Genomic DNA, 72089 nt, shown 5'->3' with positions numbered 1-72089 from the left:
ATCTGGTGGACTGGGAGGGCTACGGGCCAGAGGAGCGCTCCTGGGTTCCAGCCAGGGACATCCTGGACCCAGGTTTGATCCGAGATTTTCGCACCCTGAGGCCAGGGTGTTCTGGAAGGAACGTCAGGAGTCGTTCCTAGAGGAGGGGGTCCTGTCAGCTTCCTGCCTCCTGTTTGTCTCCGGGCCTCTAGAGGTCATCTGTGTTCCCCTCTGCCTTAGTTCTTCCTCGTGTGTCCTTATTAGCTTGATCCAGGTCACCCGTGCCTTGTTTCCCCTAGAGTATTTTAGCTGTGTGTTTTCCCCTTGTTTCTCACTTGGTTTTTGAGTCCTGGCTATGTGTCTCCTGCCTTGTTCCACCGTGTCTTTCCAAGTAAGGTTTTCTAAGTTATCTTTAGTTTGTTTTTCTCCCCTCGTGGAGTTATTTTGTTTTGCCTCCTGTTTTGGTTACTCTACCTCTGTTAATAGACCTCTTTCTGAGAAGAACTTTTGTTGGACTATTTTTGAAGTGCGAAGAACCTTTGTTTTTACATTAAATCTACTTGCCTGGAGTATTGCCTTGGGTGTTTCATTTGGGTCCAACTATACCTCCTCTGTGGCTAAGGGGTAGAACCCCCAGCTCTCCACATCTGAGACCGGAGTCCAAGCCCAGCTTGTGACAGGTAAATGTTGCAATTCTTCAGTCATTCCTGGACCTGCGACCAAAAACAAGCTACATATGGACAGTACCAAAACAAATGATTCTGTCTCTTCGCAGCAAAATTTGCAGAGCTGGGATGGTTGTATCCCCCATATATATAACATTCTATTGGTTGCAAGAATTTTGTATAATAATTTGAATTGAACAATTCTATGTTTTGAATCTGACGTCATTTGACGTATCAGTTCATAAACCATGTGCCATGGAATCGGTACATCGAAAATCTCTTCCAAACTTTTTTGCAATCTATATGGCACAGCTGTCCATTTTTTGGTCCTTAAATTAAACTGGTATACTTTTTAATTTATTACAATTTTCTTTAACCAATTTTGGTCTTTAATGCAGACAAGTTCCTTACTTCTTCCCCCTTCCACTTGCCTCTTCCATTTTTGCGGTAATGCTGCAATTAGTTGATTGTAATTTGGGGCAGAGCAGACATTTCTATATATTTTTGTTAGCTGCATGTGTGACGTAACTCCACCAGTCCTATTTATGATATCATTTACAAAGATTATACCTTAATTTTTTTATCAATTAGTATATTTCAGTTTAACCATAATATTTGTTGTAATATTTGCTCTGTCTTTTCTGGTGTATTAAACTGAAATTGCAACCAACTTTCTATGGCTTGTTTTAAAAATAACGATATTTGGTGATTATTTCATTTTCCAATAACCGAAAGAGAGAGGTTATAATCTGAATAAAGGGGGGAAAAAACATTATTGAACAAGGGGTGAGACATTCTTACTAATATGCTATGGAACTAGTTCGGATTTAAGTATAACTTTTGTATGACTGAAGCCTTTAGTGAGAGGTTTAATGCTTTAATGGCTACGCCCTGCATATAGCCTCGTTATTGTTATTTTATTGTGTTACTTTTTTTACTTTCTTTTATTTATTCAATATTTTCTTAACTCTATTTTCTTAACTGCATTGTTGGTTAAGGGTTTGTAAGTAAGGATTTCACGATTAGGTCTACACCTGTTGTATTCAGCGCATGTGACAAATAAAATGTTGTGTTATTTTATTTTATTTGCCCATTATTCTTTTCAAAATTCTTCAAGCTCTGCCAAGATGTTGGGAATCATAGCTAGACAGCAATTTTGAAGTCTTGCCATAGATTTCCAAGCAGATTTAAGTCAAAACTGTAACTTGGCCACTCTGCTGAAAAGTGAATTCCTCTCCCAGTCTCTGATGTAAAGCAGACTGAAGCAGGTTTTCCTCTAGGATTTGCCTGTGCTTAGCTCTATTTATTTTTGTCCTGAAAATCTCCCCAGTATTTTCCTTTGTCAAGCATACCCATACCATGATGCAGCCACCACAATGCATGAAAATAAGGAGGCAGTTACTCAGTGATGTGTTGGATTTGCCCCAAACATAAGGCTTTGCAGTATTACTTTAATAACTTGTTAAAAACAAGATGCAAGTTTTTGTCATTTAGGTCATTATTATGGAGTACTACAATGTTGTTGATCCATCCTCAGTTTTCTACCATCACAGACACTGAACTCTGTAGCTGTTTTAAAATCACCAATGGCCTCATGGTAACATCCCTGAGCCATTTCATTCCTGTCCTAAAGCTCAGTTAAGAAGGACGACTGCATCTTTGATGTGTCTGGGTGGTTTAATATATAATCCACAGCATAATTATTAACTTGATCATACTTAAAGAGATATTCAATGTCTGATTTGTTGTTGTTACCCATCTACCAATCACTGCCATTCTTTATGAGGCTTTCGAAAAGCTCCCTGGTCTTTGTAGTTTTAGCTCTGCTTGAAATGCAATACTTGACTGAGGGTCCGTACAGATGTTGTATATATGGGGGACAGAGGAAGGGTTAGTCATTCAAAAATCATGTCAACATCTATTATTTCAAACAGACTGAGTCCATGTAACTTATTATGTGATTTGTTAAGCAATATTTTACTCCTGAACTAATTTAGGCTTGCCTAAAAAACGGGGTTGAATACTTATGCAATAACTATATTTTAGTTATGTAATACATACAGTATATATAATTTTTCTTCCACTTTGACATTACAGAGTATTTTGTGTAGATTGATGGCAAAAAAAAATACAATTACATCTATTTTAATCCCACTTTGTAACACAATAAAATGTGATGAAATCCAAGGGTTCTGAATAGTTTTGCAACTTTTAAGGCATCTCCTCATGAGCAATTTTTTTATTTCACCTTTATTTAACCAGGTAGGCCAATTGAGAGTTCTAATTTACAACTGCGACCTGGCCAAGATAAAGCAAAGCAGTGCGATAAAAACAACAACAACACAGAGTTACACATGGGATAAACAAAACATACAGTCAATAACACAATAGAAAATCTATATACAGTGTGTGCAAATGTTGTAAGTTATGGAGGTAAGGCAATAAATAGGCCATAGTGCAAAATAATTACAATTTAGTATTAACACTGGAGTGATAGATGTGCAGAAGATGATGTGCCCCGTGTAGATCAGTTGGTAGAGCATGGCGCTTGCAACGCCAGGGTTGTGGGTTCGATTCCCACGGGGCAAAAGTATGCACTCACTAACTGTAAGTCGGTCTGGATAAGAGCGTCTGCTAAATGACTAAAATGTAAATGTAAATGAGCAAATAGAGATACTGGGTTGCAAATGAGCACAATAAATAACAATATGGGGATGAGGTAGTTGGGTGGGCTAATTACAGATGGGCTGTGTACAGGTGCAGTGATCGATAAGCTGCTCTGACAACTGATGCTTAAAGTTAGTGAGGGAGATAAGAGTCTCCAGCTTCAGAGATTTTTGCAGTTCGTTCCAGTCATTAGCAGCAGGGAACTGGAAGGAATGGCGGCCAAAGGAGGTGTTGGCTTTGGGGATGACCAGTGAGATATACCTGCTGGAGCACATACTACGGTTGGGTGTTGCTATGGTGACCAATGAGCTAAGATAAGGCGGGGATTTGCCTAGCAGAGATTTATAGATGACCTGGAGCCAGTTGGATTGGCGACGAATATGTAGTGAGGGCCAGCCAACTAGAGCATACAGGTCACAATGGTGGGTAGTATATGGGGCTTTGGTGACAAAACGGATGGCACTGTGATAGACTACATCCAATTTGCTGAGTAGCGTGTTGGATGCTATTTTGTAAATGACATCGCCGAAGTCAATGATCGGTAGGATAGTCAGTTTTACAAGGGCATGTTTGGCAGCATGAGTGAAGGAGGCTTTGTTGCGAAATAGGAAGCCGATTCTAGATTTAACTTTGGATTGGAGATGCTTAATGTGAGAGTTTATGGTCTAACCAGACACCTAGGTATTTGTAGTTGTCCACATATTCTGAGTCAGCCCCGTCGAGAGTAGTGATTCTAGTCGGGCGGGCGGGTGCAAGCAGCTTTCGATTGAAGAGCATGCATTTAGTTTTACTAGCGTTTAAGAGCAGTTGGAGGCTACGGAAGGAGTGTTGTATAGCATTGAAGCTTGTTTGGAGGTTTGTTAACCCAGTGTCCAATGAAGGGCCAGATGTATACAAAATGGTGTCGTCTGCATAGAGGTGGATCTGAGAGTCACCAGCAGCAAGAGCAACATCATTGATATACACAGAGAATAGAGTCGGCCCGAGAATTGAACCCTGTGGCACCCCCATAGAGACTGCCAGAGGTCCAGACAACAGGCCCTCCGATTTGACACATTGAACATCTATCTGAGAAGTAGTTGGTGAACCAGGCGAGGCAGTCATTTGAGAAACCAAGGCTATTTAGTCTGCCAATAAGAATGCGGTGATTGACAGAGTCAAAAGCCTTGGCCAGGTCGATGAAGACGGCTGCACAGTACTGTTTTTTATCGATCGCGGTTATTATATCGTTTAGGACCTTGAGCGTGGCTGAGGTGCACCCATGACCAGCTCAGAAACCAGATTGCATAGTGGAGAAGGTACGGTGGGATTTGAAATGGTCGGTGATCTGTTTGTTAACTTGGCTTTCAAATACTTTCGAAAGGCAGGGCAGGATGGATATAGGTCTGTAACAGTTTGGATCTAGAGTGTCACCCCCTTTGAAGAGGGGGATGACCGCGGCAGCTTTCCAATCTCTGGGGATCTCAGATGATACGAAAGAGAGGTTGAACAGGCTAGTAACAGGGGTTGCTACAATCTCGGCAGCTAATTTTAGAAAGAAAGGATCCAGATTGTCTAGCCCAGCTGATTTGTAAGGGTCCAGATTTTGCAGCTCTTTTAGAACATCAGCTATCTGAATTTGGATGAAGGAGAAGCGGGGGGGGCATGGGCAAGTTGCAGCGGAGGGTGCAGAGCTGGTGGGTGGGGTAGGGGTAGCCAGGTGGAAAGCATGGCCAACCGTTCTCGATTATCTTAGATTTATCGGTGGTAACAGTGTTTCCTAGCCTCAGTGCAGTGGGCAGCTGGGAGGAGGTGCTCTTATTCTCCATGGAGTTTACAGTGTCCCAAAACTTTTTGGAGTTAGTGCTACAGGATGCAAATTTCTGTTTGAAAAAGCTAGCCTTTGCTTTCCTAACTGATTGTGTATATTTGTTCCTGACTTCCCTGAAAAGTTGCATATCGCGGGGGCTGTTCGATGCTAATGCAGTACGCCACAGGATGTTTTTGTGCTGGTCAAGGGCAGTCAAGTCTGGGGTGAACCAGGGGCTATATCTGTTCTTAGTTCTGACTTTTCTGAATGGGGCATGCTTATTTAAGATGGAGACGAAAGCACTTTTAGAGAACAACCAGGCATCCTCTACTAACGGAATGAGGTCAATATCCATCCAGGATACCCGGGCCAGGTCAATTAGAAAGGCCTGCTCGCTGAAGTGTTTTACGGAGTGTTTGACAGTGATGAGGGGTGGTCGTTTGACCCTGGACCCAGTACGGACACAGGCAATGAGGCAGTGATCGCTGAGATCCTGGTTGAAGACAGCGGAGGTGTATTTAGAGGGTAAATTAGTCAGGATGATATCTATGAGGGTGCCCATGTTTACGGATTTAGGGTTGTACCTGGTAGGTTCCTTGATAATTTGTGTGAGATTGAGGGCATCTAGTTTAGATTGCAGGATGGCCGGGGTGATAAGCATATCGCAGTTTAGGTCACCAAGCAGTACGAACTCTGAGGATAGATGGGAGGCAATCAATTCACATATGGTGTCCAGGGCACAGCTGGGGGCTTGGGGGTGGGGGGGTCTGCAGCAAGCGGCAACAGTGAGATACTTATTTCTGGAAAGGTGGATTTTTAGAAGTAGAAGCTCAAACTGTTTGGGCACAGACCTGGATAGTATGATAGAGCTCTGCAGGCTATCTCTACAGTAGATTGCAACTCTGTCCCCTTTGGCAGTTCTATCTAGACGGAACACTTTGTAGTTGGGGATGGACATTTCAGAGTTTTTGGTGGCCTTCCTAAGCCAGGATTCAGATACTGCTAGAACATCAGGGTTGGCGGAGTGTGCTAACGCAGTGAATAACTCAAACTTAGGGAGGAGGCTTCTGATGTTAATATGCAAGAAACCAAGGCTTTTACGGTTACAGAAGTCAACAAATGATAGCGCCTGGGGAGTAGGAGGGGGGCTACAGGGCCTGGGTTACTGGGGGCTACAGGGCCTGGGTCACTGGGGGCTACAGGGCCTGGGTTAACCTCATGAGCAACACGTGTCCCATATGGACCTACTACCTCGGCCCATTACAATTTCCAGAAATTAGACTTTTTGTCCCCCAGCTTATTTTGAACAAGCATATCTCCTGTCCCTTTTGAACTACAGTCATGACATTTTGTACATACAGTGGGGGAAAAAAGTATTTAGTCAGCCACCAATTGTGCAAGTTCTCCCACTTAAAAAGATGAGAGAGGCCTGTAATTTTCATCATAGGTACACGCCAACTATGACAGACAAAATGAGATTTTTTTTCTCCAGAAAATCACATTATAGGATTTTTTATGAATTTGTTTGCAAATTATGGTGGAAAATAAGTATTTGGTCAATAACAAAAGTTTCTCAATACTTTGTTATATACCCTTTGTTGGCAATGACACAGGTCAAATGTTTTCTGTAAGTCTTCACAAGGTTTTCACACACTGTTGCTGGTATTTTGGCCCATTCCTCCATGCAGATCTCCTCAAGAGCAGTGATGTTTTGGGCTGTCGCTGGGCAACACGGATTTTCAACTCCCTCCAAAGATTTTCTATGGGGTTGAGATCTGGAGACTGGCTAGGCCACTCCAGGACCTTGAAATGCTTCTTACGAAGCCACTCCTTCGTTGCCCGGGCGGTGTGTTTGGGATCATTGTCATGCTGAAAGACCCAGCCACGTTTCATCTTCAATGCCCTTGCTGATGGAAGGAGGTTTTCACTCAAAATCTCACGATACATGGCCCCATTCATTCTTTCCTTTACACGGATCAGTCGTCCTGGTCCCTTTGCAGAAAAACAGCCCCAAAGCATGATGTTTCCACCCCCATGCTTCATAGTAGGTATGGTGTTCTTTGGATGCAACTCAGCATTCTTTGTCCTCCAAACACGACGAGTTGAGTTTTTACCAAAAAGTTATATTTTGGTTTCATCTGACCATATGACATTCTCCCAATCCTCTTCTGGATCATCCAAATGCACTCTAGCAAACTTCAGATGGGCCTGGACATGTACTGGCTTAAGCAGGGGGACATGTCTCGCACTGCAGGATTTGAGTCCCTGGCGGCGTAGTGTGTTACTGATGGTAGGCTTTGTTACTTTGTTCCCAGCTCTCTGCAGGTCATTCACTAGGTCCCCCCATGTGGTTCTGGGATTTTTGCTCACCGTTCTTGTGATCATTTTGACCCCATGGGGTGAGAGCTTGCGTGGAGCCCCAGATCGAGGGAGATTATCAGTGGTCTTGTATGTCTTCCATTTCCTAATAATTGCTCCCACAGTTGATTTCTTCAAACCAAGCTGCTTACCTATTGCAGATTCAGTCTTCCCAGCCTGGTGCAGGTCTACAATTTTGTTTCTGGTGTCCTTTGACAGCTCTTTGGTCTTGGCCATAGTGGAGTTTGGAGTGTGACTGTTTGAAGTTGTGGACAGGTGTCTTTTATACTGATAACAAGTTCAAACAGGTGCCATTAATACAGGTAACGAGTGCAGGACAGAGGAGCCTCTTAAAGAAGAAGTTACAGGTCTGTGAGAGCCAGAAATCTTGCTTGTTTGTAGGTGACCAAATACTTATTTTCCACCATAATTTGCAAATAAATTCATTAAAAATCCTACAATGTGATTTTCTGAAGAAAAAAATCTCAATTTGTCTGTCATAGTTGACGTGTACCTATGATGAAAATCACAGGCCTCTCTCATCTTTTTAAGTGGGAGAACTTGCACAATTGGTGGCTGACTAAATACTTTTTTTCCCCACTGTATATGCATCTCCTCATGATAAATCCAGTTTTATATCAGTGCATCTCCCTATCAAGCAGTCCGATATCTGACATTCCGTCCATTGTGAGCTATCAAGTTTTGATTTCCAGCTAGGGAAAAAATACTTGATGGTTTTTTATCTTTCTCATTAATCCACGCAACATACATTTGAATAATTGTCACTAATTGTCACTAATTGGCCCAAGGGGGGCGCTGCATCATTCGTGGGGGATAACATGTTTACTGTTGCCTTGTTACTGTGTGTTGTTAAAGGCAACTAGAAGGGGGAAGGGTCATTAAATGCCATGCATGTCAGGAACAGCATTACCCATCAGGTCCAATACACATAAACTCTCAGCAGCGTATGAAGGGACAGTACTGAGACCATAGAAATGGAATCACATAGAGTAAAATGACAGTGCTCAAACCCCAGAAGGAAACCTGTTAGCACAAGACTGGGGTTGTGTCCCAATTCCAAATTGCACCATATTCCCTATATAGTATGCACTACTTTTGACCGGGGCTCTTACCTCAATGAAGGATGAACCTTGGTTTCCAATCGCCCCCAAGAGTCTCTGCAATGGGTAACAGATAGACAAGAAAATGACAATATCAGCAAATACGTGCTTGTTAAAGACTGCACGTCAATGGTAAATAAGCAATGTAATCATAAAGTTACATTACATGATGGAGATAGATACTGTAGACAAAAAATCTGAACATCTATGATGGACTAATTAATATTAGCATATTTAGTTAAGGCACAGTCTAATAAACCACTTAGCAATGTCATCAAAGCTGTTGTGTGCCCTGATGTAGTTGACTGAGCTGAACTGTAAGTGTGTGAGAAGAAGACAGTTGTGTGTGGCGTCAGAGTCGTCCTGCCCATAGGGGGCACAAGGGCACATGCCCCCTCAGATTTGTACTGTTTAAAAATAATAATCCCTTATATTTTATTTTTTTATGTTTTGTTGTTTCTCTGTAATACTACTAGCCACCTTACAAAGTTGGCGTTAGCTAACCCAGATAGGTTCCCAATCTCCCAACCTCATGACTAGCTACCAAGAAGCCATTTCAGGCTATCAATCAAGTTAGTTGTCTAACCATAGATGGCGCGTCCAGCTTCCACTAAAGTAAATTGAATTGCCAAAATTATATAGCCTAATAAGCCTACTCCTGTCTATACAGAAATAAATGAAATCATAAAAAATTGGCTACTACACCAGAAAGCATGATTTGGCCACAGAGGATCATTAGCTTCTTTTTTATTTTTTATTAAAAATTGTTTTAAATCACAATGCCTACAGTCGCAATTTGGACAGCGCGTGCGGCAAATACCAAATTATATGATTGTTGAGTTGCAACTGTCAATAAAAAGTAGGGCCCATCCAGGTATATCGCAATATTTCAAAATACAATAGCAGGAAAACAGTTTGGAAAGCAAATGGTTATTGCTGTAAAGAGAAGACAATGAAAATACTCTGTCTTTTAGTTATCAAAATTCTCATCTTAATTGAGCAAACAGTGTAGCCTATCTTAGTGGTGCCACTGGAGAGCATTGGCCAACGGTGAGTGCGCATATTCACTCTTTATCATTGTTGGGTCAGTGCCACTTGAAAGACAATAATTTCCTCCTCCAGGATAGATGGACGTCATATTGTATTTGTCTCCCCTTCTCATAGGCATATTAGATGGATCAACGTCGTTTTTATTGATCTGTTTGTCAGTGTCAGCGGACAAGATTCTGCTAATATCTCCAGTCATTTGAAGTGTAGAATTGCATGAAATGTGTTTCTAAAAAGCCACATTTTTCCCGTGCAAAGAAAGGAGAAGAAATGTATCTGATATAGCCTATAGCCTAGGTCTGCTGTAGGCACTACCCATCACATTAGGAATAGTAGGCTCAATAACGGTTCACCCGATTTGGATGAAAATACCCTCAAATTAAAGCTGACAGTCTGCACTTTAACCTCATAGTCATTGTATCATTTCAAATCCAAAGTGCTGGAGCATAGAGCCAAAACATCAGAAAATGTGTCACTGTCCCAATACTTTTAGAGCTCACTCAATGTCATGTTTCTCATCGTAGCTTCAGTCTTCTGCCATACACCTGTCCTTACAGTATTCTGTATATGTACGCTTCTTTTGTGTTAATCCCATTTACAGTAGCATATATAGCTAACCGACTCTGTGTATTTCTGTCACTTTGTTTTGTTTTGTTTGTTTCCTAATCCCAAAATTGGCAGATAAAGAAAGCAGATAAGGAGGATTTGTAGGGGACTTACGCAAGGAGACCTCCTGGAGCAGACATGGACCTCTCTGCCTTCCTGTTGTGACACTCAAAGGGGTTACTAAAAGACCTCTTCCTCAGCATGGACTTCACCAGGATCTAACGTGGGGAGAGTGAGTGTCACAGGGTGCATCTCAAATGGCAACCTATTATCTATAGTGCACTACTTTTGACCAGAGCCCTATAGGCCCTGGTCAAAAGTAGTGCACTATATTGGGAATAGGGTACCATTTGGGACACATATTCACTCTAGCAATATGCCTTATGACAACATTTTTCCCTGACCATGTGTCTCGACCTGGAAAAACTCTGGGCCCTCAAGTATTTCCTGGTATAGGTCCCAGACTTTTTCCCTTGTTAAGACACAGAACCTCCTGACCCTATTTGTTAGTAAGTAAGCCTTGTCCAAGCCAGAACAAGAGCTGTACGTCCCCTGGACAGGACGCCAGTGAATTGACTCACCACAGCAGACAGACTGGGGATGAGTTTGATGGAGTTCTGGACCTCCTCCTCAGTGACCTCCACCACAGTGCAGTGTTCCTCCTCTAGGGGTAGAAGGTCAGTGCCATCCTCCGTCACCCACGGGTGCTCCTGGCAACACACAGCAGGAGGAGGACAGTAGTCCCACAACACACATGAGACAGCTCTACCAGGACAGTAACAAAATTCATTTGAAGTGTCAAAGATGGTTTCATGAAGGATTTGTTTTTTAAAGGCACCATTGAAGGTCTAGCTCTGCCCCCTTTCACCTTGATTTCAGGAATGGTGATCCTTGTATCAGGATTTTTATCCAGCATCCTTATAATAAGCTCCTTCAACTCCTCGAATACTTCAGGCCTGTGGTACCAAAGAGGGACTGAGATGACCACACACCAAATAGAATAGAACCATCTACAGTACAGTAACTACAGTAGCAGGGAATGGCTAGGAACGTTAAAACAATACTATTACTATGGTATTATCAAGTGATTACATGCTATAATGTGACGTTCTACCCATATTTTAGAGTGGTGCATAGAGTGCAGACTAAATTGCTTTTACATGGTAAATAGTGTCCCTTAGTGGAACTCACGTGTCTGGGAACTCCACAGGACTATTCCTGATCTTATTGTGCAGGCCGATGATGTATTCATCGATGAAAGGGCACTGAGATAGGAAGGTAGTGAAGAAAAAACATGAAAATGCTGCTATAAAAAGATAGGCTACATGCATACACATGCTGTCTGTTTCCCACATAAACCATTACATTTATTGATTTTAGAAGCATTATTATGTGAGATGCAACGGTAGAGCAAACAATATTTGTAGTCATCAGTATAATGGACACAGTAAATCAGATGAGAAACCAGTGGGCCAAAATAATCCATGGCAGAATACTGTACATTATGATAATAACAGAACCTACCTTCCCATAGACAAAGCAGTACAGGGTGACTCCCATGGCCCACACATCCAAGGCCTAACAATAATGAACATTGACCATTACTTTACAAAGAGAGCTTGCTGTATATTTTACAGTACAATAAAATGTTGACGTTTGATACCAGGTCAATTTCTAAGTCTTTTTGATACCAGTCAATGCAATAAATGTTCATGGGGTAAATATTATTTCTAGGATATAATCAAAGATGAATGATCTGATTAGATAAATTAGCGATTAGTGTCTAACCTTGCCAGTAAAGCTCTGTTCATGGTCAGTCATCATCTCTGGGGCCATGAAGGCTGGAGTCCCTGCTGAGCTGGACAGGAGAGCATCACTCCCCTCAAACTGGTTACTGACACCAAAGTCTGCAATCTTCACATGCCCATTGTCTCCCAGCAACAGGTTGGAAGGCTTGATGTCTCTGTGGATGATCTTCTGGTAGTGCACTGAGAGGGAGGAAGAGAGAATGGGACCAGGGGAAAAGGACAGGAGACACTGATTAGCTCTTTTTTTTAGATCAACTTTTATAAGTATATAAACAGCAGACCGAGTGATTTAGGTATTGATATTCAGCTGTCAAAGCACCAACTGATCCTGTCTTTTCAGAACATATTGTCACGATTCAGACAGACGACCAGAGGACCACAATTGCGTCACACCAGAAAGTTTATTAAACTTAAGGGAAAAGGGAAGTAGGGAGTGAATGAAGGCTCCAGGGGTAACAGGGATCCCGTCCAATGCGCTGGGTCTGTGCCCCCCCCAGTGGCAGCGATGCGTCCTATGAAGCCGGTGGTGGGTGGTCCAGAAGTCCTGGGGGGAGACACAGACACAACAGGGCGGAATGAAACCAGGCAGCAGTACAGTTCAAGGGAAATCCAAAATACGTAGTAGCAAGGCAGAAGGCTGGTCAGAGTTACCGGGATTGAAGAGTAGTCAGGAGTCGTAATGGCAGAAGCAGGTCTGGATCTCCTGAGGCAGAAGAGTATCCAAAAAACAGGCAGGTCCGGGGTCACAAAACCAGGGTGAGCCAGAAGCGCGAGCAAACAGGTTCCGGGTGTGAGCTTTGCAGACGATCTGACACCGGAGAGCTGAAAGACAGGGCCTTAAATACTGGGAGAGGTAGTGGGTAATGCAGCGCAGCTGGCAGAGTAATTAGAGCAGAGCAGAGCAGGGACAGGTGGAGCTAGTTAGGCTGAGTAGAGAGAGTGGTGAGCAGAGTGGAAGAAAATTAAGGTGGTAACCCGGTGGAGTGAGAGGCCCATGACAGAACCCCCCAAGGGACGGCCCCAGAAGTCCCAAGAGCAACACCACGCCGGGCGGGAGGAGGGGAGCCGGAGGAGGGCTAGAACTCCTCCGAACGGTCCGAGTGAACGTCCTCATCCTCGGAGGAAGCCGGAGGGCCGTGGTCGGGAGATGGGACAGGTCCCGAGACAGGATCAGGCACAGGACAGGAAGCCGAGCGGGCCGGACGGTTAGGGACCCCTCTGGGGCGGCCCCTACGGATTGCAGGTTGATCAGGATGCCGTTGGTGGAAAGCGGTGATGAGAGTCCTATCCACAATCCGACTAGCTGGCACCCAGGTCCTTTCCTCAGGTCCATAGCCCTCCCAGTCAATGAGGTACTGGAGACCCCTACCCCTCCGTCTGGACCGAAGCAGGCGGCGGACGGTGTAAACCAGACCACCATCGACGAGCCGTGGAGGAGGAGGACCAGGCGCAGCAGGGACCAGCGGACTCTCATGGATGGGCTTAATCTTAGACACATGGAAAGTGGGGTGCACCCTCAGGGAATTAGGCAGTTGGAGCCGGACAGCAGTTGGGCTAATCACTCTTATGATAGGGAATGGGCCAATGAACCGAGGTGCCAGCTTCTGCGACTCCACCCTGAGTGGCAGGTTCTTCGATGACAACCACACCCTTTGACCAACATGGTAGGTGGGAGCAGGAATTCTCCGACGGTTGGCCCCGGTAGTGTAGCTGGCAACGGACCTGAGGAGTGTGGCTCGGGCTTGTGACCAGGTGCGGCGACATCGACGGGCAAAAGCAAGTGCAGATGGGCAAGTAACCTCCTCCTCCTGGCTGGCAAATAGAGGAGGCTGGTATCCATAAACACATTGGAAAGGGGACATACCGATGGCAGAGCAGGTCAGAGAATTGTGTGCGTACTCCACCCATGTCAATTGCTGCGACCAGGAGTGGGGGTTGCGTGAAGTCATGCATCGCAGTGCCTTCTCGAGCTCCTGATTAGCCCGCTCTGACTGCCCATTGGATTGGGGATGGAATCCGGAAGTCAGACTGACTGTGGCTCCCAGCAGGTGACAGAACTCCTTCCAAAAAGCGGAGGAGAATTGTGGACCACGGTCAGAAACAACATCCTTTGGCAGTCCGTGGATCCGGAAGACGTGTTCCAGGACCACCTGGGCGGTCTCCTTGGCGGTTGGGAGCTTGGGGAGGGGAATGAAGTGTGCCATCTTGCTGAAACGGTCAACGATGGTGAGAATGACGGTCATGCCACTTGAAGGGGGCAGCCCCGTGACAAAGTCAAGGGCGATGTGAGACCAGGGACGTCTGGGCACAGGCAGGGGCTGCAGCAATCCGGCTGGGGGCTGGCAGGACGACTTGTGTTGGTTGCAGATGGGGCAGGCTTGGACGAATTCCCGTACATCCTTCCTCAGAGAGGGCCACCAGAACCTCTGGGCGAGCAGGTTGTAAGTGCGGGTGGAGCCAGGGTGACAAGCTAGGCGGGAGTCATGTCCCCACTGAATGACCTGGGACCTCAGGTCTTCGGGGACAAAAAGGCGGTCAGCTGGGCAAGTGCTGGGACCTGGCTGGTTACGGAGAGCCTCCAGCACCTGTTCCTCAACAGCCCAGGTCAGAGCTGCAACGATGCAGGGACTGGGCAGAATCGACACAGGGTCCTTGGAGGGGGTGTCATCCTTCTGGAATTGACGGGAGAGGGCGTCTGGCTTGGTGTTGCGTGATCCAGGCCGGTATGACAGAGTGAAATTAAACCTGGTGAAGAACAGGGCCCAGCGGGACTGCCTGGAGTTCAACCGTTTGGCCGTGCGGATGTACTCCAAGTTCTTATGATCGGTCCAAACGAGAAATGGAATGGTGGACCCCTCCAGCCAGTGACGCCACTCCTCCAAGGCAAGCTTCACAGCCAGCAGCTCACGGTTCCCTATGTCGTAATTGCACTCAGAGGGGGACAACCGACGTGAGAAAAAGGCACAGGGATGGAGCTTCCTATCCTCCGCAGCCCACTGAGAAATCACAGCACCAACTCCCACATCCGAGGCGTCCACCTCCACAATGAATTGCCGGTCCACATCAGGCATCTGGAGGATGGGAGCGGAGGTGAACCTCACCTTGAGGGTACTGAAGGCTTTGTCGGCTGCTGGGGTCCAGGTGAAGGGTTGCTTGGTGCTGGTAAGAGCAGTGAGAGGGGCAGCAACGGTACTGTAGTTCCGGATAAACTTCCTATAGAAGTTAGCAAACCCCAGAAACTGTTGCAGCTTCTTTCTGTTCTCCGGAACTGGCCATGAAGTGACTGCTGATACTTTGGCAGGATCCATTTGGATACTTCCCTCTGCCACTATGTACCCCAGGAAGGCCACTGTCTTGACGTGAAACTCACATTTCTCTGCCTTGGCGTAGAGGGAATTCTCCAGAAGACGATGAAGGACTTGCTGGACATGGCGGATGTGTTCAGACAGGTTTCTGGAGTAAATTAAGATGTCATCCAGGTAAACGAAGACAAACTTGTTTAACATGTCCCGCAGTACATCATTCACTAGAGCCTGGAACACAGCAGGAGCATTGGTGAGGCCAAAAGGCATAACCAGATACTCGTAGTGGCCTGTTGGTGTATTGAATGCGGTTTTCCATTCATCTCCCTCCCGGATCCGCACTAGGTGGTAAGCGTTTCTGAGATCCAACTTGGTAAAAACAGTGGCTCCCTGGAGCAACTCAAAAGCAGAGGTGAGCAGAGGCAGAGGGTAACGGTTTTTCACTGTGATGTCGTTGAGTCCCCTGTAGTCGATGCAGGGGCGAAGAGATCCGTCCTTCTTCCCCACAAAGAAGAAGCCAGCACCAGCAGGAGATGAAGATGAACGGATTAATCCTGCGGACAGAGAGCCATTGATGTAGTCCTCCATGGACTTTCTTTCAGGAGCAGACAACGAATAAAGACGACCCCTTGGAGGAGCTGTTCCAGGGAGGAGGTCGATGGCACAGTCGTACGGTCGGTGAGGGGGCAGAGATGTGGCTCTTGCTTTGTTAAACACCTCTCTGAGACCATGGTAGCATTCTGGGACATTGGAGAGGTCAGGAGCGGAGTTAGTAGGTACTGGCCGAGGGGGTAGTGCGGCAGCAAGCAGGCAGGTTCGGTGGCAGTCCTCTCCCCACTCCCTGATCACCCCGGGTCACCCAGTCGAGCTGAGGGTTGTGCCGGGCGGAGCCATGGGTAACCCAGGATGAGGGGTTGGCCTGGAGAGGGGAGCAGGTGAAACTGGATAGTTTCTTGATGGTTTCCGGACAGACCCATCGAGACCGGGGCCGTGACATGAGTGACCGATCCGAGTAAGTGTCCGTCCAGTGCCCGGGCAGGAATAGGAGGTGTCAAACGGAGGTTCTCCAGTCCCAGTTGGCGTGCCAGCTTGATGTCCATTATGTTGGCTTCGGCGCCAGAATCCACCAGAGCAGCCAGGGTGTGAGTTGAGTCAGAGAGGCGGAGGTGAACTTGCAGCAGGGGTTTGCGGTCGGAGGACTGGATGGTCATTGAACTCAACCGGACTCCCCCTACGCCCGGTGAGCTTCGGCCCTTTAAAGGGCAGGTTACCACACGATGTCCATCACCTCCACAATAGAGGCAGAGGTTTGAGGTGAAGCGGCGCTGGCGCTCTGCAGGAGTGAGGGAGGCTCGCCCAATCTCCATAGGCTCAGACTGATCAAGCTGACCTGGGTGAGTGGCAGTAGATGACAGGAGCCCAGTCGGATCTCTCCGAATGCCGGTAGTAGGTGGACCTTGGCGCCCCCTCTCACGACGACGGGTCTGTATCCTTCTGTCGATCCTGACAGTCAGTGCGATGGCTTCATCAAGAGTGGAAGGCAGTTCATGGGAGACCAACTCGTCCTTGATATAGTCAGCCAAACTATGGAAGAACGCGTCCACCAACGATGGTGTGTTCCAAGAACTTCGTCTAGCCAGGGTTCGGAAGTCGATGGAATGGTCTGCGACTGTACGTCTGCCTTGTCGAATACTGAACAGTTCACGAGACGCCTCTGCGGTGGGTGAATCCAGGTCAAACACCTTCAGCATCTCCTCAGCAAACAGGTCGAAGGTTGCACATGCGGGGGTTTGACGTTCGAACTCTGCTGTTCCCCAGAGTCGAGCTCGGCCCGTCAGGTGAGTGATGGCATACCCAACTTTAGCCCCCTCCGTGGCGAAGGTCCTTGGCTGCAAGGAGAACTGAAGTCGGCAGCTAGTCAGGAATGGCCGGACCTGGGTTGAATCGCCGTTGAACCATCTTGGGTTCCGGAGCAGCGGCTGCAATGACCGGGGCAGGTAACTCGGGGGCTGGGCTGGTGGGCAGACTGGCTGGGGTAAGGTTGGTGAGGAGTTGAATGATCATGGCGAGTTGTTGTTGCTGCTGCTGGAACTGCTGCTCATGCTCATCGGTTTCCATGTCGGGAAAGTGTGCGCTGAGTCCATAATGGTCAGATCGTACTGTCACGATTCAGACAGACGACCAGAGGACCACAATTGCGTCACACCAGAAAGTTTATTAAACTTAAGGGAAAAGGGAAGTAGGGAGTGAATGAAGGCTCCAGGGGTAACAGGGATCCCGTCCAATGCGCTGGGTCTGTGCCCCCCCAGTGGCAGCGATGCGTCCTATGAAGCCGGTGGTGGGTGGTCCAGAAGTCCTGGGGGGAGACACAGACACAACAGGGCGGAATGAAACCAGGCAGCAGTACAGTTCAAGGGAAATCCAAAATACGTAGTAGCAAGGCAGAAGGCTGGTCAGAGTTACCGGGATTGAAGAGTAGTCAGGAGTCGTAATGGCAGAAGCAGGTCTGGATCTCCTGAGGCAGAAGAGTATCCAAAAAACAGGCAGGTCCGGGGTCACAAAACCAGGGTGAGCCAGAAGCGCGAGCAAACAGGTTCCGGGTGTGAGCTTTGCAGACGATCTGACACCGGAGAGCTGAAAGACAGGGCCTTAAATACTGGGAGAGGTAGTGGGTAATGCAGCGCAGCTGGCAGAGTAATTAGAGCAGAGCAGAGCAGGGACAGGTGGAGCTAGTTAGGCTGAGTAGAGAGAGTGGTGAGCAGAGTGGAAGAAAATTAAGGTGGTAACCCGGTGGAGTGAGAGGCCCATGACACATATCTGACTAGTGACTTTCAAAACAATGTTTTGCTAAAGCGTGAGCAGGGTTAGCAGTATGCTGCAGGTCTCTGAGCAGAAGGCTAGTAGGCCCTAAGTCCCAAATGGCACCCTATTCCCTATATATAGTAGTGCACTACTTTTGACCTGAGCCCTATGGGCCATGGTCAAATGTAGTGCACTACTGTATATAGGGAATAGGGTGCCATTTGGGACGTAATCCAGGTGGAGGACTCACAGTATTCAATCCCCAGGATGATGTCTCTGAAGTAGAAGCGGGATTGTTCCTCTGTGAAGGGAGTGTCTGAGGGCACCTCCATCACTGGGCTAGGGCCCAGGATCAGCAACAAAGTGGCAAAGGTAAGTAAGCATCACCACCATAATCTTCCAAACAGTGGTCTTCCTACCACTAACAATACCTGAACCTTGTCATTGGTATCTTATATCCCTTAAGAATTTATACCTTATATTCACCAAATTCAATAACTGGTGGAGTTATATATAAATAACCAAATTCATCCTTTCAGTGTTATATACAGTATAATAATATAATAATATTAATAATAATAATAATAATAATATAAGCCATTTAGCAGATGCTTTTATCAAAGTGATTTACAGTCATGCGTGCTTACATTTTAGATATGGGTGGTCCCAGGAATCAAACCCACTACCCTGGCGTTACAAGCGCCATACTCTACCAACTGAGCTACAAAGGACTAGTGTTTTAATGTAATGCAATACAGTACATTTCAGAAAGGGGTAAAACTTACCCTTTTGGCATTAACTCAAAGGCTAGAAAATAAACAAACAGAAAATGAAATGACTAGTCAGAGCTCACATTAGTTTTTATGTAATAAACAAACTGGATAGACTGTATTATAATGTACAAACTATGGACCTAGTACAAGGAGATACCGCAGAAAACATAAATTTACCACATAACACCTTATATCACCATTCAGTGCACTGACATGATGAATGCATACTTACCCATGTGGAGATTGTCTTCAGCAGGATCATCAAGAACCTACAATTGGAAAGTGTAAATCTCTGAAATTAATAAGTAGTAATAGTAGAACCTTTTAAATCTTCCACTTATGTATGTCAATGTGTTCACCTCCACCAGATGGACAATGTTAAGGTGATCTAGTTTCTTCAGGATGGCGATCTCTTGGTAGACTCTCTCCAGTGGCCCCAGGGGTTTGGGTGGCAGTCCCTGTTCTGTGCTGGCTCCTCGAGGAGGGGGACGTCCTATAACCAACCGCCATTACATATAGTGGTGATCATCACCAGTTCATGTTCATACTGGTACTATAGCACATACTAAAGACATAAAAGGAAACATTTCACCTACGAGGAAATCCACACATCTTCATCAGCTTCTTTTTGGAAAAAACTTTCATTGCCTATGCAAGGAAAGATATGATCAGTTTGCTCCTATGGTATAAGAGTCAATAAGGCCAAAATAGAGAGTTGAGGAACTGTACATTTCTCTGCTCCCACAAAGGAGATGATAAAGAACGGAATGTGCAGAGCTGAAGAGATTCTTACATAGTATTGTTCATCATCTTCATTGTAAGCTAATCTCACCACCCCATATGAGCCCTAGAATAGAAAAAGAAGGAAGTCTGACAGAATCGTTTTAAATTATTGCGCAAGAATGCTTTATGAAATAATTGTTTCTCTTGTCAGACAAATTCAGCATCTAGTTTTGATATAACATTTTGTATTCTAACTTTTCTTGCCTTTCCAATCTCATCCTTCAACTTGTATTGATTGAGCTGGATACAATCCTAGGGTGAGACAAAGTGAAGGGTATTTGGTGGTGGGATATTGCACATTGACTACACATTATTTAGGCTCATGCCTATTTCTTTTGAGACTTCATGGATGGGTCCTAAATGGCACCCTATCCTCCATATACTGCGTCCCGAATGGCACCCTATTCCCCTATGGGCCCTTGTCAAAAGTAGTACACTATATAAGGAATAGGGTGCCATTTGGGACACAGCCCTGACCTCCATTTGGGACACAGCCCTGACCTCTGACCTGGGAATCTGAGATGGACACCCGCTTGGACTCGATGGTGGGCTGTCGGGCCTCTCGCGGCTGGGTCGATCGCTCCTGCAATGATAGCTTCCTGTCTGACAATGACAGCTTCCGGCGCGCTGGTGCAGGGGGCCTTCGGTGGCCGTTGGGAGGGGTCATCCGGTTGGATGCCACGTTCATGGCGGCCACCATGTCAGCCAGCTCTACATTGTACTCAGAGTCCAGCTCTGCCAGCTCTGCCAGTCCATCAGTGTCTTCACTCATGGCTGTCCCTGTTCCAGTCCCGGTTCAATCACAGAGAAGTCATAGGGGCCAGCTAATTAGATAATTATCATTAAATCGTACATTTTAGCCGACATTCACTAGCGTTCTGTACTTGTACATCAAGCTGCTTCTCACTACAGAAACAGGAGATTCTGCCTTAGAGATTCTGCCCTCAGACAAGGCTTACTTACATTTTAGTCATTTAGCAGACGCTCTTATCCAGAGCGACTTACAGTTAGTGAATACATATTTTTTTATACTGGCCCCCCGTGGGAATCAAACCCACAACCCTGGCGTTGCAAACGCCATGCTCTATCAACTGAGCTACATCCCTGCCGGCCATTCCCTCCCCTAGACGACGCTGGGCCAATTGTGCGCCGCCCATGAGTCTCCCGGTCGCGGCCGGCGGCGACAGAGCCTGGATTCGAACCAGGATCTCTAGTGGCACAGTTAGCACTGCGATGCAGTGCCTTAGACCACTGCGCCACTCAGGAGTACTTAACCAACATTCAACTGTAACATCTCCCTGATATGGGAGACCACACTCACCTGGCTTTCCAACTTTGAATATTGAAAATGTTTTCCAAATGCTATTTTGTAGAATTAAGACATGCACATTAAGTAGAAATAGCTTATTATTTAACAGGGTAAGTAAGCAAAAAAACGGTATGTCAATTGAATTAAGTGTAATTGGCTTGTACATTTCTACAGGTACAATACAAAACTAAATGACTGTGACTTTTCATGGAAATAATACGTCTAAATGCATCATAGATGACAACCACCTGAGCTCTGCTGCCTACCGATTCCTGTCAACACAAATAGCACTAACTGCAAATCCCTCCCAAATCCACCACTAAAACGTTCACACCCACACAAATCGGATTTTCTGCAGCAAATTCATTCAACATAGCAAATGACATAAAGGAAGCATATTCATATTATGGCTGTTTTACTTACACACAGCTTGAGGATCCTACATTGCCTGTCAGTGTGGATAAGCTGCAGGGTATGTCCTGCTGATGTTTAAGTTAGGAAAACCCCTTTGTGTCTCAGGTCAGGACTTTCACTGCTGAGCCAAGGACTACAGGATTACTCCAGCCTTAACGATAAACCCTGGCCGTATTTAGCCTCAATAAAGTTATTCTGAGTGTGGCAGTCAGTATATACATTGATAAACTCCACCCCTGGGCCAAAGCAACAGGGGATAAAGGTAAGTGATTGGACTTTAGGAGTCATTGGGACATTAGGTCTGTGTCCCAAATGGCACCCTATTCCCTACATAGTGCACTACTTTGACCAAACACCTATGGGCTCTGGTTAAAAGTATTGTACTATATAGGGAATATGGTACCATTTGGGACACATACTAGGAGTTACGGCCAGGAAACAGTTAGATCAGCCCTAATGGAGACAGGAGATTGATGTTAGGAAAACCACAGGAAGGGAAGGAGGACCAGTGATGGTGGAACAACCTTCTAATCTGTCTGTGATTTCTAGGAGAGTTGAGTGCCCAGGAAGTTCTTAAGCTTGCTATTTACCTCAGAACAAATTGGCTCAAGTGTTACATAAAACACTGAACATAGAATACCTGAAGTTTCCAACACTGAACATAGAATACCAATCAACCAGAAATTATTGAAGATATTGTTTGTTTGGATGACTGCTAATACAAAACAATAAAATTGTATCAAAATATTTGAAATATATTGCAGCGGGACGACACCTGCCTCGGGGACGACCACAGGGACGCGGTGCGGGTCGGTCAGGGTGCCGACGGTGAAAATCACTGGTCAGTGAAGAGTCCAGGATGTCCACTGCAGGAACCCAGCACCACTCCTCTGGGCCGTACCCCTCCCAGTTGATGAGGTACTGGAGACGCCACACCCGACGCCTCGAATCCAGGACTTCACGGACCGAGTACGCCGGACCTCCCTCAATGGCCAGAGGAGGAGGCAGGGCGTCACTGGTTCCAGCCTCAGCGAGGGGACCAGGCACCACTGGCCTGAGGAGAGATGCATGAAAAGTCGGGTTAATGCGGTAATCAACAGGGAGTTGCAAACGGTACGTTACCTCATTAACCCTCCTCAGGACTTTAAACGGCCCCACAAACTGCGGGCTCAGTTTCCGGCAGGGCAAGCGGAGGGGCAGGTTCTGGGTGGAGAGCCAGACCGGTCGCCTGGAGAGAAAACAGGCGCCTCACTGCGGTGGAGGTCGGCCTGATCCTTGTGCCGACGCACGGCCCGCTGGAGGCGAGTTTACCACAGGGGCGCGTTCCAGATCTCCTCAGCGTGCCGAAACCACTCGTCCACCACAGGGGCCTCAGTCTGGCTCAGATGCCAAGGTGCCAGGGCCGGCTGATACCCCAGCACGCACTGGAAAGGAGTGAGGTCTACGCATACTCAGCCCAAGGTAGAAAATCCACCCACTCCCCCGGCCGGTCCTAACAGTGACACCTCAGGAACCTGCCCACTTCCTGATTGACCCTCTCCACCTGCCCATTAGCTTGAGGACGGTACCCGGAGGTGAGACTGACTGTGACCAGGCGTTCCATGAACGCCTTCCATACGCGTGAGGTGAACTGAGGACCACGGTCTGACACATTGTCCTCCGGGATCCCATAGTGCCGGAAGACATGCGTAAAAAGAGCCTCCGCAGTTTGCATGGCCGACGGGAGCCCAGGCAGAGGAAGGAGGCGACAAGCTTTGGAAAACCGGTCCACAACGACGAGAATGGTGGTGTTCCCCTGGGAGGGGGGAAGGTCAGTGACAAAGTCCACCGAGAGGTGAGACCAGGGTCGTTGTGGAACCAGCAGGGGAAGGAGCTTTCCATAAGGGAGGTGTCTGTGTGTCTTAGACTGGGCACAGATGGAGCAGGAAGAGACGTAAACCCGGACATCCCTAGCCAAGGTGGGCCACCAGTACTTCTCAGTCAGGCAGGCGATGGTACGGCCTATCCCAGGATGACCCGACACAGGCGCGGTGTGTGCCCAGGAAAGGAGGTGGTCCCGCACACCCGTGGGCAGGTCGGTCGCGGATCTCCGGGCACTGTGCAGGTGCGGGTTCCGTATGCAGGGCCTGCCGTACGTTGACATCCACGTCCCACACCACTGGCGCAATGATACGGAATGGAGGGACGATTGGGTTCTCCTCTACCTGCCTCTCCTCTGCATCATAGAGGCGAGACAGGGCGTCCGCCTTCACGTTCCTCGAGCCTGGCCTATAGGAAAGTGTGACTTGGAACCTGGCGAAGAATAGAGCCCACCTGGCCTATCTCAGGTTTAGCCTCTTCGCTGCCCTGATGTACACCTGGTTTCGGTGGTCCGTCCACAACAGAAAAGGGTGTTTGGTCCCCTCCAGCCAATGCCTCCACGCCTTCAGAGCCTTCTTGACCGCCAAGAGTTCCCGGTCCCCTTCGTCGTAGTTCCTCTGGGCGGGGGGCTCAGCTGCTTGGAGTAGAAGGCGCAGGGGCGCAGTTTTGGAGGGGTTCCGGTGCGCTGGGACAGCAATGCCCTGACTCCTACATCGGAGGCATCCATCTCGACGATGAAGGGGAGTGAGGGGTCGGGATGTGCCAGCATGGGAGCAGTGGTGAAGCGTGCCTTCAGCGTCTTGAACGCCCTCTCCGCCGTCCAACGAAGCCGCTAGGGACCTCCGGAAATAGTTGGCGAACCCCAGGTATCGCTGGATTGCTTTCGCAGAGTTGGGGATGGGCCATGACCTGACTGCGCTGACGCGTTGCTCCTCCATCTCCACTCCCTCCGTGGATATGAGGTAGCCCAAAAAGGACACCGACCGCTGGAAAAACAAACATTTATCTTGTTTAACATAGAGATTATGCTCCAACAGTCTTCCCAGCACAGACCTGACTAACAAGACATGCTGGGCTCGGTCAGCAGAATAGACCAAAATGTAATCTATATAAACCACTACACCCCGTCCAAGCATATCCCGAAACACTTTGTTAATAAAGGCCTGGAAGACTGAAGGAGCATTAGACAGGCCAAAGGGCATTACAAGATACTCATAATGCCCCGTGGTCGTGGAAAAGGCTGTTTTCCATTCGTTGCCTGCACGAATGCACACCAGTTGGTAGGCGCTCCTCAAGTCCAGTTTCGTGAAGTACTGCGCCCCGTGCATTTGTTCGATGATGGTTGGGATGAGGGGTAAAGGATAGCTGAACTTAACGGTGGCTTTGTTCAGTGTTCGATAATCAACACAGGGGCGCAGTCCCCCATCTTTCTTCTTAACAAAAAATAAGCTTGAGGAGGCTGGTGACATAGAGAGGTGGATAAAACCCTGCTGGAGGCTCTCCTGTACGTAGCACTCCATGGCCTCGGTCTCCGCGTAGGAGAGGGGATAGATGTGTCCTCTCGGGAGGACTGCGTCAGACAGCAGGACAATGGCACAGTCCCAGGGGTGATGAGGAGGCAGTTGTGTAGCCTGGGTCTTAGAGAAAACCCGTTCCAGATCCTGATCCTCCGGTAAATCCACTTGAGTGGCATGGTCCGAATTTTCCACCGTAGCGGTGTTGACAGACACCGCAAGACACCTCCCCTGACACTCCTGCAACCAACCCAGATTCCTCCTACGCTCTGCCTCGGGCAAACGTGCAGAGCCCACCTCCATCCGCTCTGGCCACGGAGCAGGTGTAGCCATGGGCTCTGGATTTCGCACCGGTCTTCGTCGGGACCGCAGGAGGTTGTCCAACTGGATCGCCATGCTGATAAGCTGGTCGATTGACAGGTTGTTATCAAGACAGGCTAAATCCTTCTGTACCTCCTCCTGCAGTCCGCTGCGGAAAACGGTGACCAGAGCCGACTCGTTCCATCTGGTGGAGGCCGCGATGGTCTGGTACTCCAGGGCGAACTCTGAGGCAGTCCTAGATCCCTGGCGTAGACGCTCACCCTCCTCTTGGCCCTCCACAGGATGATCAAACACTTAGCGGAAGAGGAGGGTGAAGCGCTCGTAGGACTCGACCTCGGGTCCACCCGTTTCCCAGACCGCGGCATCCCAGTCCAGGGCCCTTCCGGTCAGTGCAGAGATGACAGTGGCAACCCTGTCTCTCCCGGAGACAGCCTTGGCGTAGCGAGCGAGGTACAGGTCGCATTGCAGAAGGAATCCCTTGCATCTTGCTGGCGCGCCGTCAAAGTGCTAAGGGAGGGACAGGTGTATTCCGCGGACCGGCTCAGATGGGACGGAGGCAGGTAGTGGTCGTGTTGGGGCTGGTGCCAGAACCGGTACTGGAGACAGGAGGGACTGCACTTTCCCCTCCAACCGCAGGATGGTTGCCAGCACGCTGTCCATGGCGTGGCCGAGTCTGGAGAGACAGTCCTCGTGATGCTGGACTGTCTCTACGATGGTTGTCAGCTCGGCCTTTCTCGTAGTCTCCATTTTATTGGGTTGATTATTCTGTCACGTTGTATAATGATTTGAAGACAGGAGCAGGAATACGTATTAGGGGTTTTATTTACTCCACCCAACACAAACACGTATATATATACAAAAGGGATGTAACCCAAACAAAGAGCGAGGTGTAACCTCTACACAATACACGAGACCCGTAAACAACAAGAGCACAATATACAGTACACACGAGACCAACGGACATGGGACAATAATCGAGAAGGACAATGGGGAACAGAGGGCACATATATACACATACTAATCAGGGGGAATGGGAACCAGGTGTGTGTAATGAGACAAGACAGTCCGGGGTTGGTAGTAATGATCCATGTCAGTGACGCCTAGAAAGCCGGTGACGTAGACCTCCGGAACTGGTGAACGGAATGAGCAGCTGTACCGGGGGGATCCGTGACAGTTACCACCCTATTTTCGTTTTTGCCTTAAGTAACCTTCTGTCTTATGTAACCATACCAAACACACAGTTGAAGTCAGAAGTTTACATATACTTAGGTTGGAGTCATTAAAACTCGTTTTTCAACCACTCCACACATTTCTTGGTAATAAACTATAGTTTTGGCAAGTCGGGTAGGACATCTACTTCGTGCATGACACAAGTAATATTTCCAACAATTGTTTACAGACAGATTATTTCACTTATAATTCACTGTATCACAATTCCAGTGGTCATAAGTTTACATACACTAAGTTGGCTGTGCCTTTAAACAGCTTGGAAAATTCCAGAAAATGATGTCATGGCTTTAGAAGCTTCTGATAGGCTAATTGACATCATTTTAGTCAATTGGAGGTGGATGTATTTCAAGGCCTACCTTCAAACTCAGTCCCTCTTCGCTTGACATCATGGGAAAATCAAAAGAAATCAACAAAGACCTCATTAAAATAATTGTAGACCTCCACAAGTCTGGTTCATCATTTGGAGCAATTTCCAAACGCCTGAAGGTACCACGTTCATCTGTACAAACAATAGTACGCAAGTATAAACACCATGGGACCACGCAGCCGTCATACCGCTTAGGAAGGAGAAGCGTTTTGTCTCCTAGAGATAAACGTACTTTGGTGCGAAAAGTGCAAATCAATCCCAGAACAACAGCAAAGGACCTTGTGAAGATGCTGGGGGAAACAGGTACAAAAGTATCTATATCCACAGTAAAACGAGTCCTATATCGACATAACCTGAAAGGCCGCTCAGCAAGGAAGAAGCCACTGCTCCAAAACCACCATAAAAAAGCGAGACTACGGTTTGCAACTGCACATGGGGACAAAGATCGTACTTTTTGGAGAAATGTTCTCTGGTCTGATGAAACAAAATAGAACTGTTTGGACATAATGACCATCGTTATGTTTGGAGGAAAAATGGGGATGCTTGCAAGCCGAAGAACACCATCCCAACCGTGAAGCACAGGGGTGGCAGCATCATGTTGTGGGGGTGCTTTGCTGCAGGAGGGACTGGTGCACTTCACAAAATAGATGGCATCATGAGGAAGGAAAATTATGTGGATATATTGAAGCAACATGTCAAGACATCAGTCAGGAAGTTAAAGCTTGGTCACAAATGGGTCTTCCAAATGGACAATGACCCCAAGCATACTTCCAACGTTGTGGCAAAATGGCTTAAGGACAACAAAGTCAAGGTATTGGAGTGGCCACCACAAAGCCCTGACCTCAATCCTATAGAACATTTGTGGGCAGAACTGAAAAAGCGTGAGTGAGCAAGGAGGCCTACAAACCTGACTCAGTTACACTAGCTCTGTCAGGAGGAATGGGCCAAAATTCACCCAACTTATTGTGGGAAGCTTGTGGAAGGCTACCTGAAACGTTTGACCCAAGTTAAACAATTTAAAGGCAATGCTACCAATTACTAATTGAGTGTATGCAAACTTCTGACCCACTGGGAATGTGATGAAAGAAATAAAAGCTTAAATAAATCATTCTCTCTACTATTATTCTGACATTTCACATTCTTAAAATAAAGTGGTGATCCTAACTGACCTTTTTCAACAAATACTTTTTTATATTTTTGTGATACTTCAAGGGGTCTTAAATTTCAAAATCAAATAGCTAAATGATTCTTGCTATGGCCTTCTTAAAACAATTCCATATAGCTTAGTAGACCCCCCTCCCCCAGCTTAGACAGGGCTTGAGACAAAGGCAGTTCAGGCTTTTGTTCCAGACCAGTCCTACTACACCTGATTCTACTACTCTTGGTCATGATGAGCTGTTGAGCAGTTGATTAGTAAAATAGGTGTGGTAGAATGGTGATTGAACAAAAGCCTGCTCATCCTGTCGCTCTGAGAGCAGGGTTAGCCACCCCTGACAAATATTGTAAGAAATGACATACTGTTAGGAAAATACCTGTAAAAAAATGTCATAAGATTATGAATATAAACGCTATATTTACAAGAAGATCAACACAACTTCCACTTTGTTCTCTCTTTGTGATTTGAGTGAATTCTCATGGTGAGGAGCATCACCTCTCAACGGTTCCAGACTTTCTGCTCCTGAAAGACAAAGTTAAACATCTGAGATTCAAGCACCATCTACATTTCATTAGATTACTTCATTCATGTAATGATTCATTCAAAAATAATGATTTCACAACAGGCATATCATAAAATGATATCACTCAGCTAGATCTTTCTAAACAAGTACATTGTTTACTGTCAACTCATACAATGTGACTCATTTCATACCGGTTTCAAAGTTCCACAATAAGTGCTACGACGCTAATAGTTGTGAAAACTCTTCACATTTGTAATCTGTGTATGTCAATGACTGATACCCCATTTCATGGACCCAAGATCCATAGGTAAGGCTGTATATTGCTATATGAATGTCAATACACACAATAGGCTTATTAGTGAGGTGATTTCCCACAGCTAAAGCTCCCTAACATGAGCTACTACGCTAATATTAGTGTAAACTCTTCAGATTTGTAATCTATGGGTGTCACCGAGTAGGCTGATACCCCAATTCATGGACCCAAGATCCATAGGTAAGGCTGTACAGTGCCTATAAGTATGCCCTTGTCTTTTGTTGAATTTATATAACAACATTCCAACCAATGTTCCCTCTAATTTTATCAGGCACTGAGCACATTTCAGGTCTGCTGAGCGCAAACTTGAACATTGTGAAAATTCTGTGCAACTTCCAGCAAGCGTTTACTGTGAACACTGAGGATGTACCCGCTTTAAGGCTACTGTGGCTATTTGATCATAATGTAGGCCTACCAGAGTGGCCTACCATCAAAAACAATGACGGAAATGCATCCCATAACATTTTAACATTGAAATAGCTGTTCAATCATTCAGCCTACAGTAGCAGCCAATGTGTGGTGTTCAATGTAGGCCTACATTCCATTAGACTTTTGAAAAAAACATGCAGGGCTTAACATTAACCTGTTTATCCACTTGTCCTTCAGACAAGGAGGTGACTGAAAATGCTGTTGTGTTTGATGCAAGAAACCACTTTACAAAATAAAATGCATTATTATTATCATACCATAATTACAGAGAATCAGACAAATTATACTATCCTCTGCCTATTGGCTAATTAGCTTATTCAAACCTGTCTCAAAATACAACACTGCCCCTTTAAGACAAAAAAAAAACAGCTCTTTACCTGACTTGCTTTTCAAAGGTGTCTAGAAATGTACACATTTTGTGCTCTTGTAGGAAGCAATCACTCCCCAATTGCTGACTACAAATGATCTATAACTGGGCTAATAATTCACTAACTAGCAAAGGATATTAATAAAATGTGCATGTGGCTACATGCAGCTCTCGCTTTGATCTCAAAACAAGCGCATCTACTCATGACCCCTCATGCTGTAAACACAGTCCAGTTCAAAGTAAATGGCACAGATCCATATACACTACCAGTCAAAAGTTTGGACACACCTAATCATTCAAGGGTTTTTCTTTATTTTCAATTTTTTTTTTACATTGTAGAGTAGTTAAGACATCAAAACTATGAAATAACACATATGAACTCATGTAGTAACCAAAAAAGTATTAAATAAATCCTTCTTAATGCATTTGAGCCAATCAGTTGTGTTGTGACAAGGTAGGGGGGGTATACAGAAGATAGCCCTATTTGGTAAAAGACCAAGTCCATATTATGGGAAGAACAGTTCAAATAAGCAAAGAGAAACAACAGTCCATCATTACTTTAAGACATGAAGGTCAGTCAATCTGGAAAATTTCAAGAACTTTGAACGTTTCTTCAAGTGCAGTCGCAAAAACCATCAAGTGCTATGATGAAACTGGCTCTCATGAGGACCGCCACAGGAATGGAAGACCCAGAGTTACCTCTGCTGCAGAGGATAATTTCATTAGAGTTACCAGCCTCAGAAACAGCATTCTGCAGCGATACGCCATCCATCTGGTTTGGGCTTAGGGGACGGACCAAGGTGCAGCGTGAAAAGCGTACATGTTTATTAACTCAATAAACATAAAACAAAACAAGAAACAACGTAACGTGAAATCCTCAGGCTATACACATACAAGCCTAAACGGGTAGGCAACCAGGCTACCTAAGGTAGGCAACCAGGCTACCTAAGTATGATCCCCAATCAGAGACAACGAGCGACAGCTGTCTCTGATTGGGAATCACACCCAGCCAAACATAGAAATACAACCTAGATCTACCACATAGAAATACACTAACATAGATCTCAACAGAAAACTCACACCCTGACCCAACCAACGAGAGTTCTCTCGATCAGGGCGTGACAGTACCCCCCCCAACCCCAAAGGTGCGTACTCCGGCCGCACCAACCTGACTCATTAGGGGAGGGTCCGGGTGGGCCTTCGTCCTCGGAGGCGGATCCGGCTCCGGGCGTGACGACCTCTCCCTCTCTGCCTCCCCGTTGCGCCCCTGGTCTGGTCTGGACCTCGGCGCGATGCTTCCCCTCTCCTTCCTCCCACGATGCACCAAGCCCTGTCTGGACCCTGGTGTGGGAGACCCCGAACCTGGAGAGGGGCTGACGTCTGGGCCTGGATTGGCAATCCTCCCACGATGCACCAAGCCCTGTCTGGACCCAGGTGTGGGAGGCCCCGACCCTGGACAGGGGCTGACGTCTGGGCCTGGAGTAGAGCCGCTGTCCGGAGCTGAACTGGACCCCGGTGGAGCGGACTGCTCTGGCTCCGGAGTGGAGCTGCTGACCGGAGCTGGACTAGGCACCAGTGGAGCGGACTGCTCTGGCTCCGGAGTGGATCCGCTGACCGGAGCTGGACTGAGCACCGGTGGATCGGACTGCTCTGGCTCCGGAGTGGATCCGCTGACCGGAGCTGGACTGGGCACCGGTGGAGCGGACTGCTCTAGCTCCGGAGTGGAGCTGCTGACCGGAGCTGGACTAGGCACCGGTGGAGCGGACTGCTCTGACTCCGGAATGGAGTCGCTGACCAGAGCTGGACTGGACACCGGTGGAGCAGACTGCTCTGACTCCGGAGTGGAGCAGCTGACCGGTGCTGGACCAGGCACCGGTGGAACAGGCACGGGCCGTGCCGGACTGGGAACACGCACCACTGGCTTGGTGCAAGGAGCAGGCACGGGCCGGGCCGGACTGGGGACACGCACCACTGGTTTGGTGCGAGGAGCAGGTACGGGCCGTACCGGACTGGGAACATGCACCACTGGCTTGGTGCGCGGAGCAAGTACGGGGCGTACCGTGCTGGCGACACGCACCACTGGTTTGGTGCGGGAAGCAGGTACGGGCCGTACCGGACTGGGAGCACGCACCACTATCTTGGTGCGAAGCGCAGGCACGGGCCATACCAGGCTGGAGACATGCACCACTGGTTTGGTGCGAGGAGCAGGCACGGGCCGTGCCGGACTGGATACACGCACCACTGGTTTGGTGCGAGGAGCTGGCACGGGCCGTACAGGGCTGTGGAGGCGCACTGGAGGTCTGGAGCTTAGAGCTGGCACAACCCGTCCTGGCTGGATGCCCACTTTCGCACGACACGTGCGGGGCGCTGGCACAGGACGCACTGGGCTGTGAATGCGCACTGGCGACACAGTGCATATCTCCGCATACCTAGGTTCCTCAATGAACACACGCTCCTTTTGTTGCCTGACCAGCTCCTCTCTCCGTGCCTCCACTACTTCCTTCTCCCTTTGAGCCTCCTGTAGCGCCTCCCTCTGAACGGATAACTCCTGCTCCCTCTGAGCTAACAGCCCCCGTAACGTGGTGGCCTCCTCTCTCAGACTGCTCCAGTCCTTCTCTCTCTCTCACCAATCTTCCTCCAGTGAGGACTCCTCCGGGAGCCCCCACGAGTTAGGGAACAGAACCTCATCGTCGTCGTCATCCTCCAACTCCATCGTGTAAAACTGTTCCCATTCCTGTTCCCGTGGTCGTAGGGAGTCCAACTGAAACCCCAACCGGGTGCAGTGGTCGGGGCTCTTCTCTCTCGATCCCCGACCACCCCTCTAGCCCCCCAACATTTATTTATTGGGGTTGCCTCTCGGACTTCCTCAGCGGTTGGTCCCGTTGGCGTTGTCATTGATCCTCTCTTGCCAGGGCCTGTACCTTCGCCCAGGGTCCTTTCCCAGCGATTATATCTCCTCCCCGGCACGCTGCTTGGTCCTTTTGTGGTGGGATCTTCTGTCACGATCGTTGAGAGACGGGTCGGACCAAGGTGCAGCGTGAAAAGCGTACATGTTTATTAACTCAATAAACATAAAACTAAACATAAAACACTGTAACGTGAAGTCCTCAGGCTATACACATACAAGCCTAAACGGAACAAGATCCCACAACTAAGGTAGGCAACCAGGCTACCTAAGTATGATCCCCAATCAGAAACAACGAGCAACAGCTGTCTCTGATTGGGAATCACACCCAGCCAAACATAGAAATACAACCTAGATCTATTACATAGAAATACACTAACATAGATCTCAACAGAAAACTCACACCCTGACCCAACCAACGAGAGTTCTCTCGATCAGGGCGTGACACAGGTCAATGACCCAACACACCTACAGGCTGTGTAAGAGCTATTTGACCAAGAAGGAGAGTGATGGAGTGCTGCATCAGATGATCTGGCCTCCACAATCCCCCGACCTCAACCCAATTGAGATGGTTTGGGATGAGTCGGATGGCAGAGTGAAGGAAAAGCAGCCAACAAGTGCTCAGCATATGTGGAAGACTGTTGGAAAAACATTCCAGGTGAAGCTGGTTGAGAGAATGCCAAGAGTGTGCAAAGCTGTCATTAAGGCAAAGGGTGGCTATTTGTTGAACACTTTTTTGTTTACAACATGATTCCATATGTGTTATTTTATAGTTTTGATGTCTTCACTTATATTCTACAATGTAGAAAATAGTAAAAAATAAAGAAAAACCCTTGAATGAGTAGGTGTGTCCAAACTTTTGACTGGTACTGTATGGCAACGGTCAATTTGCATATAGGCCTACTGCAGCTCTGTTTGTTTATGCCACACCGGTCTGTGTAGAGTACGGGCTGAGTAGTGCCTGTCAATGCAATAGAATCCTACTCAGATGCATTCCGCCTACAACAAAATCTCTTGAATAGTTAATTTTGTTTTGGTATGTTGCATTGAAAGTGGATAATATTGCATTGATTCGATCACTGAAGCGATTTGTTTTCTTCAGTAAGCTATTTATTTTACTGGGCTGATGGTGCCTGCATCTGATGGTCAGTCTCAGTGGAGGGAGAGAGCAGCAGACTGAGGGTTTGCCTCTCAATATCCTCCTGCTCTCCCTTTCCTCAACTGACACTGACTAAAAAGGGGCACCATCTTCCAGCTGATGGCGAAACTCGAGTCGCACAGCATTATTTCTGCCTCATACACAAATTCATGTTGTTACTCCTATGAACAGAGAAAGTGAAATATTCCTCTATAATAAAAAAGACCCAAGCTGCTAATAATAACAACAACGCAAGCCTATAGATACACTTTCCTACTCATTCATTACTGCTGCAGTGCTTGTTGTAGCGCTGAGTGGAAATAGGAAGAAAGCGCATTTTATGGCTTATAAAAGTGTTGAATACAAAGTGTTGACAGTGCTGAGTAAGAATTTAAACATGAACTCACTCATAAAAACAGCAGCTCTTTACTGTATTCGTTGACAGTCTCTCTCTAGTCATGGTTTTAAACGTTTTGAAATCTCACAGTATCAATTTAGCTGTTGCTTTCTTTTATGCCTGCTACGTTACTGCAGACACGGTAATCTCAGCCATCCGTTTGGCCATTGGTAGACCTATAGTGCACTTGATTTGCTCTCTGGGCCCGCCGGGGAGGCAGAGTTTGTACCTTCAGACACATTAAATGGTTCAAAATGGCAACAGTTCGCCTACCCGGCACGCAGGGCAGCTAAATCGAATGCACCTACCGGCAACATCCCGAGACGAATAAGAAAAAAAAGGAACACAAGGCTTTATCGTTGGGTTTTTTACAGAAATGTTTGGCGATCGACTAGGAATGCCTTGGAGATCGCCTTGGAGATCGCGATCGACTGGTTGGTGACGACTGGTTGGTGACCACTGCTCTAGAAAGTTGAGCGAAACTCAATCTCCTCATTCTCTCTGTGGGCTGATATTTCTGCTGGGCAGTCTCAGAGCTACTGCGTGCAGTTTAGAGGGAACATTGATTCCAACCTTGTTTAGCATTATCTAGTCCAAATATGGCATTATTCCAATATTTGTATCACTTTCAATGGGGGACTTTTATTTTAAAGGCAAACAGCAAATTACACTACTGTGGCTAATCCTTATTGTGGCTAGCTTCACACAGCTACCCTAAACACTAACCATTTATATTTAATTTTAACCCTTATTTTACCAGGTAAATTGACTGAGAACACATTCTCATTTACAGCAATGAACTGGGGAATAATTATAGGAGAGGGGAGATGAATGAGACAATTTGAAGCTGAGGATGATTAGGTGGCCATGATGGTCAGATTGGGAATTTAGCCAGGACACCAGGGTTAACACCACTACTCTTACGATAAATGCCATGGGATGTTTGTGGCCACAGAGAGTCAGGACACCCGTTCAGCGTCCCCTCCGAAAGACCCTATACATAGCAATGTGCCCAATCACTGCCCTGGGGCAATGGGATATTTTTTTGGTACCAGAGGAAAAAGCGCCTCCTACTGGCCCTCCAACTCCACTTCCAGCAGCATTGGTCTCCCATCCAGGGAACAACCAGGACCCACCCTGCTAAACTTCAGAGGCAAGCCAGCAGTGGCCAGTGGGATGCAGGGTGGTATGAACTTCAATTAGTTAGGGACTTCCCAAGGATACTGAATAGCGTGGACCGTATAGGAGAAGGAGTATTCTGATTGGCCCTGACGCCTTTAGCGCGAGCCTGAAAGCCCCTAGAAATAGGCGGGGTTTATGACTTTGTGGCTGTGGTAACTAGTGACGACTCTCCCGCGATGTACCGGTAATACAGAACTCAATATCATCTCAGAAACGCATGTGCTACTCAAAATCTACAGCAGAGGACGACACTTTACATCTTTATTTTACAGCGTGTTCTCTGTTGCTCTTCATTGGACGGGTAAATTGTAGTTTGATCGTGAAGATAATGACACTGTCATGTCATTACGGGTTACTGGGGTGATGCTCGTGCGTAATTAAGCACCTGGTGTGCATCATGGGGACCAAATAAAGGAACATTTCCATATCAAAAGTCTGTTGCTTGGACATGATGCCTAAGCATTTCGACTCAAAGTCAGTATCTGACCAATTAAGGGCTTTGAGGACTGTTGAATTGCGGGAGCTTCTGCGGGATGAAGAAAAAATTAGCCAGATCATCAGATTCAGCCAAAAGGTATTTTCCCTTTATTTACCGAAAATGTTACAAAGTTTGATGTTGTTAGTGTGTGTATAAATAGTGTTTTCTTTCTTGTTTTTTAGTGATGCAACTTTTTATTCACTTTAGAATAGGCATATTTTGAGGGTCTGCAAATATTGCAATATAGTTCTTCTCTCCTGTAAAATATGACCAAATACAGGGTATAATAGGATCATTAGTAAGATATGACAAAATATACAGTGCATTCGGAAAGTATTCAGACCCCTTGACTTTTTCCACATTTTGTTACCTTACAGCCTTATTCTAAAATGGATTCAATGTCCCCCCTTATCAATCTATACACAATACACCATAATGACAAAGCAAAAACCGTTTTTTAGACATTTTTGCAAATTCATAAAAAAAACCTGTAAATATTACATTTACATAAGTATTCAGACCCTTTACTCAGTACTTTGTTGAAGTACCTTTGGCAGCGATTACAGTCTCGAGTCTTCTTGGGTATGACGCTACAAGCTTGGCACACCTGTATTTGGGGAGTTTCTCCCATTCTTTTCTGCAGATCCTCTCAAGCTCTGTCAGCTTGGATGGGGAGCGTCGCTGTATAGCTATTTTCAGGTCTCTCCAGAGATGTTCGATCTGCTTCAAGACCGGGCTCTGGCTGGTCCACTCAAGGACATTCAGAGACTTGTCCCGAAGCCACTCCTGCATTGTCTTGGCTGTGTGTTTAAGGTTGTTGTCCTGTTGGAAGGTGAACCTTCACCACAGTCTGAGGTCCTGAGCGCTCTGGAGCAGGTTTTCATCAAGGATCTCTCTGTACTTTGCTCCGTTCATCTTTCTCTCGATCCTGACTAGTCTCCCAGTCCCTGCCGCTGAAAAACATCCTCACAGCATGATGCTTCCACCACCATGTTTCACCGTAGGGATGGTGCCAGGTTTCCTCCAGACGTGCCGCTTGGCATTCAGGCCAAAGAGTTCAATCTTGGTTTCATCAGACCAGAGAATCTTGTTTCTCATGGTCTGAGAGTCCTTTAGTTGCCTTTATGCAAACTCCAAGCGGGCTGTCAAGTGCCTTTTACTGAGGAGTGGTTTCCTTCAGGCCACTCTACCATATAGGACTGATTGGTGGAGTGCTGCAGAGATGGTTGTCCTTCTGGAAAGTTCCCCATCGGGTTCTTGGTCACCTCCCTGACCAAGGCCCTTCTCCCCCGATTGCTCAGTTTGGCCAGGCGGTCAGCTCTAGGAAGAGTCTTGGTGGTTCCAAACTTCTTCCATTAAGAATGACGGAGGCCAGTGTGTTCTTGGGGACCTTCAATGCTGCATAAATGTTTTGGTACCCTTCCCCAGATCTGTGCCTCGACACAATCCTGTCTCAGGGCTCTACGGACAATTCCGACATGCACTGTCAACTGTGAGACCTTATAGAGACAGGTGTGTGCCTTTCCAAATCATGTCCAATCAATTGAATTTACCACAGGTGGACTCCAGTCAAATTGTAGAAATATCTCAAGGATGATCAATGGAAACAGGATGCACCTGAGCTCAATTTCGAGTTTCATAGCAAAGGGTCTGAATACTTACAGTACCAGTCAAAAGTTTGGACACACCTACTCATTCCAGGGTTTTTCTTCATTTTTACTATTTTCTACATTGAAGAATAATAGTGAAGAAATCAAAACTATGAAATAACACATATGGAATCATGTAGTAACCAAAGAAGTGTTAAACAAATCAAAATATATTTTATATTTGAGATTCTTCTAAGTAGCCACCCGTTGCCTTGATGACAGCGTTGCACACTCTTGGCATTCTCTCAACCAGTTTCATGAGGTAGTCACCTGGAATTTGTTTCAATTAACAGGTTTGTCTTGTTAAAAGTTAATTTGTGGAGTTTCTTTCCTTCTTAATGCGTTTGAGCCAATCAGTTGTGTTGTGACAAGGTAGGGGTTGTATACAGAAGATAGCCCTATTTGGTAAAAGACCAAGTCCATATTATGGCAAGCTCAAATAAGCAAAGAGAAATGACAGTCCATCATTACTTTAAGACATGAAGGTCAGTCAATCTGGAAAATTTCAAGAACTTTGAAAGTTTCTTCATCTGCAGTCGCAAAAACCATCAAGCGCTATGATGAAACTGGCTCTCATGAGGACCGCCACTGGAAAGGAAGACCCAGAGTTACCACTGCTGCAGAGGATAAGTTCATTAGAGTTACCAGCCTCAGAAATTGCAGCCCAAATAAATGCTTAACAGACACATCTCAACATCAACTGTTAAGAGGAGACTGCGTGAATCAGGCCTTCATGGTCAAATTGCTGCAAAGAAACCACTACTAAAGGACACAAATAATAATAAGAGACTTGCTTGTTTCAAGAAACACAAGCAATGGACATTAGACCGGAGTCCAAATTTGAGATTTTTGGTTCCAACCGCAGTGTCTTTGTAGGGATGGTATTCTTCTTTGTGAGACGCAGAGTAGGTGAACGGATTATCTCCGCATGTGTATTTCCCACCGTGAAGCATGGAGGAGGAGGTGTGATGGTGTGGGGGTGCTTTGCTGGTGACACTGTCAGTGATTTATTTAGATTTCAAGGCACATTTAACCAGGATGGCTACCACAGCATTCTGCAGCGATACGCCATCCCATCTGGTTTGCACTTAGTGGGACTATCATTTGTTTATCAACAGGACAATGACCCAAAACACACCTCCAGGCTCTGTAAGGGCTATTTGACCAAGAAGGAGAGTGATGGAGTGCTGCATCAGATGACCTGGCCTCCACAATCACCCAACCTCAACCCAATTGAGATGGTTTGGGATGAGTTGGACCGCAGAGTGAAGGAAAAGCAGCCAACAAGTGCTCAACATATGTGGGAATTCCTTCATGACGGTTGGGAAAGCATTCCAGGTGAAGCTGATTGAGAGAATGCCAAGAGTGTGCAAAGCTGTCATCAATGCAAAGGGTGGCTATTTGAAGAATCTCAAATATTTAATATATTTTGATTTGTTTAACACATTTTTGGTTACTACATGATTCCATATGTGTTATTTCATAGTTTTGATGTCTTCACTATTATTCTACAATGTAGAAAATAGTACAAATAAAGAAAAACCCTTGAATGAGTAGGTGTGTCCAAACTTTTGACTGGTACTGTATGTAAATAAGGTATTTATTTCATTAAAAAAAAATTTTTTGGGACAAAATCTATAAAAACCTGTTTTCACTTTGTCATTATGGGGTATTGTGTGTAGATTGATGAGGAACATTCTTAATTTAATATGTTTTAAAATAAGGCTGTAACATAACAAAATGTGGAAAAAGTCAGGGGGTCTGAATATTTTCCCAATGCACTGTATGTTTTTGAATGTCATTATCCTGTCCAGTTTCAGGGGCTTCAGGGGGCAAAGGAGACTGTGTTGGTCTCCAACAGTAGATTGGCAGAGACTAGTCTCTCTCATGAACCAGAGCTCAGTACTGGTAAGCTATGGTTAGCCAAGAAGTACCAGGAACTGGAGAAACTCACCAATATCATCCAAGCCAAACAGAACCAACTTGGTGAGTTTGAAAGTCAAATTGTTGTATATTTTTCTGGGGAACATCAAAGTTCCAGAATGCTTGCCATTTTCTCCAACTGCTTCTGCAATTGTTTCAGTTAGTCACAACTGTGTTTATGCCACTTTCATTATACAAATCTACTGTTGCCTTTCTAGTAGTTTTACTAGAGAAACGTAGCCTTCACATGGTCCAGTGGCTTCTCCTGAACAAGCTGGCCCACTCTGAAGAAGAATGTGAGGTAAGGCTGGACTAATTGTGTAACACAAATTATCAATTAAGCAATCATATTAATATCCTATTTGAGTGTAATAGTAGACTATACCAAACATTTGGTGTCTTTCTATCTTATAGGCTCTCTCACAGAAATTCACAGATGGGAAAATATCCCTGGAGCATTTTGTGGAGTCCTGTCAAAGATCTTGTAAGGTCTACCATATCCATCTGGTTCAGGCAGAGAAAATCCAAGAGTTTATCAAGCCTGAACACAAACCCCAAAGGCCCACTGAGAATCATAATAGTAGGGAGCCATCAGTTGACTTCCCCCTGAGCCCCCATCCCAATATCTGCCATGTTTTCTATGGCCTCACCCCTGCTATTATTCTGCCTAACGTCTACCACTCCGTCAGCTCTGCTCCAGTCCACTGCCGGATGGGTCCATATCTACCGCCCCTGAGTGACCACATCATCAACAGTGCTCAATTTATGAGGCCTGTAGCCTCACACTTTGACACTGGCCAACCTGTAGGCCTTAGAGTGTATGGAAAGGGACATGCTCCCAGGTGGCCAGCCAGGCCTGTACGTCTGCAGCGACTCAACAATATACAGCCCAGACATCATCAGCAGTACCCACCCCCGCATTGACACTGTGGGTAGAAAGGGCATCAACTGTTACTCTGGACTATAATGAATTTGTGTACTTTATGATTGTGTCTGTAAAACAGCACCACACATTTGAAACAAGTTGATTGAAAATTGATTGACAAAAGAAACAAGTTGATTAAGAAGGTTGAATAAACACAACACATTGTGGGGTTTGTTTTATATCCAGGCTCCCCTCATGTCATTGTAACATCATACTGTAGGTATCAATGGTTTCTTGGGTTAGGAAAACCCTGAACTCACTGTGCCTCAGTGCAGTGGGTCACAAGGTGAACTTGAACGGTTCACCTAGCTACACTTGATAGCTCAGATCATCCTCTCTCCACAGAGACTATTTCTAAGGTCAGCCAAGGACCACGTCTGGAACTGTCAAACTGCCAGCTTCTTCAAGCCTCAAAATTACACATGTTCACTATACTTTTTATTACATCCAAACCGAATGTTGATTAATTGTTCTGAAAATTCATAATGAAAGCACAGTTGCCTGATTCCATTGAATGACTAACATTCTGCCTACAATACTCAGTGGCTGTCATTTGTTCCCCCAGTTACAGTGAGGAAAAAAAGTATTTAGTCAGCCACCAATTGTGCAAGTTCTCCCACTTAAAAAGATGAGAGAGGCCTGTACTTTTCATCATAGGTACACGTCAACTATGACAGACAAAATAAGGAAAAAAAATCCAGAAAATCACATTGTAGGATTTTTAATGAATTTATTTGCAAATTATGGTGGAAAATAAGTATTTGGTCAATAACAAAAGTTTCTCAATACTTTGTTATATACCCCTTTGTTGGCAATGACACAGGTCAAACGTTTTCTGTAAGTCTTCACAAGGTTTTCACACACTGTTGCAGGTATTTTGGCCCATTCCTCCATGCAGATCTCCTCTAGAGCAGTGATGTTTTGGGGCTGTCGCTGGGCAACACGGACTTTCAACTCCCTCCAAAGATTTTCTATGGGGTTGAGATCTGGAGACTGGCTAGGCCACTCCAGGACCTTGAAATGCTTCTTACGAAGCCACTCCTTCATTGCCCGGGCGGTGTGTTTGGGATCATTGTCATGCTGAAAGACCCAGCCACGTTTCATCTTCAATGCCCTTGCTGATGGAAGGAGGTTTTCACTCAAAATCTCACGATACATGGCCCCATTCATTCTTTCCTTTACACGGATCAGTCGTCCTGGTCCCGTTGCAGAAAAACAGCCCCAAAGCATGATGTTTCCACCCCCATGCTTCACAGTAGGTATGGTGTTCTTTGTATGCAACTCAGCATTCTTTGTCCTCCAAACATGACGAGTTGAGTTTTTACCAAAAAGTTATATTTTGGTTTCATCTGACAATATGACATTCTCCCAATCCTCTTCTGGATCATCCAAATGCACTCTAGCAAACTTCAGACGGGCCTGGACGTGTACTGGCTTAAGCAGGGGGACACGTCTGGCACTGCAGAATTTGAGTCCCTGGCGGCGTAGTGTGTTACTGATGGTAGGCTTTGTTACTTTGGTCCCAGCTCTCTGCAGGTCATTCACTAGGTCCCCCCGTGTGGTTCTGGGATTTTTGCTCACCGTTCTTGTGATCATTTTGACCCCACGGGGTGAGATCTTGCGTGGAGCCCCAGATCGAGGGAGATTATCAGTGGTCTTGTATGTCTTCCATTTCCTAATAATTGCTCCCACAGTTTATTTCTTCAAACCAAGCTGCTTACCTATTGCAGAATCAGTCTTCCCAGCCTGGTGCAGGTCTAAAATTTTGTTTCTGGTGTCCTTTGACAGCTCTTTGGTCTTGGCCATAATGGAGTTTGGAGTGTGACTGTTTGAGGTTGTGGACAGGTGTCTTTTATACTGATAACAAGTTCAAACAGGTGCCATTAATACAGGTAACGCAGTGGAGGACAGAGGAGCCTCTTAAAGAAGAAGTTACAGGTCTGTGAGAGCCAGAAATCTTGCTTGTTTGTAGGTGACCAAATACTTATTTTCCACCATAATTTGCAAATAAATTCATTAAAAATCCTACAATGTGATTTTCTGGATTTTTTTCCCTCAATTTGTCTGTCATAGTTGACGTGTACCTATGATGAAAATTACAGGCCTCTCTCATCTTTTTAAGTGGGAGAACTTGCACAATTGGTGGCTGACTAAATACTTTTTTCCCCCACTGTATGTGGATCACCAGACCAAGGATTCGCCTGATCAGCCATAGGTTTAGCCAGACTGCCATCTAGCCTAATCAAGCTCACTGCACTAATTAGCTGTCAGTGAGAGGCCAGTGAGTTTACAGGAGCTGATTAGTGATGCGGTGGATGTGAAGGCCTTTGTCAGACAGCTTACTTCTGTTACAGCTATGTCAGCAGCCCCTATTGTCCTAAGCGGCTCAAATTGGGCAATTTTCTCATCTGTCAGCTAATCATCATGTGCCTGTCAACTCCATATCTCTGTGTCTCTCCTTTCTTGGTTGAAGTTAATGGGCTCCAGTTATTTTATTTCAATAGGTGAGCACTAGATACAATTCGCAGGCCACAAATGACCTTACAAATGATCACAATTACTAAAGGAGTTTAGATTTAATAACACTATCCCAGCACTGAAAGGTATCTGAAAGGAACCTCTTCAATGCACAGCAGTACCAAATAAGGCTATCACTCAGGAATACATCTTCATGAGGGTGTTTATATTTCCTTCCTAGAACAACTAGCAATGTGTATAGGGATTATGGGGTATCTGTGTCACTATCCGTTGGTATAGTAGGTATTGGGTGACTCTTAGAGGGGTTTAATTGTGTAAGAATACATGTGGGGCAGCTTTGGCTGACCTAGTTCTGTGAACGTTCTCTAACTAACAAGCACCTGTGGGCTGCATTCCAAATGGCACCCTATTCCCCATGGGCCCTGGTCAAAAGTAGTGCACCCCTGCACATCGACTCAGTACTGGTACTCCCTGTATATAGCCATGTTATTTATTTTTTTACTTGTGATTGTTATTCACTGTGTATTTATTCCTTGTGTCACTATTTCAATTTTTATCTTTAACTCTGCATTGTTGGAAAAGGACCCGTAAGTAAGCATTTCACTGTTAGTCTACGCCTGTTGTTTACTAAGTATGTGACAAATAAATGTGATTTGAATAGGGAATACGGTGTCATTTGGGACTCACATCTGAACACTAAGCAGAAAAAGGCTACCACAGACAATCATTCTGAAATTCAGTAATTTTACTAATAATAAATAATATTTTACTCCTAAAATAGCATAACAGGACATAATAAATAATATATTTAGGACATAATTATTTTGGACTCTTCAAGGCTTGGTCCAAAATTGCATTTACTGCATACCAACAGTAATAAAGTAATATCAAACAACTTCACATACAGTAGTAACATGCACAGTACCACCTCCTTATCTAAAAGTTAATGGTTATGGCATTGCTTACTAGAATGTTGGATTATTTGTTATGAATACAAAACCACCAGGATTAGGCATTAAACAAAACATCAATTTGAATGGATATTTAAGTTCTCATACCTTACAAATAGGCATTATAAATAACACAACTTAAATAACATTTGATGGTCACATTATGCACCTTATCGACCAGCGAGGAAGCATAATACATCATCCCTAACCTAAACTAGCTAGATAAACCACTCTATCACTAGTCAGGCCATTCATTCCATTATTGAGTCACAAAGTTGTATCAATAGTCTCTGTGTGTGGCCAATGGTCTCTGTCTGGTACCAGGCGTCATGGAGACGCGTATGGTCACACATCCCTGCAGGGGGCGTACTTTCCTGTACAGAAGTCAGACTCGTAGCCTGAGTGCCAGTCTGTTTGTGCTATCATGCCAACTCCTTGTCACTCATTGTCAAGGCTTGACAAGGACATCAATGGAGTTGGCAAGAGCACAAACAGATCTGGGACCAGGCTAATACTTGTGTGGTTCCTCCTTTAGATGAAGATGTGCTCTGCCTATACACGCGGTCATGGCTTTGAACATCATAGTCAGTAAGAGAAATCCACACAGCAGTCAGTCACGATGATACAGGTTAGATAGGAGACTCCCAGGACTGCTGAGCTCTCATCACATGTATCTTGATTTGCTCATATGTGACAAACATTACGATGTTCCAGGAGCCAAGGCGAAGGAAAGAAGGCATGAACCTGGAGGGGAAGGAGAATCAGATTATTTAACTAAGCAGAACGATTTCCTTAATTCACTGTTCATATCTAGGAATGATCTTGATTCAGCCAAAGATGATTTGAAAGCAATTTGTATTTAGAAATGTGGCTTTTGATTACTACACACCCTTTATAGAAGGCTTTGGGTCCCTCGTTTCTCATCATCGTAATAGCACAGTTAATAGCGCTGTTGTATTTTCCAGCTGAACTGTTCATGAACCGGGTCTTCACTACATCTACAGGAGACGCCACAATAGTGGTGATGAAACCAGCACTGAAGGCTGCCGTGAAATGGCAGGGCAGGTTATCTGTAATAAAAAATAAATACAAAAATTACTTAATATACACTTTCAAGTACTTGTAACTATTCAAATGTACCCCGTGTAGGTGTAAAACAAATCACATGCCTGCTTACCAGTCATGATGTTATACTTCAGGATAAGTTCCTTGATGATGTCATAAGTCACCAGCTCCGAACAATTCACTATGGCGTTACGAGTTATGTTTGGGCCGCAACCTGGAAGAGACATTTTAAATGAAACTGTTAATTATAAATTCAGAATCATCTTTTTATGCATGTAAAGCAAATGTAATATTCCTATTTGGACTGAAATTCAGACTGCATTAGGCCTACCCTTCCAGAGCCCTCTGATGCCCTCAGTCCTGGCGATGGTCCTGTAGGCATCCATGGTGCCGTTATATCTCTTCACCCCCTCCCCTTCTGCTCCCCTGATTTGAGCCTGGAACCGCACTTTCACCACATCTGTTGGCTGAGCAAAGGCTACTGCCATGGCCCCGGTTGTACAGCCTGCCATCAGCCGACTCCCAATGCCTGCATCTATGAGAGTAGAGGAGTAGCGAGGATGAGAGATGCAGTCATAAAACACCAAGACACATTCTTTCAGCCACATTCATGATCTTCTACTTCCACTAACTCAGATAAAAATGTGATTGAGAGATAAATAAACTGGTATTTTATACTGAAAATGTCTGTTAGGAGGTTACGTACTGTCTGTTCCCCGGGTGTAAAACTGCTTCATGGAGTCATAGAGGCCGATGCGGACCGAGGCGAAGCTCATCTGTCTCTGGAGACCCGCCACCAGGCCGTTGTAGAGGCTCCTGGGCCCCTCTGTTTTCACCATGGTGTTAATGGTGCCAAACACACCTCTGTACTTCACCACCATCTTCCCTTCAGAGGACTTGGACTCGCCCTGGATCTAAGAAAGACAAACACAAGTGTTCATTCATCTTTGTATTGAAAGTAATCCTAGTGACACAATTCAATCAAGACAGAATACCTTTACATAATCATTATGTAAAGCATGGCTACATTGCAATGACCATACTAGCATACCACTTAAGAGTACATGTCCAATACATTGCGTCATTCTAAATAGTATACTAGTGTAGATAATTGAACAGAAACCTTTCCTTACTTTTTTTTGCATAATCATGGTTATAAAATCACTGTACTGTATGTAAAGCATATGCACCCTCTCACCTGCAACCTAACTTTAGCTGTGTCCAAGGGGAAGGTGATCAAGTCAGCAATACAGGCTGCAGTTCCAGCTCCAAAGAACTTAACAGCTGCTGTAGGGGCCAAGTCTGTGGGCTTCACTCCAACCATGACTGAGATGGTGCAGATAATCTCCCAAAGAAAGAGAGTACTGAAGGTCTTACAAGTACAGTAGATAAACTGTAGTTTAATAGGTTCTGTCCGTTCCTAAGGAGAATAAAGCAAATTGTAAGTAATCTGTCAATCAGAATGAATCAAGCAACAAATAAAGATGGCTTTTTGGTCAGTATTCATTGAATGATTATTGTAAGCAGCCCAAATCACACTTACTTGGACAGATGCAAGGGATATTCAAGTTTCAGGTATTGTAAAGTTGTCTTTATGAATGTAAGATCCTCTTGTCTTTTGTTGTTCCATACAATTGCTCCAAAAAAGCATACCACTGCCTGTGAAACATATGAATAAGAAAAAAATATGAAGAAAAAAAAACTTTGGCATGCCCTAAAGCATGTGTAAAAATTTAAATAAGCTTTTAAAATGTGTATTACAATCTCAAATTCTAAATTAAAACGGTAGATAAATGTTAAGCAGACAGGCAAAATGGATATTGAACAAACTAGCAATGAAACAAAAAATAATGGTATAACATTAGGCTTACCTGATTGGAATAAAAAAAAAGTACTGTAATCCCAAATTTGAATTGAGAGGTTCTGTTCTATTGAGGAGCACTGCTTTTTGAGAGTTAGGATTTGATTCTCACGCCCAGGGGTCGGTGTGGGTTATTATAGCCTGCCCGTCCCTTGTCACACATAGTTCCATGACATAAGTTGACCTGAAAAGTATGCGTAAGCCCGAGTAGTACATGAGATATGTTGGCACATGGCTGGCTCAATGATTTGTCAAGTATCCGAAGACAGTGATCCAATTTTGTTATCGATTCAAACCAAGTGATGAGTCAAGATCGCACACTTTCAACTGCATTTAGTTTTTCTTTTTTTGGTAAAAAAACATTACTCCAAAAATGTTTTTGAATAATGATAACAAAAAGGTTCATATGAACTATTTCTCCCCTTTGGGAGTATAATAAACTATGCAAAATTATGTCCGTCAGTTTCACAGATCACAACAGTCAATGTTCTGTTGAACCTTAAAAAAACATATGCATTTAATTATATCTGTCAAAAAAATGCAGGATACATCATTTATTATGTAATTGGTATCTTCAGTAACACTGACCAACCAATAAGCAAGATACAGTAGAAGTAAAGGTCTTACATCCAATTAATGTAATTTGCAGCAGGGAGCCAAGGCAATAAGACTAGTTGAAATAGCATAGACCCAAATTAGACTTTATAATAATGATGTAACACTCCATAATAGTGGTGTGGCCACCCATCCACTCAGCCAATCCATACATGTCCCTGAGAGGCTGGGTGCCTGAGCTAGTACATGTTTACACAGTCAGAAGTTCCTACAGTCTCTGGTATCAGGAACAGAAGTGGCTCTTGAATAGTGTGTGACTGTCTGGTGACGCAGAGCATAGAACACTAGCCCCCTAACCCTGACACATGCTGAAATCCAAACATCACTTTAAGAACAAACTGTTCATCACTTTGTTGGAAAAACAACTGGACAGGTGTGTCAATATTTGATATTCTGTACTTGACAAAGTGTTTTCCCCTGTGACAATAATCCTTAAGAGGCTATGGGAGTCTCCCACATCAGTGATCATGGGTGCACACAGTAATAATAAAATATAAACAAAACATCAGTTACACTGGCAAACCATTTAATTTATAAAAACAATAGAAAAACTGTATTTAAATTAAATGTACATATTCTTTACATGAGCAGCCACTTTTGTAATCAAGATGTGTGGTCATTCACATACCTTTAGAAAACATACACCCAACCGTATATATAGCATGACACACAATATCAAATAGCATTAGAGAAAGTGCTAATGTTTGTCCTTAAAATGAGATGCAAATATATTTGCTATTCTCATGGTCTCTTCTCTCTTCATGGACGATGGTGGGATATTGGGCCTGGGATGAGGAACGTGCCAAGAGAGAATCCCATGTCTAAGAGAGCTCTCGTTCTGGAAAGAAATAGATTAAATCAATTGTTTAGCATCGAACCTGGTCTATTCTTATGAGTTTGCAAGCAAACAACATTCATCATTAAGCTTTAAATGGAGATACTGGGAAATAAAAAAAACATGATAATGCAAATATTTAAATGTCTACCATTGTGTGTTAATAAGTCAGTCCTTTCTCCATCAAAAGGAACCAGCCCCACATTGGTCAAATAAGTACAAATATGTGATCAATCACGCTGAGCTCTACTCTTAAAAGGGCTGGTCAGATGTTCGTTTTAATATTAGCACAGAGTGACTAGCTGGAACCAGTTTACTTTAGCATTGAGAGTGAGTAGCTGGAACCAGTTTTCTATTACATGTCCTGTGAACTCTGTAGTCCCACTGCATGATAAACAACTGTACCTTCACACCCCCTTCTTGAAACTGGATACATGCCAGTCTGACGCAGGGGACTGGACAGGCAGGCATACCTCTCTATCGCCACAGTTGAACTGAGTTACGAGCCAAACCCTAATGATTATTCTCATTAGAACAACAACTCCGGAGCTATTAATGATAAAAGATAAGACAAATGTTGATTTCTCACAAAAAATAAGGCCTGAATCTCCCATAGCCAGACTGCCCAGTGTGTAACCACACAAGACAGATATCAGCCGAGTGACTGTGACCCCACAGTTAAAGGTCAACACAATGTTGAGATGGAAAGACACTCAGGGATTCTCATTTTATGATATTCCAGCCAATGGCGTGCGGCGCACCCTGAGTCTGGTGTCTCTCCCTCTTTCTAGAGATGAACCTAACGGTTATTTTCTCCTTAGCTCAATAGCAATGAAAACCATTTGAGAGAGACCACCCCACTGCTAAAGAGTTGGGTCAATCCTCAGGGCAGAAAGGACAGTTCCTCTCATGATAAAAACCCTCACCTCAGACCTACAGTGGGGAGAACAAGTATTTGATACACTGCCGATTTTGCAGGTTTTCCTACTTACAAAGCATGTAGAGGTCTGTAATTTTTATCATAGGTACACTTCAACTGTGAGAGACGGAATCTAAAACAAAAATCCAGAAAATCACATTGTATGATTTTTAAGTAATTAATTTTCATTTTATTGCATGACATAAGTATTTGATACATCAGAAAAGCAGAACTTAATATTTGGTACAGAAACCTTTGTTTGCAATTACAGAGATCATACGTTTCCTGTAGGTCTTGACCAGGTTTGCACACACTGCAGCAGAGATTTTGGCCCACTCCTCCATACAGACCTTCTCCAGATCCTTCAGGTTTCGGGGCTGTCGCTGGGCAATACAGACTTTCAGCTCCCTCCAAAGATTTTCTATTGGGTTCAGGTCTGGAGACTGGCTAGGCCACTCCAGGACCTTGAGATGCTTCTTACGGAGCCACTCCTTAGTTGCCCTGGCTGTGTGTTTCGGGGTCGTTGTCATGCTGGAAGACCCAGCCACGACCCATCTTCAATGCTCTTACTGAGGGAAGGAGGTTGTTGGCCAAGATCTCGCGAAACATGGCCCCATCCATCCTCCCCTCAATACGGTGCAGTCGTCCTGTCCCCTTTGCAGAAAAGCATCCCCAAAGAATGATGTTTCCACCTCCATGCTTCACGGTTGGGATGGTGTTCTTGGGGTTGTACTCATCCTTCTTCTTCCTCCAAACACGGCGAGTGGCGTTTAGACCAAAAAGCTCTATTTTTGTCTCATCAGACCACATGACCTTCTCCCATTCCTCCTCTGGATCATCCAGATGGTCATTTGCAAACTTCAGACGGGCCTGGACATGCGCTGGCTTGAGCAGGGGGACCTTGCGTGCGCTGCAGGATTTTAATCCATGACGGCGTAGTGTGTTACTAATGGTTTTCTTTGAGACTGTGGTCCCAGCTCTCTTCAGGTCATTGACCAGGTCCTGCCGTGTAGTTCTGGGCTGATCCCTCACCTTCCTCATGATCATTGATGCCCCACGAGGTGAGATCTTGCATGGAGCCCCAGACCGAGGGTGATTGACCGTCATCTTGAACTTCTTCCATTTTCTAATAATTGTGCCAACAGTTGTTGCCTTCTCACCAAGCTGCTTGCCTATTGTCCTGTAGCCCATCCCAGCCTTGTGCAGGTCTACAATTTTATCCCTGATGTCCTTACACAGCTCTCTGGTCTTGGCCATTGTGGAGAGGTTGGAGTCTGTTTGATTGAGTGTGTGGACAGGTGTCTTTTATACAGGTAACGAGTTCAAACAGGTGCAGTTAATACAGGTAATGAGTGGAGAACAGGAGGGCTTCTTAAAGAAAAACTAACAGGTCTGTGAGAGCCGGAATTCTTACTGGTTGGTAGGTGATCAAATACTTATGTCATGCAATAAAAAGCAAATTAATTACTTAAAAATCATACAATGTGATTTTCTGGATTTTTGTTTTAGATTCCGTCTCTCACAGTTGAAGTGTACCTATGATAAAAATTACAGACCTCTACATGCTTTGTAAGTAGGAAAACCTGCAAAATCGGCAGTGTATCAAATACTTGTTCTCTCCACTGTATATTTGAAGGCAGGCGGTGACCTCATACTCCTAGCTGCTGCACTGGCTCAGTTCTTGCAGTCACTAGACTGGTCTAGACTGGTGCACTCTGTGTGACTCCTATACTGACCCCCTTTACTCGCCTAGAGCCAAGCTGGACGAGGAATGGCACATAGTGACCTACTAGTAACTCTGTCCTTTGGCATTGGTATGAGAGGATATTGGCACTGGAAGATGATGACTTGGCAACTTCAAGACTGTAGAGCAACGCTGCCGGTTTCCTCATTAGTCAGCAGCGGGCTCCATACAATGCCTGATAGAATGAATGACTCAATATTCTGTAACCCATGGCTCGTAATGCAACGAGAGTGAATAAGTCTTACGATCATCTTACAAAGTGGAATTTGCTACTATACATTTTTATCTGTGTGACCGTTACTCATGTCTAGACTTCCAGAAACCTGCTATACCAGTATAACTCAGTTCAAAGGGGATTGAGGCAGCGAGAGAAAGATGGTAGAGGGCTGATACTTACTGGGTCAGAAGAGGCAAGGGGGAAGATTGGTGCTATGCGTAGAGCTCTCATAGAAGCCTCCATGTGGTGAGATGAGAGGAAGAAATGAGGGATCTCCACAGGGTCAGCGCTGGACAAGAGGCAGTTGAGGAACAAGCAAAAACCAAGCATGCAGGTACTGTACTTATTCTTGGGTCCATGTTAAAACTGTAAACACTACATCAATGAAAATCAGCTAAAGCTAAACAGTTAGAATAACATAAAGAGAGGCAAGTAAACAACGCTGACAATGTAAGGATACTGTTTCTCTGTGTAGGAATGTTTCTGGCTGATATGCGTCAGATGTGCCAACGACATGTTCTGTGTCATCTTCTTAGAAAGCAGCTGTGTCGTGCAACAACCCGGGGGTCTCATCCTCTGACAAAGCATCTCTGTCACCAGGAACCCTGCTAGCAGTCTCTCCACTACACAATAAGGACTCATGTAGAGGAGCAGTGATGGTCTCCTGATGTAGTGCTGCCTCATGGTCAGAGGTTTGGAGTGTCCTCTCACCATCTCTCACAGTGTCTGCCTCCTCGTCTGTGTCTGGTCCTTGAGAGAACATGTTGCCCCCTCTCCTCTAGTCTGCTGCCTATGGGCTCATCAGAGCTCCAAGCCTTCAGGGTGTCATTCTGCAGACCTAACCTCTCCCTCTCCTGTTGGGTGAGGCTGGGCTGGTAGGAGTAGTCTGAGGCTTGGTGCTCCTCTGGTGCCGCCAGAGTCTCCAGAGAGCCCAGGTCTTGGTCTGACAGCAGGCTGGACACAGGGCTGGTTCTGTCTGTTAGAGATGTCGCCTCATTCAGAGGCCTGGGCTCCACCACTGTCTCCTCATAACCTCCATCGTCCTCCTCCTCCTCTCTGGGACCTCTTCAGAGGCAGGGGTCTTGTCCTCCTCCTGCTCTTCATCAGCCTGAGAATCATCATGTTCCTGAGACATACTTGGTACAGGTGAAGGGACAGGAGAAATGTCCTCCTGGGGGGAGCCGGATGCTTTGTGTGAACATAGAGCACTCTGGGGAATGTTTCAGAGCCCTCAGGCAGAAGGTGGTCATCTGGAACAGGGGGAGTTGTTGAGCTGGTCTGGGGGCTAGAAGGTATCGTCTCCATGCGATGATGTCCCTGTAGACTTGGAGAAAGGAGAGGGATGTGTTGAGTGGCCTGACTGTAATAATAGTATAATAATAATAATGTATCAACAAGGCAATCCCCAAGACTTAGACATTAAGTAACATATTTTGGACACCCTTTGAATAGGTATGTGTCCCAAATCGCACCCTATTCCCTATATAGTGCACTACTTTTGAACAGAGCCCTATGGGAATAAGGTGCCATTTGGGACCGATTAGGAGATGTGAAAGCATCTCACCACTGATGAGGTTGTTAACCTCCCCAACCTGGCACTAGCTATTGAAGTCAGTGATGTTGTACCAGCCACACAGTGACTGGAAACCTGACAGGAGAAGGGACAGGTCCACTGAGGAAAACCCAATCACCCGCTCCATATCTAACAAGGCAAGACACAGCACCATTGAAGAAGTGCATTCCACATATTAAAACAACATTAACTTTATCCCCTTCAAGAATTGTTGGCTGTTAGCTAGAGTATTATTATGTGTTACTACATTGCTGTACTGTACCTCCAAGGGACTGTTGTGGATCAAGAAGTAGCTGCTTTGACATCCTGTGATTATCAAACAGTAGATCAGTTCATCATGACATGGTCTGACAGAGGTCATTCTCAACTAAGCTGGTTCCAATAATCTCATCAACACATTTGTTCATAATCATCCAAACATTCAATAATATGGATTGGTAACCATTACATCTTTGGGCCCATTAAACCTGAATATTACATAAACAGTATGTGTTGTCTAAACCTCTGAAGTAAGCTATAGATGGTACAAAGGTAGTCTACCTGCACTCCTGCTGGTGGTCCCAGATGGGGCAGTGACTGTCTGCTATGAGAGCTGTGGTGACTGGTAGGACACACAACATCTAGGCAGCCCTCCACTACGCTCAGCTAGAGGACAGCCTGCCAAGGAGACAACACAACACTCACAACCATCAACAAGGTGTTAAAGGACACAATCAATATGGATGACCCTACTGGAAGGATGCGTCCCAAATGGCACCCTATTCCCTATTTGTGCACTACTTTTAACCAGAGCCCTTGTCTATGTGTACCTTTAAGACTGAGGTGCATGGCTCTGTCCTCAGTGATGGTGACAGTGAATGTGTCCTCCATGCTGACCTCAGAGGGCTGTGAAGGCTCTACACTCATGGAGGACCTGGTCTGGTGCCTGCTGGGTGCTCCAGACTGTCTGGACACAGCTGCTGTGGATAAGAGGCCTCCCTGCCCTCCCTCCTCCTCATCCTCTCCCTGGCTGTCACATTCCTCCTGGTCCTGGCTGTCCCCTCCTCCTCATCCTCTCCCTGGCTGTCACATTCCTCCTGGTCCTGGCTGTCCCCTCCTCCTCATCCTCTCCCTGGCTGTCACATTCCTCCTGGTCCTGGCTGTCCCCTCCTCCAGGTGTGTGCTCCTCTGGGAGGGATCCAGGGGTCAGGGTGATGTGGACCCTCAGGGCAGCTCCACTCAGATCTGGGGCGGTGCGCCTGAACAGGGGGTACACACCTACACAAACAAAACACAGGTTTGTTACTGATGACCCTTATGTAACATAATACAACATAGCATTTACAAAGACTAGATAGTCATTGATTAGTTTGAGGTCATCACTGACTGTTATTTATATCAGTACTATTTATCTATTTACCTCTGCTAGTGTCCTTGGGTATCTTGAAAGGAGCAAATAAAATGTATTATTTTTTATTAAATGTATTATTAGATTACGTACCACTGAGAGTCAGCTTGTGCCTTGCCCTCTTGGCCAGGGAGGAGAGGTCCATGAAGGCTGAACCCACCAGCCGGTCCATGTCACGAGGCCTAGGTCTCCTGTCCTTCCCAAAGGACACCCACACCTGCACCTCCAGCCTCTCCTCCCAGAGGTACCACAGCAGGGGCTGGCTGCTCCTCAGCTCCACTGTCCTGCTTCCTCTGAATGCCACCGTGGCCAGGCCCTCCTCCCCTCCAACTCCCTCCTCTTCCACAGCAAGGCAAAGGTGTCTGAGCTGGGAGCAGAAGGCCTCTGCGTCATAGAGTTTATATCTGAAGTAGCAGTAGGTGGAGCGCTGCAGCACGCTGTGTCCAGGCAGGACGAGACAGTGGACTGGCAGCCAGGCTCTGGGCATGGACACGGCCAGGGACACAGTCCTCCGAGTCTCAGCCCACGCCTCTCCCTCACTGGCGTGCTCCTCCTCCTGCTCCTCCACCCGTTCCTCCCTGCCCACCTCCCAGCCGGCAGTGATGACCCTCTCTCTATCTGCATGGTGGGCAAAGTTGATGGAGATGTCCACGCCGCTCACTAAGATGTGATGGCTGGGAGATGATGAGGTCAGGTCCTGAGGCAGAGACACTCCAAACCACCCACGGATCCCAGGGGTTTTAGACTGGGTTTCTGTATAAACATTTTGTGACAACTGCTGATGTAAAAGGGCTTTATAAATACATTTGATTGAGTGTTACGTTAGGAAAATGATGAGCAAACTGTGAAATTTGATTTTATAACATTACATAACATTTCCTTGTAACAATTGACTGTAATATACGACTTGTAGGATCGAGTACTTGAGCTGCAGTGAACCAATTATTATGTAAATAGGATATACAGTTGAAGTCGGAAGTTTACATACACTTAGGTTGGAGTCATCAAAACTCGTTTTTCAACCACTCCACACATTTCTTGTTAACAAACTATAGTTTTGGCAAGTCAGTTAGGACATCTACTTTGTGCATGACACAAGTAATTTTTCCAACAATTGTTTACAGACAGATTATTTCAATTATAATTCACTGTATCACAATTCCAGTGGGTCAGAAGTTTACATACACTAAGTTGACTGTGCCTTTAAACAGCTTGGAAAATTCCAGAAAATGATGTCATGGGTTTAGAAGCTTGATAGGCTAATTGACATAATTTGAGTCAATTGGAGGTGTACCTGTGGATGTATTTCAAGGCCTACCTTCAAACTCAGTGCCTCTTTGCTTGACATCATAGGAAAATCTAAAGAAATCAGCCAAGAACTCAGAAAAATAATTGTAGACCTCCACAAGTCTGGTTCATCCTTCATAGCAACGCCTGAAGGTACCACTTTCATCTGTACAAACAATAGTACGCAAGTATAAACACCATGGGACCACGCAGCCGTCATACCGCTCAGGAAGGAGACGCATTCTGTCTCCTAGAGATGAACGTACTTTGGGGTCACTTAGAAATGTCCTTGTTTTCGAAAGAAAAGCAATTTATTTGTCCATTAAAATAACATCAAATTGATCAGAAATACAGTGTAGACATTGTTAATGTTGTAAATGGCTATTGTAGCTGGAAACGGCTGATTTTTAATGGAATATCTTCATTGGCATACAGAGGCCCATTATCAGCAACCATTAGTCCTGTGTTCCAATGGCACGTTGTGTTTGCTAATCCAAGTTTATCATTTTAAAAGGCTAATAGATAATTAGAAAACCCTTTTGCAATTATGTTAGCACAGCAATAAACAAACTGGCCTTCTTGAGACTAGTTGAGTATCTGGAGCATCAGCAATTGTGGGTTCGATTACAGGCTCAAAATGGCCAGAAACAAAGAACTTTCTTCTGAAACTCATCAGTCTATTCTTGTTCTGAGAAATTAAGGCTATTCCATGCGAGAAATTGCCAAGAAACTGAAGATCTCATACAACTCTGTGTACTACTCCATTCATAGAACAGCGCAAACTGGCTCTAACCAGAATAGAAAGAGGAGTGGGAGGCCCCGGTGCACAAGTGAGCAAGAGGACAAATACATTAGTGTCTAGTTTGAGAAACAGACGCCTCACAGGTCCTCAACTGGCAGCTTCATTAAATAGTACCCGCAAAACACTAGTCTCAACGTCAACAGTGAAGAGGCGACTCCGGGATGCTGACCTTCTAGGCAGAGTTGCAAAGAAAAAGCATATCTCAGACTGGCCAATAAAAAAAAAAAGATTAAGATGGGCAAAAGAACACAGACGCTGGACAGAGGAAGATTGGAAAAAAGTGTTATGGACATCGAAGTTTGAGGTGTTCGGATCACAAAGAAGAACATTTGTGAGATGCAAACCAAATGAAAAGATGCTGGAGGAGTGCTTGATGCCATCTCTCAAACATGGTGGAGGCAATGAGATGGTCTGGGAGTGCTTTGGTGGAGGGAAAGTGGGAGATTTGTACAGGGTAAAAGGGATCTTGAAGAAGGAAGGCTATCACTCCATTTTGCAACGCCATGCCATACCCTGTGGATGCCGCTTGATTAGAGCCAATTTCCTCCTACCACAGGACAATGACTCAAAACACAGCTCCAAACTATGCAAGAACTATTTAGGGAAGAAGCAGTCAGCTGGTATTCTGTCTATAATGGAGTGGCCAGCACAGTCACCGGATCTCAACCCTATTGAGCTGTTGTGGGAGCAGCAGCTTGATTTGATGTGCCCATCAAGGCAATCCAACTAGTGGGAGGTGCTTCAGGAAGCATGGGGTGAAATCTCTTCAGATTACCTCAACAAATCGACAACTAGAATGCCAAAGGTCTGCAAGGCTGTAATTGCTGCAAATGGAGGATTTTTTGACGAAAGCTAAGTTTGAAGGACACAATTATTATTTATATTAAAAATCATTATTTCTAACCTTGTCAATGGCTACATTTCCTACGCATTTTGCAAAATTTCCTTTTCTAACTCATTTCATGTATGTTTTCATGGAAAACAAGGACATTTCTAAGTGACCCCAAACTTTTTAACGGTAGTCTATGTATGTATGTATTACAGTTGATGTCGGAAGTTTACATATACAGTGGGGAAAAAAAGTATTTAGTCAGCCACCAATTGTGCAAGTTCTCCCACTTAAGAAGATGAGAGAGGCCTGTAATTTTCATCATAGGTACACGTCAACTATGACAGACAAAATGAGAAAAAAAAATCCAGAAAATCACATTGTAGGATTTTTAATGAATTATTTGCAAATTATGGTGGAAAATAAGTATTTGGTCAATATCAAAAGTTTCTCAATACTTTGTTATATACCCTTTGTTGGCAATGACACAGGTCAAATGTTTTCTGTAAGTCTTCACAAGGTTTTCACACACTGGTGCTGGTATTTTGGCCCATTCCTCCATGCAGATCTCCTCTAGAGCAGTGATGTTTTGGGGCTGTCGCTGGGCAACACGGACTTTCAACTCCCTCCAAAGATTTTCTATGGGGTTGAGATCTGGAGACTCCAGGACCTTGAAATGCTTCTTACGAAGCCACTCCTTCGTTGCCCGGGCGGTGTGTTTGTGATCATTGTCATGCTGAAAGACCCAGCCACGTTTCATCTTCAATGCCCTTGCTGATGGAAGGAGGTTTTCACTAAAAATCTCACGATACATGGCCCCATTCATTTTTCCTTTACACGGATCAGTCGTCCTGGTCCCTTTGCAGAAAAACTGCCCCAAAGTATGATGTTTTCACTCCCATGCTTCACAGTAGGTATGGTGTTCTTTGGATGCAACTCAGCATTCTTTGTCCTCCAAACACGACAAGTTGAGTTTTTACCAAAAAGTTCTATTTTGGTTTCATCTGACCATGTGACTTTCTCCCAATCCTCTTCTGGATGCACTCTAGCAAACTTCAGACGGGCCTGGACATGTACTGGCTTAAGCAGGGGGGACACATCTAGCACTGCAGGATTTGAGTCCCTGGCGGCGTAGTGTGTTACTGATGGTAGGCTTTGTTACTTTGGTCCCAGCTCTCTGCAGGTCATTCACTAGGTCCCCCCGTGTGGTTCTGGGATTTTTGCTCACTGTTCTTGTGATCATTTTGACCCCACGGGGTGAGATCTTGCGTGGAGCCCCCAGATCGAGGGAGATTATCAGTGGTCTTGTATGTCTTCCATTTCCTAATAATTGCTCCCACAGTTGATTTCTTAAAACTAAGCTGCTTACCTATTGCAGATTCAGTCTTCCCAGCCTGGTGCAGGTCTACAATTTTTTTTTCTGGTGTCCTTTGACAGCTCTTTGGTCTTGGCCATATTGGAGTTTGGAGTGTGACTGTTTGAGGTTGTGGACAGGTGTCTTTTATACTGATATCAAGTTCAAACAGGTGCCATTAATACAGGTAACGAGTGGAGGACAGAGGAGCCTCTTAAAGAAGAAGTTACTGGTCTGTGAGAGCCAGAAATCTTGCTAGTTTGTAGGTGACCAAATACTTATTTTCCACCATAATTTGCAAATAAATTCATTAAAAATCCTACAATGTGATTTTCTGGATTTTCTTTTCTCAATTTGTCTGTCATAGTTGACGTGTACCTATGATGAAAATTACAGGCCTCTCTCATCTTTTTAAGTGGGAGAACTTGCACAATTGGTGGCTGACTAAATACTTTTTTTCCCCACTGTACTTAGGTTGGAGTCATCAAAACTCGTTTTTCAACCACTCCACAAATTTCTTGTTAACAAACTATAGTTTTGGCAAGTCGGTTAGGACATCTACTTTGTGCATGACACAAGTAATATCTCCAACAATTGTTTACAGACAGATTATTTCAATTATAATTCACTGTATCACAATTTCAGTGGGTCAGAAGTTTACATACACTAAGTTGACTGTGCCTTTAAACAGCTTGGAAAATTCCAGAAAATGATGTCATGGCTTTAGAAGCTTGATAGGCTAATTGACATCATTTGAGTCTATTGGAGGTGTACCTGTGGATGTATTTCAAGGCTCACCTTCAAATTCAGTGCCTCTTTGCTTGACATCATGGGAAAATCAAAAGATATCAGCCAAGAACTCAGAAAAAAAAAATGGTAGACCTCCACAAGTCTGGTTCATCCTTCACAGCAATGCCTGAAGGTACCACGTTCATCTGTACAAACAATAGTACGCAAGTATAAACACCATGGGACCACGCAGCCGTCATACCGCTCAGGAAGGAGACGCGTTCTGTCTCCTAGAGATGAACGTACTTTGGTGCGAAAAGTGCAAATAAATCCAAGAACAACAGCAAAGGACCTTGTGAAGATGCTGGATGAAACAGGTACAAAAGTATCTATATCCACAGTTTAACGAGTCCTATATCGACATAACCTGAAAGGCCACTCAGCAAGGAAGAAGCCACTGCTCCAAAACCGCCATAAAAAAGCCAGACTACGGTTTGCAACTGCACATGGGGACAAAGATCGTACTTTTTGGAGAAATGTCCTCTGGTCTGATGAAACAAACATAGAACTGTTTGGCCATAATGACCATCGTTATGTTTGGAGGAAAAACGGGACGGCTTGCAAGCCGAAGAACACCATCCCAACCGTGAAGCACAGGGGTGGCAGCATCATGCTGTGGGGTTGCTTTGCTGCAGGAGGGACTGGTGCACTTCACAAAATAGATAGCATCATGAGGAAGGAAAATTATGTGGATATATTGAAGCAACATCTCAAGACATCAGTCAGGAAGTTAAAGCTTGGTCGCAAATGGGTCTTCCAAATGGACAATGACCCCAAGCATACTTCCAAAATTGTGGCAAAATGGCTTAAGGACAACAAAGTCAAGGTATTGGAGTGGCCATCACAAAGCCCTGACTTCAATCCTATAGAATATTTGTGGGCAGAACTGAAAAAGCGTGTTCGAGCAAGGAGGCCTACAAATCTGACTCAGTTACACCAGCTCTGTCAGGAAGAATGGGCCAAAATTCACCCAACTTATTGTGGGAAGCTTGTGGAAGGCTACCCGAAACATTTGATCCAAGTTAAACAATTTAAAGGCAATGCTACCAAATTCTAATTGAGTGTATGTAAACTTCTGACCCACTGGGAATGTGATGAAATAAATAAAAGCTGAAATAAATCATTCTCTCTACTATTATTCTGACATTTCACATTCTTAAAATAAAGTGGTGATCCTAACTGACCTAAAACAGGGAATTGTTACTAGGATTAAATGTCAGGAATTGTGAAAAACTGAGTTTAAATGTATTTGGCTAAGGTGTATGTAAACTTCCGACTTCAACTGTATATATATATATATATTTATCCTTTTTTTTTTTTTTCTTTATTACTTTCTAACCCTACCACCCCTCCCTTAATTGGAGTAAACTAGCGAACAACAATGCTTAGGCCTCTACTTCCAGCTTATACATACTATATAACATTTTATGGACAGTCTATTTTACAATAGTTATATTTTGTTTGTTTTTACTCCTGTCCTTCCTCTACCCTAAACCTCTCCCATCTATTTCTTGATTTCTATTTGCCATATCTTTCAAACTGTGCTCTTTCACAAAAGTTCTTAACCTATAAACGTCTTACGGACCCAGTATGTTTTACATTAGTTATCTTGTTGTTATTAGCTGTTATTAGTCCCAACCTTCAGCTCCATTCAACCTCTCCCATCCATATCTTAACACCATCCATATTGGATTTCTATTTGCCATATATTTTTAACTGTGCTGTTTCACAAAAGTTCTGAACCTTTCTATGCTCATTGTTTCTACAGATTGTAAATTGAAAATAAACATTTTTGCTAAAAGTATTACTATATTATTGATCGATTGACTATGACTTTTCAGATCACTCAGATACGACTGTTGTTTACAGTATTGGGTGAATAAACCCCATTGCAGCTGCTTCCTCACCCTTGCGACTGTCTCTATTCCAGACAGTGAAGACAGCTGTTGCCTCCTGCAGGAGCTAAGCCAGGCTGCAGGTCTCCCCAGAGCCCGTCTGGACCTGCATGAATCAATTTATGAATTAATGTTTTATTGTCCCATAGGGAAACTTGTGTGACAACAATACAGGCATTCATCTACATCATGTGAGCTCCATCACCTGCAGCTCACAGGGGAACTTAGTATGGTGGTCAGATTCTAGGCAGAAGGTCCTGGCGGCTACACAGGTACTGCGCCTCTCACTCGCAAGCAGGAAGTAGAGCTGGGCAGTAATGTACACGTTCACCCCAACATCAGCATAGTACTGGAACGTTTCATCTTGCTCTGACAAATCCCTGTGGGAGTGTATGTTTGTGAGAAACAAATTATTGAGTGTAGATGCCATCTATCACCAAACTTCACGTCACTTCCTGTTGAACGCAGAACGAGGGAGAGCTCAGTTTTGTTGTTTTGAAAGTGTATTAGAAAGTTCTTAGTAGCTAGCTAACTTTTTAGTTTGGATCCGCGACGCAGTTTGCATCAGTTGCTGAGACTGCTAGTCTCTGTCCAGTGATCCTGCCGACCAAGGACGGGTCTGAGGAGCTATTTGGCGTAGCAGCTAGCGGGGTTCTCGAGGGCTTGAACACAGCCCGCAACGCGGTTAGCCATTGTGGCTGGGACCGCGGATTGTCCCAGGTTTGTGGCTGTCTAGATCCCTGCTGTTTGTTGTTTTCAATCTTCCCTGTGACCTACCCTGACTGGAACTGCGAGGAGTAACAGCGTAACCTACATTGCTAGCTACCATGACAAAGACCAAAGCCGGTGGGAGTACCGTTGAGGACAGTGGTGTCTCTCTATCACACGTGAAGGATCTTTTAAAACGAACAAAAATAGTTCTACAAGCAGTTGTTACAACAACAAGAAAACAGCTTCAAGTGTTTTGTCCAAATACTGGTGGATTAAACTAATAAAATAATGGATAACCCGACCAGAGGTCCAGGACCTGAAGAACAGTTTGCAGTTCTCCCAGGGTCAGTTCGATGAGTTGAAACAGGAGAACAGCAAGATGACAGCAATTTGTATGTCACTGAGAGAGGACATCAGTTCTGTGTGTGAATCCATGATAACAATGACTATCTCAAGGGACAATCAAGGCGGAACAAGATGGTTGTGGACGGAATTGCAGAATCTCCACGAGACCTGGACGGAGTCTGAGGACAAAGTGAGGGAAATGATCTCTGAGAAATTGAAGATGGACCACAGGAAGATTGAGGTGGAGCGTGCCCACCGGACTGGAAAACCCACCACCAGCCCAGGCCGATAATGGTCAACTTCCTGAGATTCAAGGACAAGGTAGCTGTTCTGGAAAGAGCCAAGAACTTGAGAGGAACGTATATCTTCCTCAACGAGGACTATCCTGAAGCTGTGCGCCAGAAGAGGAAAGAACTTATCCCAGCCATGAAAGCTGCTAGAGCGTGTGGGGACATTGCTTACATCCGCTATGACAGGCTCATTGCCCACCCTCCAAAAATACCATAGTGCCCTTAGTTTTGTTACAGGTGACAGTTTTGATACTCATCACTGCATCCTGTACCAAAAGGTTGGCTGGACTTCGCTAAAGACCAGTAGATCTCTACATTACCACTTTTTTGTTTACAAGGCCCTAATTCATAAACATGCATAACCCGTTCACAGGATTGCTTAACTCAAGGTTCCTACGTCTCCACCGAGCTAGGTAAATCTGCTTTTAGTTTTAATGCACCGTATTTCTGAAACAAAATTCAAACTACATTTAATCTTGATGTTTTAAAGTATTGATTGTGGACACATAACTGTGCTTTTGTATTTGAATGTGTGTATATACAGTGCATTCGGAAAGTATTCAGACCTCTTCACTTTTTGCAAGTTTTCTTAGTGTTACTAACACACATTCTACACACAATACCCCATAATGACAAAGCGAAAACAGTTTTGACATTTTTGCAAATGTATTAAAAATAAAAAACAGAAATACCTTATTTACATAAGTATTCAGACCCTTTGCTATGAGACTTGAAATTGAGCTGAGGTGCATCCTGTTTCCATTGATCATCCTTGAGATGTTTCTACAACTTGATTGGAGTCCACCTGTGGTAAATCCAATTGATTGGACATGATTTGGAAAGGCACACACCTGTTTATATAAAGGTCCCACAGTTGACAGTGCATGTCAGAGCAAAAACCAAGCCATGAGGTCGAAGGAATTGTCCGTAGAGCTCCGAGACAGGATTGTGTCGAGGCACAGATCTGGCGAAGGGTACCAAAACAATTCTGCAGCATTGAACGTCCCCAAGAACACAGTGGCCTCCATCATTCTTAAAAATTGAAGAAGTTTGGAATCACCAAGACTCTTCCTAGAGCTCGCCGCCCGGCCAAACTGAGCAATCCGGGGGAGAAGGGCCTTGATCAGGGATGTGACCAAGAACCCGATGGTCACTCTGACAGAGCTCCAGAGTTACTCTGTGGAGATGGGAGAACCTTCCAGAAGGACAACCATCTCTGCAGCACTCCACCAATCAGGCCTTTATGGTGGAGTGGCCAGACGGAAGCCACTCCTCAGTAAAAGGCACATGACAGCCCGCTTGGAGTTTGCCAAAAGGCACCTAAAGGACTCCCAGACCATGAGAAACAAGATTATCTGGTCTGATGAAGCAAAGATTGAACTCTTTAGCCTGAATGCCAAGCGTCACGTCTGGAGGAAACCTGGCACCCTCCATACAGTAAAGCATTGTGGTGGCAGCATCATGCTGTGGGGATGTTTTTCAGCGGCAGGGACTGGGAGACTAGTCAGGATCGAGGGAAAGATGAACGGAGCAAAGTACAGAGAGATCCTTGATGAAGTCCTGAGCGCACTGGAGCAGGTTTTCAGACTTGGGTGAAGGTTCACCTTCCAACAGGACAACAGCCCTAACCACACAGCCAAGACACCCCAAATACAGGTGTACCTAGCTTGTAGCGTCATACCAAAGACGACGTGAGGCTGTAATCGCTGCCAAAGGTGCTTCAACAAAGTACTGTGTAAAGGGTCTGAATACTTATGTAAATGTGATATTTCCGTTTTTTGCAAACATTTAAAAGAAACCTGTTTTTGCTTTGTCATTATGGGGTATTGTGTATAGATTGACGAGGGGGGAAAAAAACGATTTAATCAATTTTAGAATAAGGCTGTAACATAACAAAATGTGTAAAAAGTCAAGGGGTCTGAATACTTTCCGAATGCACTGTATAGAACAAAGGTTGAGTTATAACAAGATATTTCAAACCCTTCCCTCACCTGAAGGACATGTAGAACTGGTGGAGGGGTAGTCTGACCAGCCCTTGGAGACGATCCTGCCCTGAGCTTCCTGCTCTCTGCCAAACCTCAATCACCATCACATTGTCCTCATCCTCTCTCCAGCAATCTCGAGATCAAGGCCACAGGAGCCACCTGGAGAAACACGTATTTAAACTCAACATCTAACAAGCAGATAGAATCACATCATAAGGGCACCCTATTCCCTTTATAGTGCACTTCTTTTGACTAGGCTGAGGGCCCATTTGGGAGGGGTTTTCATCGCCTATGATATGAATACCCTTAGCCAGTGGTGGCTGGTGGGAGGAGCTATAGGAGGACAGGCTCATTGTAATGGGCTCACTGGAATGGAATCAAAGGAACGGTATTAAACATATGGAAACCACGTTTGACTCTGCTCCATTTATACCATTCCAATGAGCCCATCCTCCTATAGCTCCTCCCACCAGCCTTCTCTTCCCTTAGCAGCATCACACTGACTGGGTATAAAATTCTCAGTTCCTTCAGTTACCTGTATTAAATTAAACCACGGGTTTGTCTGGCCCCAGCTGATCACTGATCTGGACGTCTCATCCTGGCCAAAGAGATAACAGTTCAGGTAGACATTAGGAGGCTGCATGGGTCCATAGTTAAAGTCCTTTCCATCAGGCACCATGAGCAAAGCATGCAGCAGAACCTCACTGTCCTCCTCCTCCTCCACCACCACCTGATGGGCCTGAGGTCTGTGAGATGTCTGGAGGCTGGTAAGAGGCGAGGGACCTTGAGGGACCATTAAAAAAAACATTTATGTGACTGAGTTTTGGTTCCTAGTACTCTTTTTATTTGTTTACACACAAGGATTTGAGTTGAGCATGTTCTCTTCCTTTACTGACCCTGTGGGGCCACAGTTCTTATTCCCGTCCTGGAATCTCTATTAGTAACAGTAGATAGAGGGGTATCCTCCCCTCTAGGGTTGTGATGCTGAGGCCTAACGGTCATCGTGTCCACCCTGGAGGGGCTAGATTCTTTCTGGGGACTGGTCAGGGCACAGGAGGGAGCTCTGGAACCAGCTCCAGCTGATGTTTGACCATTGGCTGATGATAAATATTTGCTTTATGCAGCCAGTTCAAGTGACACCTGGAGAAACCAAGAGAGGGAAATTTATTGAGATGAGTAATATTCCAACTACACTCAACAACATGTCAAGAACCTCCTAAATATGATGAACGTAACAAAGGCTTTGTCCCAAATGGTACCCTATTCCCTATGTAATCCTATTCCCTATGGGCCCTGGTCAAAAGTACAGCACTATGAAGGGAATAGGGTGCCATTTGGGATGTAGACAAAATGGTGGACAGTGGCAGGCAGGCTCACCTTGAGGGGGCCGATCCCTGGCTCTCACCAGTCCCCTGCAGACTCTGGAAAGGCAGAATGATAGTCAGACTCAACTGCTCCCTCTGCAGTAGACAGCGGAGGGGGAACACTGCCTTGCCAATGGCTACAGGCTGCAGAACACATCCATGAGCATTCAGGTGCAATATACCATCTACAGTGGGGGGAAAAAGTATTTAGTCAGCCACCAATTGTGCAAGTTCTCCCACTTAAAAAGATAAGAGAGGCCTGTCATTTTCATCATAGGTACACGTCAACTATGACAGACAAAATGAGAAAAAAAATCCAGAAAATCACATTGTAGGATTTTTTATGAATTTATTTGCAAATTATGGTGGAAAATAAGTATTTGGTCAATAACAAAAGTTTCTCAATACTTTGTTATATACCCTTTGTTGGCAATGACACAGTGTGACGGCCCTGAATATTTCTGAACCGTCTCAGTGCTTCTCCTTCTAATAGGGCGCTTCCCCTTTAATTCCCCATTAAATAGCCAGCATCAGCTGCGCAAAAGGGGGAAGTTGTGATTGAGACATGAATGAGGATGTGTACTACCTTCAGTTCATAAAGCTTCGCCATTACGTTTGTTTTGTTGCCTTACAGTGTGTTTTGTAGCCTTAAAGCGAGTTTACCCAGGATTGGATCCACTCTGTGCGTCTGTGGACTACAACTCTCCGTTGGTTTTCGTGGCCTTTTCTCCGCTGGAGAGCTGTTGGCGGATTGTCTGACTGACCGACTGACTACAACTTTTTGTACACGGTATTTCATTTGTTTGGGGTGATGTATACTGTGATTTATGTAGTTGTGAGGACGTATTATTCTGTGGGTAGTCTTTGATACGCTTTATAGTTGTGTTACAAAATAAGTGTTATTTTGAGTGTATGAATATACTGGGCTTATGCTACGGACAAACGTTGCGGGACTAAGGTCACTTGAGTCACTGAACTTATTTACCGGGCTGGACTCTTTTTATGCCCGAGGTACAGGACATTTCTAAATGAACATAAGTGCATTGATTTGTTATATTGTTGTGTGTGGGTGTGTGTGATCATTTATGTTGTTAATACAACCACGCAAAAGAATACACTTGTTTGAAGGTCTTTCCAAGGTTTTAAGGGGTTTATGAAAAGTATATTTCCATCTTGACTTTTACATAAGTCCTTTGTATTGGTGTGACTTGACGGACCAGATGGGACTCATTCCCTCCCAAACTAAAAGGAGAAACCCATGCTTTCTCTGGTAGGCACAACCTACCTGGCACCCCTATAAATAACCTCAAGTCAAAACCGTTACATAAAAAATGGCACCCCAGATGGGACTTGAACATTGAGAACTAACCAAAGCAAATCTTTTGAGTGGAATTAAAATAATGGATTCACTACAAGAAAATGTGCTCATCCATATCCTACCTGTCAATGGGAATACACAGGGCCATTCTGACTACCGAGCCAACAATACAAATCATAATGTGAATGGAAATAATGGAGTTGATTTGGGCCAGAGCCCTGGGAAGCTAAATGCTCGGTCTGGACCACAGGCCACAGGTCTAACTAGTAACTCACTTATTGACATGGATCTGTGTGAAAGTACTGAGCTAGCCCTCCCTCTGACGCCCAACCGTCCTCCATTGTCTGGTTTATCTCCAGAGGTTGTAGTCTTACAACTTCAAGGTGATATCCTTGATATTCGTAAGACTCAACAACATCTCCAAACTCTAATCCATCATAAATTCAAATGTCTGAGTGTAGAGCAACAACAGAGTGCCATGGAATTCAGAAACTCACTGAGTACTCTAACCCACACTCTGACAGAGCTCAGTGAGAGTGGAAGACAGGAAATTACTGGTGCCATGGACAGGCAGTTTGACTACCAACAAAGCCAACTCACTGCCACTCTCCAGTGGCGCCTGCAACATCATCACACTGAGGTCCTCAAGGACGTCAATTCTGTATTTTCTCCCCTGGTTAACACTGTAGACCACTTGCAGACGGCGCTCTCTAATTGTGTTAAAATGTTGGATGATGTGTCTGTTGACATGGCCTCCATTAGGCACAACTCCTTGCACAGAGCTTCTCTTGTGTCCACTTCTGTTCAGACCACTGAGGGCCAAGCGGGCACCTCAGAACAGCCAAGACAAGGCCATGCTGCAGCCACCCCTTGCAGGATGCAATCCACCATGCATCCTGGTGTTCATTTTCATGGTCCCATAACTCCCTCACCCTCTACTTCCTCAATCCCTCCTAGCTCTTTTGTTCATGGTGATTTGAGTAGACGTCATGTGGGAGCAATGCCCATTAAATTGCAATTTCCCACCTTTGGGAAAAAGGATGACAGTCCTGATCCGCTAATGTATCTGGAAAGATGTCATGACTTTCTTGCCCTCAATCCCCTGGCTGACGAAGAACTCCTTGCCACATTGAGGAATGTGTTGCATGGGACAGCTCGAGACTGGTGGGATGTGGCACGTCTCACCACTACCTCCTGGGCTGACTTTGAGGCCAAGTTTTCCTCTGCATTTCTGTCTGAGGACTACACAGATGAGCTGGCAGACAGAGTCAGGAACCGAGTGCAAAGGGAGAATGAGAATATCCGTGACTTTGCATACGGTTACCACTCCCTGTGCAGAAGGTGGAAACCTGGCATTGAGGAGGAAGAGGTCATTAAGTTGATCTTGAAGAACATCAACCCACTACTAGCCAGTCAACTCAGAGAAAGAGTCACCACTGTCGATGGACTGGTTCGCCTGGGACAGCAGTTCGAGAAGGACAGAGAATGCCAACAGCAATATGAACAGAGAAAGAAACAGACACCCAAACAGTTACCCAAGCCAGATCATCAACCACAGCCAGAGTCTCCAGCCAAGACGCCTCCCATGTTCTGTTGGAGATGTAGCCAAAAGGGACATTCTTCAGCTACATGTCCAAGACCGTATCAAGTAAACCCTTCCAGAAACCACAAATCACAACAGGCCAACACACCTAACACACTTCGCAGGAACGACCATCCTACTCTGGGTGCTTTGACCAGAGCTGAAACCTCAAGAGTCACTGCCTACGCCCCCCCGCCGACATCCCCTTCCTTTCAGTTAATACCACACCAGCTGGACCTACCTCAGAAGAGCCATCCTGGACACCGGGTCATCCTACACACTGCTCAATGAGAAACTGTGGAAGGAGGTTCAAGGTCCAAAATACAACTTGAAGCCGTGGACAGAAGGTCCACTGTATCTGGCTGACGGTGAGGCTAAACGACCACTTGGATGGAGTGAGGTGGAGTTCCGCCTGTGTAACCGCTCCTATATGATTCCTTCGGGTTATCCTACAAACCAAGAACCTTGCTTTTCCTGTCGTGTTGGGAATTGATTTCATGTACTTCAGTGGTGTCCAGATTGATATCGCACACAATTGCTACTGGTTTCCAAACAATCCGAGCAAGAAGCATTTCTTCCAATCAGAAGTTACAAAGTTACATGATTGGGGTCCAAATGTGGCAGTCTTCTCTGCCGTTGCTCCGGTACCACTAACCCTGGGTAATCCTTCTGATGATCTCCTTTTACAGGCTGTAAGAAGAGCTCAGCTGGAACAGCCAGAGGAGTTAAGGCTGTTGGAACAGCTGCAGAATAATGCTGATGTGTGTACTTCAAAGCTAGGACGCACCGGACTCCTGAAGCACAAAATATTCCTTACCCAGGAAATGCCGATCAAGCAAAAGCCATATCGTTTGTCCCCAGCGAAGCTAATCATCCAAAAGGGACTCATTAATGATATGTTGACACAAGATATAATAGAACGTTCCTCCTCTCCCCTGGGCTGCTCCTGTTGTCCTCATTCCAAAAAAGACCGGTGGTCTTAGATTTTGTGTGGACTATAGGAAGACCAACAATGTTTCCCAGACTGATGCCTATCCTCTTCCCACCATCCACGAGATCCTGGAGTCATTGTCTGGCGCTGTTGTGTTCACTACCCTTGACCTCAATAGTGGCTATTGGCAGGTTGAGATGGACCAGGAAAGCAAGGACAAGACTGCTTTTGTCTGTGCTGAGGGCTTGTTTTCCTTTAAGGTGATGCCTTTTGGATTAAAGAATGCACCTGCCACTTTCCAAAGACTCATGGAGATTGCGTTAGGTGAGCTCAAAGGGAAGATATGTTTCGTCTACCTGGACGATATAATTATCTACTCCCAGAACAGAGAGCAACACTTTCAAGACCTTCAAGCAGTGTTGGACAAGCTAAGAGAAGCTGGTCTGACAGTGAACATGAAGAAGAGCAACTTCTGCCAAACCTCCCTGAAGTTCCTTGGCCATATTGTGTCTTGTGATGGTATTCATGTGGATCCTGAAAAGACCAAGGCTGTACAAGACTTCCCTGTGCCAACCACACTCAAGGCCCTTCAACGGTTCCTTGGGATGGCTGGATGGTACCATCGGTTTGTGTGGAACTTCTCCCAGGTGGCAGAACCCCTCAACGGGTTGAAGCGAAAAGGAGCGAAATTCCGATGGACGGCAGAGTGCCAGAACTCCTTTGAAACCCTGAAACGACACCTCGTCACACCTCCCATTTTGGGTCATCCCAACTTTGATTTCCCTTTTGTTGTTTACACTGATGCAAGTGATGTTGGACTTGGTGCTGTCCTAGTCCAACAGACTGGACTTGGTACTGAAGAAGTGCTAGCGTTCGCCAGTCGGACATTGAATGGAGCAGAACGGAACTACTCCACAACCGAGCAAGAGTGCCTTGCAGTTGTCTGGGCTTTGGAAAAGTGGAGGTACTACCTGGAGGGAAGACACTTCACTGTGGTCACTGACCATTCCTCCCTTGTGTGGGTGTTCAAGACCAACAAACCAAGCACCAGGCTCATCAGATGGGCTCTACGGTTGCAAGAGTTCACCTTTGCAGTAGAATACAGGAAAGGAAAATACAACACTGTTCCAGATGCCTTATCCAGAGCTCCTGCTTGTGGTAATGGTGGCCCTCATCTTACATGTGCTACTGTCCTGTCTAGCAGTCGAGACTCACCCAAAACTGACTTTCCCATCTCTGATGAGGTCATTTGGAAAGGCCAACAGGATGATCCAGAAGTACAGGCTTTGTACCAGACTATCCTGGAAGATGGAGAAAAGATGGTCAACCCTACCACAAAGCTGACCATCATTGAAGACAAAGTCTACCGAGTTGTACAACTACCTCACAGAACACTCTACCAAATGTACATACCTGAAACTCTACGCCTTCAACTGCTTCAACATTTCCATGAAGACCCATTAGCTGGTCATTTGGGCAGGTTCAAAACCTACAAACGTTTGCAAGCATTACTGTACTGGCCACATCTGAGCATGGATGTGAAGTCACATATCCGAAACTGTCAGGTTTGTCAAATGTACAAACCAGAAGGTAGAAAACCTGCTGGCAAGTTGCAGCAAACTGTGGTTACCCGACCTTGGGAAATGTTAGGAGTGGATTTGATGGGTCCATTTCCTAGAAGCTCCAATCAGAATGTGTACATGCTTGTTTTTGTTGATTACTATTCCAAGTGGGTTGAGCTCTTTGCCCTGCGTCAGGCCACAGCGAGGACCGTCTCTAACATCCTTACGAAAGAGATCCTGACTCGCTGGGGAGTGCCTGATTACATCCTGTCTGATCGAGGTTCCCAATTTGTCTCTGATCTCTTTGGAGAGACCTGCCAAAGATGGAACCTGAGACAGAAGTTGACCACAGCCTATCACCCACAGACCAACCTCACTGAGAGAGTAAATCGAACCTTGAAGACAATGGTTGCTTCCTATGTAGGAACCCAGCACAAACACTGGGACAAGCACCTTCACGAGTTTCGATTTGCCCTGAATTCTGCTGTGCAAGAGTCCACTGGAGTCACACCTGCAGAGCTGAACCTAAGTCGTCTCCTCCGAGGACCCTTGGATATGGTGCTACAGCCCCAGCAGCTTACTCCAGACGCTGCTTGCTATGACCAGGTAGTCCATCTCCACGACTTGAGAGCTCTTGTCTCAAGGAACATGATCCAGGCTCGACTCAAGCAGAAGAGAAATTATGATAAGAACAGACGAGACATGCAGTTCCAGCTTCGTGATCGGGTGTGGCTTCGCTCTCATCCTTACTCGAAAGCTGAACAATTCTTCTCGGCCAAGCTCGCTCCTAAATGGCAAGGACCATATAGGATTGTGGAGCAGATGGGCCCTTTGAACTACCGAGTGGTGAAAGAGGACACAGGTGAAGATATGCGCGTTGTCCATGTCTCACGCCTTAAGGCCTGTTACCCCTCGGCTGAGGAATTGGAGGAGATTGAGAGCCGCAAGGTCCTGGAGATCTTTGAAGAGGAAAGTGATGAGGAGACCTTTCTCGGTTTCCCCGACCAAGATCTGCCTTCCCGGGCAATGGTCGGCTTTTTCCAGGGGAGGGGGTGTGTGACGGCCCTGAATATTTCTGAACCGTCTCAGTGCTTCTCCTTCTAATAGGGCGCTTCCCCTTTAATTCCCCATTAAATAGCCAGCATCAGCTGCGCAAAAGGGGGAAGTTGTGATTGAGACATGAATGAGGATGTGTACTACCTTCAGTTCATAAAGCTTCGCCATTACGTTTGTTTTGTTGCCTTACAGTGTGTTTTGTAGCCTTAAAGCGAGTTTACCCAGGATTGGATCCACTCTGTGCG

At 45.4% G+C, this 72089-nt stretch overlaps 1 protein-coding gene across 1 annotated transcript; it reads right to left on the bottom strand.

Annotated features, from left to right (window-relative positions):
- Positions 1–43417: 43417 nt before the first annotated feature.
- On the bottom strand, positions 43418–46689 carry LOC121567942 (mitochondrial uncoupling protein 2). Its single transcript, XM_041878341.2, has 8 exons — positions 46465–46689; positions 46137–46252; positions 45792–46013; positions 45300–45507; positions 44925–45128; positions 44706–44807; positions 44418–44598; positions 43418–44272 (listed from the first exon to the last, which is right to left on the bottom strand). Exons 3-8 carry the CDS (start codon positions 45915–45917, stop codon positions 44158–44160), a joined length of 936 nt encoding a protein of 311 aa, XP_041734275.1. The 5' UTR covers positions 45918–46013; positions 46137–46252; positions 46465–46689; the 3' UTR covers positions 43418–44157.
- Positions 46690–72089: the final 25400 nt, after the last annotated feature.

The sequence above is a fragment of the Coregonus clupeaformis genome, chromosome 6, assembly GCF_020615455.1.
Source record: "Coregonus clupeaformis isolate EN_2021a chromosome 6, ASM2061545v1, whole genome shotgun sequence".
Lineage (NCBI taxonomy): Eukaryota > Metazoa > Chordata > Actinopteri > Salmoniformes > Salmonidae > Coregonus > Coregonus clupeaformis.
This window is presented reverse-complemented; position numbering and strand designations above follow the sequence as displayed.

Bases quoted from the DNA above. Each gene is read 5' to 3' on its own strand.
- LOC121567942 (XM_041878341.2), bottom strand. From the start codon at position 45,917: ATGGTTGGAGTGAAGCCCACAGACTTGGCCCCTACAGCAGCTGTTAAG. The intron at 44,808-44,924 runs GTAGGCCTAATG...TGTCTCTTCCAG, and splicing joins CATCAGAGGGCTCTGGAAGG to GTTGCGGCCCAAACATAACT. The intron at 44,273-44,417 runs GTGTGTAGTAAT...CTTCCCCTCCAG, and splicing joins CCCAAAGCCTTCTATAAAGG to GTTCATGCCTTCTTTCCTTC.